This window comes from Lathyrus oleraceus, chromosome 4 (assembly GCF_024323335.1).
Source record: "Lathyrus oleraceus cultivar Zhongwan6 chromosome 4, CAAS_Psat_ZW6_1.0, whole genome shotgun sequence".
NCBI classification, from domain to species: Eukaryota; Viridiplantae; Streptophyta; class Magnoliopsida; order Fabales; family Fabaceae; genus Lathyrus; species Lathyrus oleraceus.
In genome coordinates this window covers 379,100,409-379,172,497 of record NC_066582.1, presented here as the reverse complement: position 1 = coordinate 379,172,497, position 72,089 = coordinate 379,100,409, and the positions used below count along the sequence as shown (strand labels likewise).

The window sequence follows — 72,089 nt, the reverse complement described above, 5'->3', positions numbered from 1 at the left end:
CTGATACTGTTTAAAGAATGCGTCCCCAAGATCTTGCCAATTCTTGACATCTGAGGACTTGAGCTTGGTGTACCACTCCAGTGAGCCTCCGGACAGGCTGTCCTGGAAGAAATACATCCACAGCTTTTGGTCCATGGTGTAAGCTGAGATCTTACGGACAAACGCCTGAAGATGAGTCTCGGGGCAGGAACTCCCATTATACCGATCAAACGCGGGCGCTTTGAACTTTTGCGGGATCACAATCCCCTCCACTAGCCCCATGTTTGACATATTGACCACCCCGGTAGTGGCATAGCTTTCCAATGCTCTGATCTTTTCAGCCAGCAGCTGAATCTCTTTGTTCTATGGTGGGGCACTGTATTGACCGAAAGGTTCGTTGTGCATGGAAAACTGATCCGCTTCTCTGTCTTCCTCTCTATCGTCATCAACCCCGAAGAAAGGCGGGAACAGACTATCCTTCATGTTCTGGCCAGGTTGACCACCAGCAGCACCAAAACCAGCAGTGTTATTCACTATACCCACGGTCGTCCTCTTACCACCGTCTCTAGAACCACCCTGCCCCTGGTTGGAGACACCATCCAGGTTCACACCACTATTAGCAGCAGAAGCCCGCTCGAGCTTCTCGACTTTGTCAGCCAAAGCCTTCTGACCAACTGCAAAACCTTGCATGATGTTGATTAGCTCATTCATCTTGTCCTTCAGCTCGAGGATATCAGTGTTCGGGAGGTCCATCAGTCGAGGGGTATTACGTCTGGTGAAGTATCTGTGAGGACGAGTTGAGTGCAAAGGTACAGCTCTGCGAGCACGAGCAATGATTCCTGCAACAATCAAGCACGTTAGCAACAGATACCTGCAAAATAAAACACAAGTTATTATGATCATGCATGAATGCAGTGTTCATCCACATGAGGACCATTTTGTCTCTTGATCCTGGCTTCATCGAGACAAAATAATAATCCGGCAGCATTATTCCGACATTCAGCATCTGATTTCATCGTACAGATCAGAGATATATGATTTAGCAGAATACCCCCAACCATGTGTGTGTGCTGCGTGAGTGCATACCGGCTGTTGACCTTGCCATAAGGAACCTTGCCCTTTCTCTGGATATCACGCCACTCATCCAAAACTTGCCTCAGCTTGGCCTGATTGCCCTCCATCGGGAAGTAGAAAGACTCCTGAATCTCTCGACTGAGAGGAGGACCCTCCACAGCAAACCCCATCTGTCTCCTGAGAAGCACCGGGTTATAATTGATGCAACCCTGCACTCCTACAAGAGGTACGTTGGGAAGACTCCCACAGCTATATATGAAATCCCGTCCAGCCATGCCGTTATGAGTCCAAGCTATATCAGCAGCCCGCAAACCCATCAATTTGAACGACCACTTGACCGAAGGATCGAGATGAGCAAAAGCACCCTTGGAAGGCAGATACCCCATAAACCACCTATACAGCAACTGAGCACAACACCTGATCAAGCCACCACGTCTCTTCTCGTTCCTGTTATGAACTGAGTAATAGACATCTCCAATCAGAGTAGGAATAGGGTTCCTCTGTATGAACAATCTGATAGCATTATGGTCCACAAAGCTCTTCTGATTAGGAAACAGGATGACACCATAAATGCTCGCAGCAATCAAAGCACAAACCGTCTTCCAATTACCCGCAGCGGCATATTCCTTGGCCTTAGTCTCCAAGAAACTCAAATGAAAACCTGGTAATTTCCCCTTTTCCTTCAAACCCTCCTTGATCATTTCCGGACTCAAATAAAGAGCACGAGAAATTCCAAGGATGTCAGGCTCCACCCTAGTAGCATGGAAAGGAACCTGATCTCGGATCTGAATACCCAGAATGCTAGCATAATCCTCCATCAGAGGTCCCAACAAATAATCCGGGAACACAAAACATCTCAGACCCGGGTCATAGAACTGGAGAAGAGTATGAATGGCGCTTCTGTAGCTGTCAGTGAGTCTGAAAACCATCTTCAGGATACCACCGTATGACTCTCTGAACAACCCCACATGGTCGGGTGTAATCAAGGCTATCATATCTCTCAGCCCACCAATCTCTGGGTCGAAGAAGCTATAGGCGACCTCATGCTTCAAACCGGTCCTCATATCTGAGCAGAAAGTCTCTCAACCAGGATCTCGATCAAAAATGTCCCTGCATATGGATAAACATGTGTTAGATGCAGGTAAATGCAATGCGTGATGATGCTGATGAATGAATGCAATGCATTGCCATCCTCCAAGTCATCTGATCAACTGTTGCTTTGAGTCACAACCCTGATCTCTGAACTGATCACAACCATCTGAGAGAATATGTAACCACAAATCCAACTCAAGGGTTCCGAAATAAACGGAACTGAAAGATACACCATCATCACCATCACCAAACAATCTCTTAGCAGATACCCATAACCATCTCTGAATCGGCCCGGGGAATCCTGAAATAAACGGATCCCCACTGATAAATAACTCGAACAGCACTTCGGCGTCTCTGAAATAAATGGCCATAAATCCGACTTAAAAATAGGATTCTGATCAACGGAACCAATAGTCACCATCTGAGTCACCATTTGAACATGCATCTGTAAGAATCACCCTCCCCTCACAGGTAAATTCTAATCAGGTCATCCTAAGGTGGATAATAGTCTCGACAATCGGGCAGAGATACTCAATGGGTTTGCAGTTTCGGGTGTGCCATTGTAGCTCTCCTGAGATCGTCTAAACCAAAGATCCGGGAAATGATCGGTCACCAGAGTCAATAGTTCAGATGAAGTGACTCAACCAGAGTGAAGTACCCCACAAAGGAAGAGCACTATCAAATGAACCTCGTCCGGCTTGTGGTACATCACATTGCCCAGCACATGTTAACCTAACATGAAAGAGGCAACATGAGACCACACTAATCCTAGGTGTGTACTCAGGCCTGGGTTTTAGCCCCACTCAGAACACCCACCCCAAACAGAGGAACCACCTGCACAGAGGACGGCAACATGATAGTATGATGCATGCAAATATTTATGCAAATATATACACAGTCAGAACAATAAATGCAATAAATAACACAAAACAAGCAACCTAAACTATCCTAGAACGCTAGGAGAGACTCGCTTAGGGAAGATGGACCAGCACAGGTCAATATCTTGTATAGTCCCCAGCAGAGTCGCCAGCTGTCGCATCCGCAAAAAACAACTGGGGGGCTGAAACAAAACAACACAGAGCCGCCACCGTGCGTTATTTATCCCAAAAGAGGGAAAGGAAATGCTCAGAGTAAACCTGGGAAAAGCATGGTCTCGCGACCAAAGAGATGGGATCGGGAGTCGGTTACGCAAGGGGAAGGTATTAGCACCCCTCACGTCCGTCGTACTCGACGGGATCCACACTCTAAAAGAAAGAAAAGGTTGCTAAACAAACATCACACACACAAGAAACACAGGTGGGAAAAGGGGGAAGAGGGCTCGATAAGACATCGCATCCTATGCCTACGTATCTCGTCTGGAACGAGAATCAGAGCGACCGTAGTTCGGCTCACACACGCCAAACAAGACACAACGCACACAGGAAACCGACTGCCAATCGCTGGACTTATGTCAGACTCCGCACAAAAATGGCAAACATGGAACCCGAACGCCAATCGCTGGACTTACATCAGCTTTCGAACCAAACAAACCCACACTGGAACCCGAATGCCAATCACTGGACTTATATCGTCTTCCAAGCACACAACAACCAAACAAGTTAATAGGGAGTCGGGAACTCGAGCCTATAACTGTCAAGCACACACACAAAAAGAAAACAAAGTGCCCGGAGAGACCTCGCACGGTCTCCTGCCTACGTACCTCATCTGGTATGAGGATCAGGGCGACGTAGTTCCCCTCAACAGGGGAGAAACTATCTCCTAACCAGAAACAAAGGGAGACACACTACTAGGGAGCTGGACTCGAGCCTAGGTGTGATCATGCATCATTGCCCTATGTTAAGGTTCACTATCTACTTGCACAACAGCAAGCTAATCCTAACCAGGAAAAACAAGCATGCAAGCATAAACAAAGCAAAGCAAACATTTCAAACAGCACACACTATATCCAGTCAAGTGAGCTCAAACAAAGGGTCAGACTGCCAAGGCAAGTCATCTGTACAAGGGTAGTGTTAGCTATTAACCCTGACATTGAGAGTCAGGGTGAAGCCAGATGAAAGGTGAGTGAAGATTAGACTTCACAGCTCTTATCCCTGGCCAGGGAGAGCTTCAGACAAAGGAGTGTGGGTTCAGAAAGCGGGAACCCTTCTACACTCATGACTCTGACACAACTGATCTTGGGTTAATGTCCCAATGCATCTACACAGTGGTGTGAGCAGAGGGACGACTTAACAAGAATAGCAGGGGATGGATTGCACATCCCTTGGGTTCTGCCAATTGCCTTAATCAAGGTCTTTACCTGCTTGGGAACAAAGTTAAACAATCACAAACATTGCCTCTTAAGGAGGACTTCAGACAGTTGCCTGGCCAAGTAACAGGCCAGGTCTTCCAGACTACATGGAGACAAGAGAGTCTACCTCAATTGGTTTATACAACCAAGCACAGCAAGCAAGTTCTCAAGGAACTGTTAGCAACTAATGTACCTGAAATCAATCAAATACAATCAGTATACCAATCACAAAAGCAAAACAGACAGTATAAAAACCAACAGTCAATGTACAATCAACAATGCAATGTGCAATGCACAATCAACTCAAGTGAGCCAAGCATCCTACAAAATAAAACAAGTTAGTCCACAACAATTAACCAAATCAAACTCAATTAACTTGAAGCACTCTCCTTAAGGCATTTGCATCTCAACCTGAAAAGCCAAACTCAAATATGAGAAACAAGACCACTAGGACAAGCCTAGGGTCCAAAGGAGATGAAAAATCCAAAACAGCAAGTGAAAATTATCCAAAATCACAATTAAACAATTTAGAAACAAATGCAATTGGTCCCATGCTCATATCATTCACCATTATCATTTCATGCACAAAAAGGCACCAAACATGCAATTTGCAACCTCAAAGGACCAAACAGAATGATCACCATCAAATCAACATCAAAACATTTCAATAAATTCCACAAAAATTCAAGTCTAAACAGAACATATGTAATGAATAGCATATCAAATTTCAGCTCATTTGGATTAAGGGAAGTAGGTCAATGAAAATCAAAAAGTCTAGACATATTCAAGCAACCCAACACAAGGCATCAAAACAAGCATCAACTTCCATCAATCATAAAACAGTGACAATACATGATAAATGAATGGAATCAAAACCACAATGACCTATAATGTGTCTAGAATGCACATGTCAAATTTCACATCTATCCAATTAACCATGAGAATTTCACAAACCAAATACAAACATGAGTCACAAACAATCACCAAATGACCAAACAGAAGGAAAAATTCCAATCAAATAGGAAATGTCATCAAAAAATCCAGAAAAATTCACATGTGTTCTCAACATCCATATGCTCAAACATGCAAAAATTTGGCTCAATCCAATATTCACAAGCACATCAAATAAAATCATGAAATTCACCAAGCATGGTGTGACACAAATTGTCACACCTCTAATCAAAAATTCATATCTCATCAACCAGGGATCCAAAAATTGCAAACCACATACCAAAATCACTAGAAAAGAGCCAAGAATAAGCACAAAAAATTTCATCAATTTCTTTGGAAGCATCAGCATTTCATGAGTGATATGGCAAAGCATGTACAAATTGCATACATCCAAACAATCCCTAAGCATTTTTATTTTTCACACGTGCACAAAAATCAAAAAAATCACCATTAAAAACTACACACCATAAGGAGAATAATGCAAAAAACCTCACAAAATTTGGACAAAAAATGAATTAGTTATGGATTTTCTAAGATCATGTGAATCAAAATGAAATAAAATGAAAAAGAATGAAATGAAATGAAATTAAATTGGAATAATGGCAAATGCGTAAATAAGCTTCAGCGAAGCCAAAACGCTGCGCTTCAATTTTTTCGCTGGCGCTACGCTATTGGTCCAAATCCGCGGTAAACAACAATTTGAAAACGCAGGCAAGGCAATCAGGATCAAACACGTATTTCTTCATCATGTTCAGCAAACAAATTTCCAGAAAATCATGATGAACAAAATTCAACCAAAATGATCAAACGATATACCAATGGAACCGTCTTTCAACCTAGATCATGGATATGCAATTAGTTTAACCTAATTCTACCTATGCTACACGGATCGAGCGAATTAAGTTTCAACATCAAATGTTCAGATCAAGATATCTCTCTCTACACTCAACCAAATCAAAAACTATAAGCAGCATGATAATCTACATTGAAAGACCTATCATAACCATATCACAATTTAATCAATGAAGGAATTCAAAAATGCACCTTGTGATGATGGCAGTGATGAATCTGGACGTTTCAATTGCTAAAACACCAAAACAGTTGCAGTACAATGATGTGGAAGTTGAATGGAAAAGGTTCTTCAGCTCAGCGATGCTTCAGATCGAAGGAAACTCAAAACTCCATGGATGAGCAAGGTTATGACAGTCCAAATTCTTCTATGTTCTGGCCTTGATTTTGCAAAACAGTTCCTCAATGATGATTATAGAAGGTGAATCCAACAAGCACGAGCAAGATTGATGAAGATTTTGATGAGAATTGATGAAAAATGTTGGAAAAAGTTTGAGAGAATTTGTTGAAAATTGGAGGGAAATTCTGTTATGATCTTGAAGAATGTGAAGTGATTATGATTTTCTGTTATGCTTAACACTTTATACCACATCCTAATCAATCTCTTAATCACAATTAGCAAAATTGGATTGGATTAGTGAAATGTGATTTTCAAGTGAAATGTCAAAATGGTCCTTTTCCAAATTAGGCCAATGTAACAGTAAATGACAGTTGGAGCAAGTTCTAAATGCTATTTGGAATGTGTATGAATATGCCTTGTATGCAAAAACCAAGTAATTCTCAAAATCACCATTTCATGCTAAAAATGCAAATGAATTCACTTGAAAAATGCCATTTTGCCATGATGATTTTTGATGAAATGTAATAATGCACCATGAAAGTTCATATGAAATATGGTTTGCTCAAAGAAAAATCAACCAAATTGGCCTTTCCATGTGAAAGTTATGCCACTTTGAATTTAGGCATTTTTGGAAAATGATTTGATCACAACTTGCCAACCATACATGAGAAATTCATGTTCTTGGACTTTTTGGAAAGGTGAGAGCAAGATCTACAACTTTCATGTTGAACAAAATTTCATTTGAAGCATTTTTGGACATGTAATTTTGAGGTGAAAAACTTTCCATTTTTGGAAACTTTCATTACAAGTCACTTTCTATTTTTGGAAAGTTTTCTCCTGACTTTATTTTCTTCATTCTTGATGTTTGAAATGTCAAATGAAACTTGTTTCAACATGAATGAAGTATATCCAACTCTCTCCCACCTCCAAATCCATAAAATCAAGCACAGTTGACCACAGTTGACTTTTCTGACTGATAGATGAATTTGGCTGTGCACTGATCAAGCTGAGCCTCCAACTCCTGATGAAATGGCTCAATGATGAAACCCTAGCTTTCATAAGCTCAATATAATCACATGATGATCCCCATATCCATTATAGACCCCATCTCCTTGCCAAGCCCTGATTGGCCCAATGCAGATGATTAGGGTTGACCAGTGGTCCAAACCCTAATCTCAAGGTATCTGATCAATCTCTTGGATGATAACAAGACCATGATGATGATGATGTATCATTGCAACCAAGATCAAGCTCAACCTCCTTGAGAAATCAAGAAACCCTAATTTGTACCACCACATCCTCAGCTAGTTAGTGATCAGTTCATTCAATGAAACCCTCAGGCTTGAATCTCAACCTCCTATCTTCTGACCAAGACTTAGGAGAATGACTTGCTCAATGTAGCCACATGATATGCAACATGCTAATGACTAATGACCTAAAAAATGATATGCCATATGTTAAGCTAGTCCCAAGAGAGGAGGGCAAATTTTGGTCATTCTATTCTCCTCCTGCAAGCATCCTGAGCAAGATCAAGCATAAGGAAAAGCAAGAACAATCGAATTCAGACTTGCATTGAAGGTATTTTCCAGAAATTTTCATATCTTTGATTCTCACTCAATTCTCCATAACTCTCTTGGATTTTTGGTTGTCTGGAGTCCTACCAATGTAGGCAACAAGATTGAGTTGCTTTAAGGTCAAATCGAAGCAACTCAGATCGTGCACCTCAAATTTCAACTCCTTATATCTCTCAATATACTTGGAATTAGGATAAATTGAGGCCGGATTCGAGCTCAGTGCCATTTTTACTTTAAAATCATGTCCTTCTTTTTTATTTTGGTGATGGTTGTGACTGAACCAGTCCGGTGAGGCTCACCAGAGAAGAAGACCGGAGCTTTAGCTCCGGTGGTGAGTTGGCAGTCATCAGAACCACAGGATCCATTTGATGTAATCTAATCTCATACATTGGTTTGAATTACCATTTGTGTGGCGCGCTGACTCAAGACCATGGTAGATTGCCCGTTGGTGGCCACTTGATTTGCCACCTCAATTAATGAGGGAGATCAAGTGGTCCACGTTTTTTCTCATTTTCTAATCTTCATTTTAATTGTTCTATTTTCATTAATTCATATTAATTTTAATATTAATCCAAAAAATATGAGAGTTTCACCGAAAAAATTTAAATAAATTCCTCTTTCATTTTCTGAATTAAAATTATTTTTTGGATCATTATTAATATTTTTCATGATTGAATTGATTTTGTGAATATTTTTAATTGTTTAAAAATAGTTTTAAGTTTCCAAAAATTATGAATTTTTTTCTCCAAGGTCCTTTGACCTTGTTTGACCTATGATAAATGTCATGACCATTTCTTTGGTGTTTTAATGAGGTTTTAGGAATTTGACAAACCATAATTTAATTTAATGTATATTTTAGTTGATTTTAATTATTTAAGTGCAAAATAAATTGTGTTGATTTACTAATTTTGACTTGTTGAGTTTGACTTGTGTTGTTGGGCCTTGGTCAAGGTTGATTTGACTTTGTTGAATTAAAATCATTGGATTTAGGGGATTGATGAAATGTACATATCATCTCCCAAAATGAATGAATAATTTTAATTTGGTAGAAGTCCTTCTTTGACCAATTTGTGTTGATTCCGTTTCCCCTCCCTCTTCATCTCATTCCCCTTATCTATTCATTCATTCATGTCATGGACCTATGATGTCTCTATATCCTAAGGCTAGTTGATTGCAAAATCAACATGAGTATGGATGAGATTAGGTCCACCATTTTGCATATTGTTTTTGTGTTTGGCATGTTTTAGGAGCATAGTCCATTATATTATGTCTCTAACATGCATTAACACCAAAATCTCTATTTTCCGGCCTCAAATAGTTGTGACTTCTACATAAGTCCAATTACGATTGCTTAACATAGCGCTAAATTTGTGACATAAAAGGCATATCATTCTAGTAAGTGAGATTGTAAGTCTCTCATCTTTCATGGTATTGTGTGGAAACTTGGCCTTTTTCCTTCCTTTGGAAGATGTCATGGTTCAAGGATCCATGCTTGTGAATAGTGGGTTGAGTGTTTTCCAAAGAATGACTTAAACAAAAGCAAAAGCAATACTAACTTCTAATCAACTAACAATTAACATTTAATTTCAAGTCATTTACTTTTATGCACTTTAATTTCAAGTCTTTATTCATTTTCCATTATTCATACCATTCAATTTGTTTACTTTAATTCCATTTTCACTTTGCTCACTTGAGCCATACTTTGTGAATATATTGTGTTTGTATATACTTGTTTGTGTTTGTGGTCTTTTGACCTTAATGTACATAATAAGAACAAAAATCCTAAAAGACATTTTGTGTGAACTGTTGGATTTGATTTGAGACATAGAATTAGGCAACACTCCCTATGCAAAAGGACTTTGCCAATGCCAACTTTCATGAAACCAAGTGTTTGTGGATTGACCTTTCATCTGATACAAATATTAAAGATCCATTTGGGTTCATCTGCAACATGATCATATTAAAGTTGCTATTTTGAAACTGTGTCTAATGTCTACCTTCTGATACATGGAAGATTTTGAAGAAGATCATGGAGTTGCTAAGCTTGGATGTGGCTATCTTTATTTGATGCCTTGCTCTTCACCTTGCTATTTGTGTATTGATATTGCTTGATTCTAAAGTCCAAGGGAAAATTGGCTTTCTATATGACATTCTTGTCTATTGGATTGCAACCCATTTGTCAGATCTTTTCACTCCCAACTTTTAAATTTGTGCTTAGGATTAGTCTCTTCATCTCCTCCCCATTTATTTAATTTCAAATCTCTCCCCCTTTTCAAAATCTTCTTTGCTTGTGCTTTTCTAAACTTAGACCTATTATAAATTAGAAACTTTGGCCTTATGCCATTGCATTTTCAAACTTATTTTCTTAATTAAACTTATAAATAAATCTAATCATATTGACTTAAAATTTTCAAAAGACGAAAAGAACTAACACTCATTCAAACCTTTTTAGGCCCTTTGCGCCTTTGTTAAACTTAAATTTTTTGTTAAAAGCAACTCACTCACTTTGAAATTGATATCACAAACTACGAGGTTTTGATCCCTCATTTTTATGTTGGTACGTAGGCACAAGTCTGAAGGTCTTGTCAAACACAAAAGTATAATTAATGAATTCTTTTCTCATCCCCATACTCTATTTATTGCAAACATCATTTTGTACAAAAACACATATGCACACAAAAAAGGGCTCCCTAGGAGTACCTAGGACACTTTGGGTTCTAACACCTTCCCTATGTGTAACCAACCCCCATACCTGTAATCTCTAGCATTTTATTAGTTTTGATTTGAAAACTTCTTATTTTTGGGTTTTGTTTGTACTTTTCCCTTTTCCCTTGGAAATAATAAAAGCACGGTGGCGACTCTGTTTTTATTGACGTCTAGCTTATCCATAGATTGATGGTCATGAATTTACCGCTACAGAAATTAAGTGGCGACTCTGCTGGGGAGTAGTCTCCAGTGGGTTTAGCCTACTTTTTTGTGTGTGTATAATTATATATTTGATGTATATATATTTGTTTGTATGATATAATCTGCTTGTTGTGCTTGGTGATCTCTGAGTAGTGAGAAAAGTTCTAACCCGAACTTGAGTGCACTTAAGATAAGAGGATGATATAGTCATGTTCGACTTGTGTGGAGTAGTCCTTAACAAATTGGCTTGAGACCCATCTACTAAGTGGAGACCCTTTTGGAGTTATTGATGTCACATAAGTTATTTGTGGTTAGGCATTACTTTTCCTGATTTGGGATACAAGAAGTTGAGGACCTTAGAACATTTAACCCATCTTGGCCTATTTAGGACGTAGTGTAGTGACTGTTCAGGTGTAGACTTGATAACAGTTGTTACACCATACTACACTCAGACGAGTTTCTCTTGAGAATATTATAGGTTGATGAGTCAGTCGTCCTAACCTGTAATATCCGATAGATGGAATCAAGACTCTGGGAACTCTTTAGAACATGATCTACATGTTTTCATCCTTAGTTCACTCCTTTGAGATGGTTCTTACCCAAACTCCATGCTCGTGACTCACAACAAACCCTTGATTCTCGGTTGATCCAATCAAGTCTTGTCAATATCTATGGAACTTGTGTGTTGCTAAGGTGAAAACCATAATCCACCAAAATGAATGATTGATCTTGACAATGACTTGATTCATCCTTTGACCTTTGTTTGTTTGCCTTATGTGTGATTCCTTATTTGTGATTGTTGCATTCATGCATTCATACGCATCATAACATTCATTACACCAAAAATTTCAAGGAACTGAGGTCTTATTTGCAAATATTTTCAGACCATGGATTGTGGATGAAGGAACACTAAGAAGTACAATTTCAGATGTCCAGATTTAAAAGAGTTAAGGAAGCTATCATATTTTGTATTAGATCCCTTGGATTTCAAGAAACATCATGGGAAGCTTCTGTCTATTCTGTTTGTTGATGTGGTTGAAGGGCTCTTGAGTGTGTTGATTTAGTTCTATGATCCTCTCTACCATTGCTTCACTTTTCCCGATTATCAGCTTGTGCCTATGTTGAAGGAGTATACACATCTCTTAGGAATACATGTTTCTAGCAAAGTGCCATTTAGTGGATTGGAGGAGATTCCAAGATCTCATATTATAGTCAAAGCCCTTCACTTGAAGAAGTCTGAGATAAAGGCTCATTGGGTGAAGAAAGGAGGATATGTAGGTTGACTTCTGAATTCCTCATCAAGGAAGCTGCTGATTTTTCTCAAGCCGGTAGTGTGGATGCTTTTGAATCCATCTTTGTGTTGCTCATCTATGGGTTGGCCTTGTTCCCTAACATTGACGGTTTTGTTGATGTTAACACCATTAGAATTTTCTTGATTGGGAATCTTGTGCCTACTTTGTTAGAAGATATGTACTTCTCTTTGCATCTAAGGAATTCTAAAGGTGGTGGAACTATTGTCTGTTATGTTCCTCTTTTGTACAAGTGGTTTACTTCGCACTTGCCTCAGACGCCTACTTTTGTGGAGAACAAACAATGTCTACGGTGGTCCTAGAGACTTATGTCTCTCACTAATGATGATATAGTTTGGTATGACTCTTCATTGGGTATCTTGGAGATTATTAATTGTTGTGGTGAATTCTCTAATGTACCTCTCATTGGTACACAAGGAGAAAGCAACTACAACCCTTCTTTGGCTCGTCGTCAACTTGGGTTCCCCTTGAGAGACAAACCTAATAACACTTTGTTAGAAGGTCTTTTCTATCAAGAGGGTAAAGATCCCTAACATTTGAAGCAGAAGATTGTGTATGCTTGGCATAATGTGCATGGGAAAGGAAGATCCGAGTTTGGTCCACGCAATTGTGTAGCTTCAGAAGCTTACACTCTTTGGGTGAAGAAGAGAGCTTTGGAATTGGAGATGCCTTATGCTTATGAAAGACATATATTTATGGTTGTGGTTGAGCCATTAACTCTCCCTAATCAAGATATAGAGGAGTTAGAAGACGCACTTGCTAAGATGAAGTAAGAGAAGGATATGTGGGAAGAATGTTTTCGTGCTTTGAGCCGAAAGCATGAGGAGTTGCAGCTTGAGTCTAAGGATAAAAATGCACTTATTGAGCTTCTTGAAGATCGAGTAATGAAGAGACAGAGAGAACCAGAGGTTTCATCTTCCTCTAGTATGCCTCAGCCTTCCGTCGCTTGGAAGAAGATTGTTGATCAGCTTGTCCTTGAGAAGACCCAGATGAAGACTTTTTTTGAGTCCAAGATTCGACACATCCGAAGGAAGTATGCGCCTGCAGCCAGATCTTCTGATATTGTTGTTAGGGATCCTTAGGATGACTAGTCTCCTTTTCTCTTATGTTTTGAATTTTTGGTTTCTGAAATTGTACTCAGTGTAATCCTTCCAAATATATAAGCAAAAGAGATTCTTTATGGTCATATCAAATTGTTACAATTGTTATACATATTTGCAAATAATATAGTAAGTTCCTTGAAAATAAAAACAATCAAGCATTTCATTTCATGCATCATTTGCATAACAGGTTTCTCTTTCGCCAGATATCTTATTGGTATTTCTTATGTGCTTCAGCCAAGCTAACTCATCGATACAATACTCGTGTCAATCACTCAAGAATCATGGAACATCTAGAGCAAGAGAACGGAGACTTGAAGGACGAGATTTACCGCCTGACTGCCATGATGGAGTCAGTTCTAGCTGCTCAAAGTCAATCTTCTCCAACGCCTGCAACTCCCCCTCCTCAAAGTACTGTTATTTTCGAGGTTACTACCTCACCATTCCTGCTACTACTACTCATTTTGCGCCTACCATGCCTGCCGGATTTCCGTGGGGAATGCCGCCCAACTTTGTGCCTGAAGGTTTCGCGCCTACTTTTGCTTCCATGTCAGCATCTCGCCCGATCATGTTTGTGTCGCCACTAGTTGTTCATATTTTACCCCGTGTTGAGGACACCATCTATCATTCTGAGTCGTCTGAGGGTCCGGATGTTTATGAGAAGATGGACGAAATGAAAGACCAATTCCTTGAGCTGCAAAAGGAGTTGAAGACCTTGAGGGGAAAAGACTTGTTTGGCAAGAGTGTTGTGGAACTTTGTTTGGTTCCAAATGTGAAAATCCCGATAAAGTTCAAAGTCCATGACTTTGAAAAGTATAAGGGGAATACTTATCCACTCAGTCATCTCGTCATGTCTGCTAGAAAGATGTCGACGCAAACTGATAATGATCAGTTATTAATTCACTATTTCCAAGACAATCTGGCTAGTGCTGTTCTGAGGTGGTACATGGGTTTGGATGGTGCGGTTGTCCATACATTCAATGGTGTGGATGAAGCATTTGTGAAGCAGTACAAATATAACGTGGATATGGCCCCAGATAGGGACCAGTTGAGGTCATTGTCTTAGAAGGATAAGGAGATGTTTAAAGAGTACGCTCAGTGATGGAGAGATCTTGCCGCCCAGATTACCCCTCCTTTGGAAGAAAAGGAGATGACCAAGATTTTTCTCAAGACCCCGAGCTCATTTTATTATGAGTGCATGATTTCCAGTGCCCCTAGTGATTTTACCGAGATGGTAAACATGGGGATTATGTTAGAATAAGGTGTCAAAGAAGGACGGTTATCTAAAGAGGAAGTTTCGTCCAGCAAGAAGTCTGGTAGTGAGTTTGCTAGAAATAAAGAAAACGAGACTAACGCAGTATCTGTTGGGAGGCAGAGGGGGCCTCATGTTAGAAGAAGTCAACAACCCCGTCAACACCATCATCAAGTATCATCTATAATTCCAGTATTTTTAAACAATCAATTAACACCAATTCACCAACAACGTCAACAACAAACACCGCAATGAACAAACACCTACAACAACAACAGTATCAACAATCATCAACAACAACAAATCTTTGAGAGGGAGAAGGTCTCTTTTTACCCAATTCCTATGACTTATGCTGAACTGTATCCATCATTGGTTCTCAAGAACCTTTTGCAACCAAGAAATCCACCTCAAATCCCTGAACCACTTCCATGGTGATATAAACCGGAACTCCGTTGTGCCTTTCACCAAGGAGCTCCCGATCATAATATTGAGAATTGTTACCCCCTGAAGTATGAAGTCCAAATGCTGGTTAAGAGTGGAATGGTGTCCTTTGAGGATTGTGCACCGAATGTCAAAGCTAACCCACTACCTGCTCGTGGAAATTCATCTGTTAATATGGTGGACGGCTCTCCCGGGGAATTCAAAGTAAATGACGTATGCTTCATTAGAAGGTCATTGGTGAGGGTGCACAAGGATATCTATATGGTGAGTGATTGTGAGCATGATCATGATGGTTGTGCAATTTGCAGTGTCAATTCTCGAGGTTGTGTAATTGTGAAGAGAGACATCCAGAGGTTGATGAATCAAGGTATGATTCAGATTCTCCAGTCCCGTCACATGGGTGACGATGTGAATGTTATTGTACCAGTGTTCAAAACTCCATAAAGAATAGTGATCCAGTACGACAGCAGCATTAGTAACAGTGTCAGCAATAGATCGGTATCATCGTTGGTTATACGATTAGCGGGCCCCATCCCGTATGCATCCGATAAGGTTGTCCCGTATCAGTATAATGCTACCATATTAGAGAATGGTCAAAAGGTTCCATTACCTATGACCAGTTCTATTATGAGTATAGTGGATGTTACGAAGGTGACTCGTAGCGGTCGTGTTTTTGGGTCGGTGTTTCCTAAGAATGTAGAAGATTGTTCAGTTGGTAAGAAGGTGGATATACCTGTAGTAGATTCGGTTAGTGCTCCAAAGTGTCAGTCTGGTGAATCCAACTGTTTGAAGCATAACGATGATGATGAGGTACTTTGATTAATCAAGAACAGCGAGTTTAATATGGTGGAGCAGCTGCTCCAAATTCTCTCCAAGATTTCAGTATTGTCTCTGCTTATGAACTCTGAAGCATACAGAGAAGCACTGCAGAAGGTGTTAGAGCAAGCTTATAAGGAACATGATATTACGGTGGATCAGTTTGATCATATTGTGGCTAACATCACTTCCTACAACAATCTTAGCTTTTGTGATGAAGAACTCCCCGAGGAGGGTAGAAATCACAACTTGGCACTACACATTTCAATGAATTGTAAGGAGGATGCTCTGTCAAATGTATTGGTTGACATTGGTTCTTCATTTAACGTACTCCCAAAATCAGCTCTATTAAGATTGTCGTATCAAGGAGCTCCGATGAGACATAATGGCGTGATCGTCAAAGCATTTGATGGTTCTCGCAAAACTGGGATCGGTGAAGTGGACCTTCCTGTGAAGATAGGTCCGAGTGATTTCCAAATTACTTTCCAAGTAATGGATATCCATCCAGCCTAGAACTGCTTGTTAGGAAGGCCATGGATACATGAGGCGAGAGCTGTTACTTCGAGGTTGCATCAAAAATTGAAGTTTGTCAAGAACGGAAAGCTTGTCATTGTCGGTGGGGAGAAGGCTTTGTTGGTAAGCCACCTGTCATCTTTCTCTTATGTAGAAGTTGAGGATGAGATTGGAACTCCATTCCAAGGCTTATTTATTGCTGAAGAAAAGAGAGTTGGGGCACATATGTCCTCATTCAAAGATGCGCAAAGAATTGTTGAAAATGGTAAGTCTGATTAGTGGGGACAGATGGTAGAGATCGCCGACAACAAGAGCAAAGCTGGTTTAGGTTTCCAACGAGGTTCATTTGTGATCAGGGTTGAGGATGTGCAACCCAGTTTCCGTAGCGGAGGGTTTATTCATGGTAATGAACAACGCTTAGCTGCCTTGATCGAGGGTGATGAAGATCAAGACTGCACCAATTTTGTGACGCATGGAAAAGCTTGCAACAACTGGATTGTTGTTGATATTCCTATTATTGTGCATCAATCTAAGTAATTGCTTTTATTTGTTTTTGAAAATCCTTCTCCTATGCCTAAGGGAGAAGTGAACATTGTTTGGGCATTTTTCAAATTTGATCATCAATAAAATATAATTTTATTCATCCACATCTATGATGTTTTATTTTTACTTTTTGCTTTATTCTGAAAATGGTAATCACAAAAAACATAAATAAATAATAATTGTCCATCTGCATAATATTTTGTCAAAATTCACTTCTCTAAAATCAAAATATCAAATCATTATGCGGGTTGGTTTCTAAACCCATTAAATACAATGATCCAACTCCTTCTCCAAACTTTGAATTCCCTGTGTTTGAGGCTGAGGAGGAAAGTGATGAAGAAGTGCCTGATGAATTGTCTCGTCTATTTGAGCATGAGGAAAAAGCCATTCAGTCGTTCAAAGAGCGGATTGAGTTAGTCAACTTGGGTTCCGAGGATGATGTGAAGGAAGTCAAGATTGGATCTCGATTGTGTCCTGAAGTGAAGAAGGGGTTGATTGATCTTCTCCGAGAGTATTTAGATGTGTTTGCTTGGTCCTATCAAGACATGCCTGGTTTGGATTCTGATATTGTGGAGCATATATTGCCGTTGAAGCCATAATGCCCACCAGTCAAGCAAAAGTTGAGGAGGACTCATCCTGATATGCCAGTAAAGATCAAAGAGGAAGTGTAAAAGCAGATTGATGTCGGTTTCCTTGTGACTGCTGAATATCCACAGTGGGTGGCCAATATTGTACATGTTCTGAAGAAGGATGGAAAAGCACGTATGTGCATTGATTATAGAGATTTGAATAAAGTCAGTCCGAAAGATGATTTCCCTCTCATATACATTGATATGTTGGTAGACAACACAACTAAATTCAAAGTCTTTTTGTTTATAGACGGATTTTCCGAATATAATTAGATCAAGATGGCACCCGAAGATATGGAGAAGACCACATTCATTATACCTTGGGGAATATTCTGTTATAGAGTGATGCCTTTCGGTTTAAAGAATGCTGGTAAAACTTACCAAAGAGCAATGACTACTCTTTTTCATGATATGATGCATAAAGAGATCGAAGTCTATGTTGATGATATGATTGCTAAATCCATTGATGAAGAGGAACATGTTAAGCATTTGTTGAAGTTATTCTAGCGTTTGAGGAAGTATAAACTCAGCTTGAATCCCAATAAGTGTACTTTTGGTGTTCGTTCTGGTAAGTTATTGGGCTTTATTGTCAGCGAGAAGGGTATTGAAGTTGATCCTGCCAAGGTCAAAGCAATACAAGAAATGCCTGCACCCAAAACTGAGAAGCAAGTTAGAGGTTTTCTCGGCCGCTTGAATTATATCTCAAGATTCATTTCACACATAACTGTCACATGTGCACCTATATTCAAGCTTCTTCAGAAAGATCAATCTTGCGATTGGACCGAGGATTGCCATAAAGCTTTTGACAGTATCAAAGAATATCTGCTTTAACCTCCGATTCTGTCTCCCTCTATTAAAGGAAGACCGTTGATCATGTATTTGATTGTGCTTGAAGAGAGTATGGGTTGTGTTTTAGGTCAGCAAGATGAAACTGGAAAGAAAGAGTATGTTATTTACTACCTCAGTAAGAAATTCACTGATTGTGAGACTCGGTATTCTATGCTTGAAAATACTTGTTGCGTATTGGCTTGGGCTGCTAAGCGTCTGCGCCAGTATATGTTGAATCATACCACTTGGTTGATATCCAAAATGGATTCAATCAAGTATATTTTTGAGAAGCCTGTTTTAACTGGAAGGATTGCCCGTTGGTAGATGTTGTTATCAGAGTATGATATTGAATACCGATCTCAGAAAGAAATTAAAGGTAGTGTCTTGGTTGACCATTTGGCTCACCAACCAATTGAAGATTGTCAGTCGGTACAGTATGACTTTCCTGATGAAGAGATTTTGTACTTGAAAATAAAAGATTGTGATGAACCATTGCTTGAAAAGGGGCCAGAACCTGGTTCCCGTTGGGGCATGGTATTTGATGGAGCTGTTAATCAGTATGGTAATGGTGTTGGGGCAGTGATTATTACTCCTCAAGGCACACATTTTCTGTTTACAGCTAGATTGAATTTCAAGTGTACAAACAATATGGCTGAGTATGAAGCTTGCATTATGGGGCTTGAAGAGGCCATTGATATCAGAATCAAGTATTTAGACGTCTATGGAGATTCAACTTTGGTTGTGAATCAAATCAAAGGTGAATGGGAGACGAATCGACCCGGTTTGATACCATATAGAGATTATGCGAGGAGGATTTCAACTTTCTTTACAAAGGTTGAGTTTCATCATATCCCTCAAGATGAAAACCGGATGGCAGATGCTCTTGCAAAGTTGGCTTCAATGATTGTGGTGAAGTTTTGGAATTAAGTTCCCAACTTGACTCTGATGCGTCTTGTTAGACCAGCTCATGTGTTCATTGTTGAAGAGGTCAAAATTGAAAAGCCGTGGTATTTTGATATCAAGTGTTTCCTCCAAAGTCAGATTTACCCGTCTGAGGCATCTTTGAAAGATAAGAAGACTTTGAGAAGATTAGCCAGCAATTTCTACCTGAATGGTGATGTATTGTACAAGAGAAACTTTGATATGGTTCTGCTCAGATGCATGGATAGACACGAAGCAAGCCTGTTGATGAATGAAGTCCATGAAGGTTCCTTTGGTACTCATTCCAATGGACATGCAATGGCAAAGAAGATGTTACGAGCAGGTTACTATTGACTGACAATGGAATCTGACTGTTGCAAGTTTGTGAAGAAATGTCACAAGTGTCAAATTTATGCAGATAAGATTCACGTTCCTCTGACACTGTTGAACGTCATTTATTCCACATGGCCCTTCTCCGTGTGGGGCATTGACATGATTGGCATGATTGAGCCCAAAGCGTCAAATGGACATCATTTCATTTTGGTGGCAATTGACTACTTCACAAAGTGGGTTGAAGCATTATCGTACGTGAATGTAACCAAGCAAGTTATTGTGAGGTTTATCAAGAATCAGATCATATATCGTTATGGTGTGCCAAGTAAGATCATTACTGATAATTGATTGAACTTGAATAACAATATGGTGGAAGCTCTTTGCAAAGACTTTAAGATCGCACATCATAATTATTCTCCCTACATACCTAAGATGAATGGGGCTGTTGAAGCTGCGAACAAGAACATCAAGAAGATCATCCAGAACATGGTTGTGACGTATAAGGATTGGCATGAGATGCTCCCATTTGCTTTGCATGGGTATCGCACATTTGTCCGCACTTCAACAGGGGCAACCCCTTTCTCACTTGTTTATGGAATGGAAGTTGTGCTCTCAGTAGAATTTGAGATCCCATCATTGTGTGTGTTGATGGAAGCCAAGTTGACTGAGGATGAATGGTGTCAGACCAGGTTTGATCAGTTGAATTTGATAGAAGATAAGAGATTGACTGCCATATACCATGGTTAGTTATATCAGCAGATAATGAAGAAAGCTTTTGATAAGAGGGTCAGACCTCGTGTGTTCAGAGAAGGTGACCTTGTGCTCAAGAAGATTCTATCTTTCAAACTAGATTCTAGGGGCAAATGGACTCTTAATTATGAAGGCCCATATGTTGTTAAGAGAGCCTTTTCAGGCGGTGCTTTGATTCTTACAACTATGGGTGGTTAAGAGTTCACGCGTCCTGTGAACGGAGATGCAATCAAGAAATACTTCGCCTAAAAAAAGAAAATAACAGCTCGCTAAGTTGAAAACCTGAAAGGGCGGCTTAGGCAAAAATGAGCGTCTCGGTGGATTGAACCCGAAAGGGCGATCCAGACAAAAATTAGAGACAAAAAAACAGAAAATTTTATCCCGATAAATTGAGTACCCCACCTTGGGGCAATTTATGCAAAAATTAGGGATTGTGGAAAGTAATTGCATCCTGCTGATCTTCGGTTTTGAAGACTTTTTTGAGCACATTGTCAGATTCTGATTCACCATCCCCGATGAAGTCACTAAGAGCACAGTGGACATTAAAAGTTCGTAGAAGGATTAGTGATCATTGTATTCAATGTAGCCCTTTTCCATGTAAATTACCATTTTTCAACTTTTGTAAAGATCTATGGAGTCTTGTCATTTACACACTATCATTCCATTAAATAAAGTTGAGCTTTTTATCCAATTGTTTCTACTCTTGTTTAATTCAGCCAAATAGATTTAAATTTTATTATGATCATTTTTGAAATTAAATTTTAAATTAAACATCATATATTCTTAAATATATAAAAGCAGTTATTTTAAGCAATCGATAAAGGAATATCAACAATAGTTTGAAAAGCGGTAAGCCCTAAAATGCGAAACAATATTGGTTCTCCCCAAGCAGTGGGCGTAATCCCCGTTTCATCCCCGACAACATTTCAGTAACCGAGTTCAGTTGGTTTCCCCAACCGAGTTTGTTGGCCTCCTTTGAGTTGTAGGCGTATTATTTCGGCAGTTTGCAATTTCTATAGAATTTTGATTCCCCGCAAATCGTCAGAGTTACTTCTGATTTTGAGCAGCTATTGTGTTTGTCCCCATGAAGGGTTGTCTCCCATTTAATATGGTGTTGGCCTAAAAATTCCCCGCAGAGTTTGTAGCAGTTTCCTCAGCAGATCCTCTCCTTGCGCTTTACTCTGCCAGGATCGAGCCTTTGAGAAGTTCGTTTCTTTCTCTCTAGCAGTTGTTTCCCTCCTATGAGAATTGGCTAGGGGTTGTATTGATGATTCAAATCAATGATGCTTGTATCCTTTGTGATCATTTTGTCAGCATAATCATCATATATACATATACATATACATATACGTATGCATTCATATAATTTCATTATTGCATTATTGCACTTTGCGATTCATTGTTCGTTTTGATCCTCTGCTATGGAGATATACCTTTTCCCCATGCAGATTTGGTTTGTCTGTCCTCTTTCAATTATAGAGTGTCAGCCCATTAAGCAGAAAGACTTTAACCTTTCTCCTTTCCCCACTGAGTTGTTTTCTCGTGGATGATCATTATTTTAGCTTCCTCCCCAGTTGATTTTTCTGGATGGAACCACTCCCCTTGAGTTATATCCTCATTGGGTTGAGTCTTGATTGACCGTTTATTTCTAAATCTTACCTAGATAGATGGTTTTGGTCCCCTAGGGGTCTATTACCCAGTAGCTGGTAATATTCTTCTTAGTTTGTAGTTTGTTACTCTTGCCCAATACCTGACAAGAATAACCTTTTTTTCTCCACAACGGTTTTGTTTCCACGTCTCCCAGGAAGAATATCCTTGATATGTTCATTCTAATTGATGACGTATATTTTCTTCCCTTTGTTTGAGTCTATCCTTGATATGTTCATCCTAACCGATGACAGATATTCTCTCTTTGTGGTATTCTACCCAGTAACCGGTAGTTGTAATCCCTATATGTTCCCCAGAGAGTTAATCTTTGATATGTTCATCCTAACCAATGACATATTTTCTTTCCTCTGAGTCTATCCTTGATATGTTCATCCTAACCGATGACGGGTATCCTCTTTTCGGTGTTCTATCCAATATTCGATAGATGTAATCCCCACTTTTTCAGGCGGTTTATCCTTGATATGATCATCTTAATCGATGACGGATATCCTCCCTAGAATCCCCAAGCAAGTTTATCCTTGATATGTTCATCCTAACCGATGACGGATTTTCTTTCCTTTGAGTCTATCCTTAATATGTTCACTTTAACTAGTGACGGATATTCTCTCTTTTGGTCTTCTGCCCAGTAACCGGTAGTTGTAAATCCTATTTTGTGTCTTTTCCCCGGTAGTTTATTCTTACTCAGTAGTCGGTAATGAGTACACCTCCCAGTTGCCTTCAGCGAGTCATCCTTAATATGTTTACCCTAACCGGTAACGGATGTCCTCCCTGTCAGATTTTTGTTATCCCCTTACCCAGTAACTAGTAATGGATAATAGATTTCTCCTCCTCTTGTGTTGAAGATCTTTTCTTCCCCAGTTGAGTTTGAGTGCGCATTTCCTTAGTGAGATTGTTGTTTCCTACTTGGTTCGAGTATTTCATCTTTGTTATGATCTACCCGTTTCTCCTGCAGGTGTTCCTTTTATTCCCCGACTGAGTCTTGCCATTAATTAATTTTCACGAAATCCCTCTAGTCCCCCCAGTTTGTTTTAAGTCGTAGCCTGGCCTACACACACCCTTTCTCCCCCCCTGAGTCTCTGTTTCCCCAGTGAGTTTTCCTTACGGAATGCATTATGCTCATGCCAACTTTCGGTCTCTCTGAATTCTTTTTCTTTGTGGCAACATTTCTCCACATAGATTATTTCTAAACATTCATATCATATGCATCATGAGGTCCCTTAGGGACCAAAATTTGTTTTTATATGTTATTATTTAAGTCCATTCTACTGAGTCGATGCGAAGATTTTAACCTTCATCTCCTCAGCTAGAACGTCCTTGAATAAGGGTAGCTGTAAGACCCCAATTTTGACCATAAGATCCCTCATGCTATCTCATCATATGCATTGGCATTGGGATCACATCTTGGCATCCTCCTTACCCCACATTCATTGGGTTTGCATTGGAAGAGATCACCAAGCACTATTTGATTGTATCATACTTTTTATTTTATCATTTTTACTAACCAAAATACCAAAAATATGTCTTTGTATAAACTAACTCTTTTGTAGGTAGGGCACATGCTCACCTTTGATCTATCAAGCTCGCATCTAGGGTTTAAGACCCTCAATGCAAGGAGTTCAATCAACAATTGGCTTACTATGGCTCTAAGCATCATATATGAATCCCTATGGTCTTTACATGTTATTTTGATCAAGAAATCATGAAGAGTTTGGAGTTGGTTTGCCTTGAAAACCCTAATTCATCTGGGTATCTTATGTAACTTCTTCAACAAGCTTCTTTAACAATTGATAAAATATCTCAAGGGATACTTTAAATTTCATCATATTATGCATATATGATCCTCCATGAGTCCCAAAAGTCAAGATAATGGCAAGCTAGCAAGTTGGTTCATGGTGGTTGACAAGAGGAATTCATCTTATCAAAACTGGGGTTCCCTATCTCCTATCTCCTACACTTTTTGTCATATGAAAATGATTCCAAGAGAAACGTTACTCTAAATGACATTCCAAACAACTTTCATGTTGAGGTCTAGAGCTAGTTTTTCTTGGAAAGTCATTTTTTATGGTGAAAGATTATAGGTCATTTTGTCTAAACCCTAATTTGGAGGTCAACTTCCCAAGACCATAACTTGCTCAATTTTTATTAGATGAAAGATTTACAAGTTGCATAATCAAATTCAAGATGTCTACTTCAACGTTTATGTTTGGAGGAAGAGCAAATTAAACTTTTATGTGCATGTGATATGAGGTACATTATAGGTCATTTTGGACTAATGCCATTGAACAAGTGATTTTCCTCAACTTCAAAAATGCATAACTCCGTCATATGAAATCCAAATGAGGTCAAATTTGTGACCATTTTGAAGGAATTTGAGAGATCTACAACCTTTATGAAGGAACATTTTTCATTTGAATCTCCAATAAAAAGTTAGCCAAGGTGGAATAAGTGAACATATGGCTTGACACTTAGGTTGTTTTTTGACATGTTTGATTTTCCCAACTTCCACCTCAAAATTAATCATTATCCAAGCTTCAAATGAAAAAGTGTTCAACATGAAAGTTGTTCCTATTGACCTAACCTTTCCAAAAAGTATAATTTCATACCATTTGGACAAGATATGAATGACATGCGCAAGGCTTGAACATTGGATCATCATTTGGCATGAGTGAACTTGAACCTTCCATACACAAATGCATAGCTTTCCAACATGACTTCAACAATGTTTGTACTTAATTATGGACCATAAGGAATGATTACATGGGCCTGTCACACGCCCATGCACTCATGCAATGCACATTGCTATTTTTGGATCTTCATTTCAAGTTTGTAAATATCAATCCATTTGGCTATAAATAGGACCCATTGCCATCAGAATGAAGGACCCTGCGCACCAGCTTTGAATCCCAACCTTCAAACCCTCTCATTTAAAAGGATAACCTTGATAATTTCCATTGGAAATTGAGTTTGAATCTCACTATTTTGAGATTCAAATCTCCAAGAGTCTTGTGCCTTTTGATCATTCAATTCCACTCCATTAAGAGTCCTGAGCAAGATCAAGAGCAAGCAAGAGCAAGATCGATTGAATACAGACCTGCATTTAAGGTATTTTCCAGAAATTTTCATCTCTTCTATTCTCACTCAATTCTCCATAATTCTTCTTGACCTTTGGTTGTCTGAAATCCTACCAATGTAGGCAACAAGATTGAGTTGCTTTGAGGTTAAATCGAAGTAACTCATATCATGCACCTCAAAATTCAACTCCATATATCTTTTAATATACTTGGAGTCAGGAGAAATTGAGGCCAGATTCAAGCTCATGAGCATTTTTACTTTAAATTCATGTCCTTCTTTTTAATTTTGGTGATGGTTCTGAGTGAACCAGCCTGGTGAAGCTCACTGGAGAAGGAGTCCGGAGATTTGGCTCTGGTGGCGTGCTGGCACTCATCTGAACCACAAGATCCTTTTCAAACGTTTTAATCTTGTCCATTGGTTTTGTATACTGTCCATACAACGCTTTGACTTGTGTCCATCATGGAACGTGCGCTAGCAGCCACTTGATTTGCCACCTCAATTAATGAGGGAGATCAAGTGGTCCACGTTTTTTCCTATTTTCTGATTTTCATTTTATTTGGTTTATTTTCATTAATTCATATTAATTTTAATATTGATCCCAAAAATATGAGAGTTTCTCCAAAAAAAATAAAAAAAAAATTCCTCTTTCATTTTTTGAATTAAAATTATTTTTTGGATCATTATTAATATTTTTCATGATTTAATTGTTTTTGTGAATATTTTTAATTGTTTAAAAATAGTTTTAAGTTTCCAAAATTAATCAATTTTTTTCTCCAAGTCCTTTGACTTTATTTGACCTATGATAAATCTCATGGCCATTTATTTAGTGTTTTGATGAGGTTTTAGGATTTTGACCAACCATAATTTAATTTAATATATTATTTAATTGTTTTTATTTGTTTAATTGCAAAATAAATTATGTTGAGCTTTTGATATTGACTTGTTGAGTTTGACTTCTGTTGTTGGGCCTTGGTCAAGGTTGATTTGACTTTGTTGAGTTAAAATCATTGGATTTAGGGGATTGATGAAATGTACATTTCATCTCCCAAAATAAATGAATGATTTTAATTTGATAAAAGTCCTTCTTTGACCAATTTGTGTTGATTCTGTTTCCCTTCCCTCTGCATCTCAATCCCATTCTTTTCTCATTCATTTCATACACCTATGATGTCTCTATATCCTAAGGCTAGTTGATTGCAAAGTCAACATAAGTATGGACGCGATTAGGTCCACCTCTTTTGCATATTCTTTTAAGTGTGGTATGTTTTAGGAGTATGATTCATAATATCATATCTCTAACATGCATTAACACTAAAATTTCTATTGACCGACCTCAAATAGTTGTGACTTCTACATATGTCCAATTACGATTGCTTAACATAATGCTAAATTGTTGACCCAAAACGCATAGCATTCTAGTAAGTGAGATTGTAAGTCTCCCCTCTTTCATGGTATTGTGTGGAAACTTGACCTTTTTTTCTTCCTTTGGAAGATTTCTTGGTTCAAGGATCCATGCTTGTGAATAGTGGGTTGAATGTTCTCCAAAGAATGACTTAAACAAAACAAAAGCAAAAGCAATGCTAACTTCTAATCAACTAACAACTAACATTTAATTTCAAGTCATTTACTTTTATGCACTTTATCTTTTAGTCCTTATTCATTTGCCATTTATTCATACCATTTTACTTGTTTACTTTAATGTCATTTTCACTTTGCTCATTTGAGCCATATCTTGTGATTATAGTGTGATTGTATATACTTGTTTATGTTTGTGGTTTTTTGACCTTAATGTACATAATAACAACAAAAAACCCTAAAAGACATTTTATGTGGACTGTTGGATTTGCTCTGAGACATTGGACTTAGAATTAGGCAACACTCCATATGCAAAAGGACTTGGCCAATGCCAACTTTCATGAAACCAAGTGCTTGTGATTTGAAACTTCATCTGAAGCAAGTATTGAGATCCCTTTTGAGTTCATCTGCTACATGGTCTTATTGAAGCTGTTACTTTAAACTTGTGCCTAATGCCTATCTTTGAGTTCATCTGATACATGGAGATTTTGAAGAAGATCATGGAGTTGCTAAGCTTGGATGTGGCTATCTTTATTTGATGCCTTGCTCTTCACCTTTCTATTTCTGTATTGATATTGCTTGATTTTAAAGTACAAAGGGAAATTTGGGTTTCTATATGACATTCTTGACTATTGGATTGCAGCCCATTGGTCAGATCTTTTTAACTCTTAACTTTTAAACTTTTTGCTTTGGATTCGTCTCTTCATCTTTTCCCCGCTTCTTTAATTTCAAATCTCCCCCTCCTTTTAAAATCTTCTTTGCTTGTGTTTTCTAAACTTAGACCGTATTGCAAATTAGAAACTCTGGCCTTCTCATTCAAACCTTTTTAGGCCTTTTGTGCCTTTGTTAAACTTAAACTTTTGTAAAAAGTAATGCATCCACTTTGAAATTGTTACCACGAACTACGAGGTTTTGATCCCTCATTTTTATGTTGGTACGTAGGCACAAGTCTGATGGTTTTGTCAAACACAAAAATATAATTAATGAATTCTTTTCTCATCCTTCCACTCTATTTATTGCAAATATTATTTTGTACAAAAATACATACGCACACAAAAAATGGCTCCCTAAGAGTACCTAGGACACTTTGGGTGCTAACACCTTCCTTATGTGTAACCAACCCCCTTACCTGTAATCTCTGGAATTTTATTAGTTTTGATTTGAAAACTTCTTATCTTTGGTTTTTGTTCGTACTTTTCCCTTTTCCGTTGGAAAAAATAAAAGCGCGGTGGCGACTCTGGTTTAATTGACGTCTAGTTTATCCATAGCTTGATGGTCTTGAATTTACCGCTACAATTAGGACCTAAAGAAATTTCGATGCCGTGTACATGAATATGTACCCCATGATCCTTTGATAGAACCATATATTAGAGGATGTGGTTTTGGAAATCTCCTCAACATAATCTCGTACTTGGTTGACTATAAATTTATTCTTGCTTTATTGGAGAGATGGAGACCCGAGACCCACACATTTCACCTTCCTTTCGGTGAGTGTACTGTCATACTTGAGGATGTCTACATATTGTTGGGTATACATATAGATGGTAAGGCCGTGAATGGTAGAGTTAACCAGGACGACTATGTCTGCAATGAATTATTGGGTGCCCCTTTGTGTGATGACAAAGCTGATGGAGAGTCATCCAGTCAAGTTAGGGGGCAAGGCATAAATTTAAAATATCTCAAACAATATTATGCGAGTATAATATTGTCCGAAGAATCAACCGAGTATGAAAAAATAATTAAAGCTCGGTATTATATTAAGATTTTATTTGGTAATTTTTTATTTCCAGAAAGTACTGGTAATACGGTAAATATTATGTATTTACCGTTGTTACGCAACATTAATAAGGTAAGCACATATAGTTGGGGTTCAGTTGTATTGGCCCATCTATATAGTGCAATGTGTAAAAATGCCAAAAAAAAACGTTGACTTTTTATTCATGTGCGTATTTGCTACAAGCATGTGGTTGGTCAAGAATATCGTCACTCGCCCTGGTAAACGAGAAGCCATTCATATTCCCGTTTGCAACAAAGTAAGTTTTAAACTTTACCATATAATTAATTAGACTTTATATTACTATTAATTATACATAATATTTTTCAATTGCTTATGATCTAGGTGGTCAGTTAAAGGGATGAACTACAATAGGGGTTTCAAACACGATATAGTAGTCCATCGCAATCTATTGGATCACATTGGATCAGACGATGTAATACTCCTACAGAACTCTATTTTAATTTAAACATACTTATCAAATTATTTATCATTTAATCGTGTCGTATTGTTGTACAATTTATCTGGAGGCCATATCTGGGTCTTGATCATCAAGTTAACCATGATGATGATGCAGTTTGGACAGCTGATCGGTCTCCAATTTTACTTGTTTTTTGACACTCATTCGGCATAATTTTACGAAGTCGGTAACACATTATTCTACCTGCTATGCTATTTTGTTTAGTAACTTAAATGTTTGCATTTCTATTTCAGTTTTTATGATCATCTTTGGTTTGTGTCATTATACTCCATTTTATGTCTCCTTGTGGTAGTTTTACTGGTTTCAGGTGTAAGCAAGAATATCGAAGGACTCGCAAAAGGAATCAGACATTTCTGGCTCGTCGGAAGAATAAATTAGACATTATAGTAGCCCTGACACGGCCACCCGTGTTGCCCAACACGGCCCGTTGATCACACTGAAATTTACGTATTTTCGACTCCGATTTCACATGCATTCTAGTTGTTTTATTATCATTTTGTTGTGTTATTGTTATGTTTTTCTTTGTTTTCAGGATTTTACTTTAATCGGAGCCCCGGTCGAGAAAAGGAGCGAAAAAGGGCTAAAAACCCTAAAATTCAGCATTTTGTTCTTATGGCCTACCCAATGGCGGGCGCCACAGACCAAGCCATGACGTGTCAAATTCAACTTCCATCAACTCCCATGTTTTCCCACTACTTCCACTAAGGCGCCCCATATTGTGCTTGTGGCGGGCGCCATGGCCTTGTGGCGGGCGCCACAAGAGGAAAAACGGTTCCCTCCTATTTTCAAGTTGAAGGGCATCCAAGTCATTTCCATCTTTTTACTTGCCTATAAATAGAAACGCGAATTCACTTTTACAGTCATCCAAACTTAGAGCTGACGAAGATCCAAACTTAGAACAAAGGCAAACTCAGAAGCAAATTTGTTTCACTTAGGCATATATTCAGTTTTATAAAGTGGTAATCGCTTCGCATTGGAGTGTTACCACAATTGTGTAATCAAGTCTGTGATAGAGTCTGTAATCGAGTTTGGAGCACTTTGGAAGGAAGTTAATCCTGCCGCCATTTTCTTTTCCGCATTGCAATTTACTCAGCCCTCCGATTGGAGCAGGTTTTTATTACTCACCTTTACTTTATTTATTTCCCGCACTCGCCTTTACTTTATTTATTTCCCGCACTCGCTTTTACTTTATTTATTTCTCGCACTCGCTTTTACTTTATTTATTTCTCGCACTCGCTTTACTTTATTTATTTCCTCGCACTCGCCTTAAATTATTTATTTCCTCGCACTCGCTTTAAATTATTTATTTCCTCGCACTTGCTTTAAATTATTTACTTTCCGCACTCGCACTACTTTTATTTATTTTAATGCACTTTTACTTTACCATGTCTAGCTAAGTTTATAAGGTTAGAATGTAAGGATCATAATTGAACCGATAATCCGTATGATTGTTCGTAGAAACACTTAAGGGCTATTGTAACTTTCAAATTAAGTTTTCTCGCACTTCAATTCCGTTGGGTAAGATCGAAAGCCGTCCAACGTCTTTTTAAACTTAATTGTTTTTAACTATTTCAAAAACAGCGAAAGCGCTTTGTTTAGTTCATTAGGAGATTTTAACATTAAGAAGAAAAGAGATTTTAAAACTATTTTCGGACGCGTTTATAAGTTTAGAGTCTGGTTCGTAAGAACCTCTTTTGGTTAAGAAATCCAGGTTATAATACTTTTCAACTTAGTCAAGATACTATATTCCTTAAAAATAGGTTTACTACTCTAACGCAATGCGCGCCTTTTTATAAGTGACAATAAGAGGGTTTGATTAGGGAGTACAACTCGGTTCTGAATACGCGAAAGCGACAGTTCCTGTTAAATTAGTTCTTTTCAAAGTAGGAAACACTTCCCATAAGTAGCTCTATTAGCAAGTACTTGGATTATCAATTAATTACGTGAATTACATTCGACCCTGTCTTTATTAATTAATCTTTATTCAACACTTTACTTTTCATTGCACACTCCAAAAACACCTATTTTGATTGCCTTTGATAAACACCATAACAACAGATAACGATAGATTGACACTTGGTCTCTGTGGATTCAATAATCTTTTATATTACTCTGACGCGTTCGTATACTTGCGAAAAACACCGCATCAAGTTTTTGGCGCCGTTGCCGGGGACCAATATCGTCAAATTTCATTTTCCTGTTGTTATATCGTTTAGACTTAGGTTATTTCCCGCCGGTCCATGCGAAGAACTCGCAGCACCGGAAGTTTAAGCTTAGTATACCCTCTGGCGGAACCTGAACGTTACGCTCGCGCACGTTTATTCTTTCATAGAATTAAGAGAGCTATGGTCAAAGATCAAAACCAAAGACCTCTTAAGGACTTCGCTCAACCATCTAATGAAGAACCTAGTTCTAGTATAGTAAACCCAACTATCCCAGCCAATAATTTTGAACTTAAACCATCCCTGTTGCAATTAGTGCAATAGAGATAATTCGCGGGTCTCGCTACCGAGAACCCAAACCAACATTTAAAAATATTTCTTCAATTAGCAGATACTTTTAAAACCAATGGAGCTTCTCCTGAGGCAATACGTTTAAGATTATTTCCTTTTTCCCTTAGAGATAAAGCCCTATCGTGGTTAGATTCCCTTCCACCCAATTCCATTACGACTTGGGATAACCTTAGAAGAGTTTTTCTTGCTAGATATTTTCCCCCGAGTAAGACCGCCGTTCTTCGAAACCATATAACTAGATTTACCCAAAACCAAGGAGAATCGTTGTTCGAAGCTTGGGAGAGATATAAAGAGTTGTTACGAGCATGCCCACATCATGGTTTAGAAAATTGGTTAATCATTAAAACCTTCTATAATGGACTTCATTATAACACAAAGATGACCATCGACGTTGCCGCAGGCGGTGCTCTGATGAATAAACCTTATCCTGAAGCTAGTGCCCTCATCGAAGATATGGCTCAAAACCATCAATCATGGGGAGTCGAACGAGCGACGGTAGAGAAGAAGGAAGCCCAAGGAGGAGTGCATGAACTAAGCTCTATAGACATGATGTAAACTAAAATGGACACATTAGCCCTTAAGGTCGAGCATATGTGCATAAACCCGAATATTGTAGCCGCAGTTTCGTCGGATTGTGAGATATGTGGAACCAAAGGACACCAATCTACAGAATGCAGTCTATTAAACGAAACCCACTCTGAGCAAGTGAACTACACCCAAGGGAACCCATATTCGAATACCTATAACCCTGGATGGAGGAATCACCCGAACTTCTCCTATAAAAACAATAACCCTATTCAAAATAATACACCTCCGAGACCTAGTTATCAAGCCCCAAGATCAAATCAACCTATGCAACTTGTACCACCAAAACCGAGCCTTGAGAAAATTATGGAAAATTTTATCACCGCTCAAACCCAACAAAACAAGGAGTTCATGAACCAAAACATTCATGTTAATGAATTGATTACTCAGTTAGGAACCAAGGTTGACCAAATAGTTACTCATACCAAGATGCTTGAAACCCAGATCTCTCAGGTAGCTTTAAACCAATCCCCTCAGACTACTCCTGGAGGACAATTCCCTGGACAACCTCAACAAAATCCGAGAGGACAAGCCAATGCCATTACCCTACGAAGTGGGAACGCTTATGATGAGCCACCAAACCCAAGATTGAGTGAACCTGAAACTTCTAAGGAATGTACCAAACCCACGGACGAAGTAAAGGAACCAGAGGAATCTGAAAACCAGGAAAGTCGAGAAAAAGGAGAAGAACCGAAAGATAAAACTTACGTACCACCCCCGCCATATAAACCACCTATACCATATCCGCAAAGACTCAAACAAACCCAGATCAATAAACGGTATCAAAAAATTATTAAAGTTATAGAAAAACTTCATGTAGAAATCCCTTTCACAAAAGCCATCACCCAAATACCTTCTTATGCAAAGTTTCTCAAAGACATCCTTACCAACAAACGTAGACTTGACGATCCGAAGCCTTTGGAATGTAATGCTATTTCTGAGGACAAATTAGCAAAGAAAGATAAAGATCCTGGAAATTTCTCCATTCCTTGCCTTTTGGGTAATCATGTCATCGAAAAAGCTTTTCTAGACTTAGGAGCTAGTGTGAGCCTAATGCCTTTAGCAGTTTGTGAGAGATTAAACTTAGGAGAATTACAGCCCACTAAGATGTCACTTCAGTTAGCCGATAGATCTGTTAAATATCCGATAGGCATTTTAGAAGATGTTCCTGTTAGGATAGGTCAATTATTTATCCCTACTGATTTTGTTGTCATGGACATCAAAGAGGACAATGATATACCAATCCTTCTAGGTAGACCATTCTTATCGACTGCAGGAGCCATAATAGATGTCAAAAAAGGAAAGTTGACATTTGAGGTAGGTGACGAGAAAATAGAATTTATACTTTCGAAATTTCTTATGGCACCTGTAATGGGAGACTCGTGTTATGCCTTAGATATCATTGATGAATGTGTTAGAGAATTAGAGCAAAAAGAAATTATAAAAACAATTAAGTTACCATCAACTCTCATAAAGGAAAATGATGACTTTAAAGAACCTTACATCGATGATAACCTTTACGAATGTTTATCCCTTACCCCAGATCCTATGCCATGCCCTAAGAAACCAACCTTAGAACTTAAGGAGCTGCCTAAGAACCTGAGATATGAGTTCCTCGATGAAAAGATGAACCGTCCAGTGATAGTTAGTGCTACCTTGAGACAAGAGGAAACGAACCAACTTTTAGACGTTTTACGAAGACATCCCTCAGCCTTAGGATATAATATCTCTGACCTGAAAGGTATAAGCCCATCTGTATGCATGCATCGGATTTCGCTCGAAGAAGATTCAAAACCCTCTAGGGAACATCAGAGAAGAATAAACCCTATAATGAGTGATGTTGTTAAAAAGGAAGTTCTTAAGTTACTTGAGGCAGGTATCATCTACCAGATCTCAGATAGTAAGTGGGTGAGCCCTGTGCATGTAGTACCTAAAAAGGGAGGCATCACAGTCGTGCAAAACAATAAAAGCGAACATGTAGCAAAACGTTTAGAAGGAGGATGGCGGATGTGTATAGATTATAGAAAATTAAATAAAGCAACTAGGAAGGATCATTTCCCTTTACCATTTATTGACCAGATGTTGGAGCGTCTAGCCAGACACTCTTACTTCTGCTACCTAGATGGATACTCTGGATTCTTCCAAATACCTATTCACCCCGAAGATCAAGAAAAAACTACCTTTACATGCCCCTATGGAACTTTTGCCTACAGACGAATGTCGTTCGGCCTCTGTAATGCCCCAGCTACTTTCCAACGCTGCATGATGTCAATCTTTGCAGATTACCTAGATGGGATCATGGAAGTGTTTATGGACGATTTCTCGGTTTGCGGATTTGATTTCCACGATTGCCTTGCTAACCTTGAGAAAATCCTGGAGAGATGCGTGGAGGTGAACCTCGTGCCAAATTGGGAAAAATGTCATTTCATGGTAACCGAAGGAATAGTTTTAGGACATATAGTCTTCGAAAAAGGTATAGAGGTAGATAAAGCTAAAATAGAAGTTATAGAAAACCTAAAACCACCAAAAATCATCCGAGAAGTCCGAAGCTTTCTTGGACACGCTGGATTCTACCGGCATTTTATTAAGGACTTCTCCAAAATAACTAAACCTTTAACCGAACTTTTAATGAAAGATGCTGAATTCATTTTCGACGAAAAATGTAATGACGCATTTAATCTTTTAAAGCAAGCATTAATATCTGCACCCATTATAAAACCACCTGATTGGTCGGAACCTTTTGATATAATGTGCGATGCTAGTGATTACGCAGTTGGAGCCGTTCTAGGACAAAGGAAAGATAAAAAATTAAATGCCATTTATTATGCCAGTAGAACCCTAGATGCTGCCCAACTTAACTACGCAACAACTGAAAAAGAATTACTCGTTGTAGTTTTCGCTATAGACAAATTTAGATCTTATCTAGTAGGAACATAAATTATTGTTTACACCGATCATGCTGCCATTCGTTACCTATTAAGTAAAAAAGATGCCAAGCCCAGGTTACTCCGATGGATTCTATTACTACAAGAGTTTGATTTAGACATAAGAGATAAAAAAAAGGCACTGAAAATGTAGTAGTTGATCCCCTTTCTAGGCTAGAACATCTAAAACCTGAACTAATACCCATAAATGATGATTTTGCCTATGATAGACTGATAGCTAGAGTAGAAACCATTGAAGATGATAACCTAGATCCTTATGAGCACCCCCAAAATTCCTTAGCAATAAGTAACGTACCCTGGTATGCAGATTTCGTTAATTACCTAGCTGCTGATATAGTACCCCTTGATCTTGACTACCACCGCAAAAGGAAATTCTTCCACGATGTGAGAAACTTCTATTGGGATGAACCGCTCCTTTTCAAAAGGGGTAAAGATGGCATTATTAGCCGTTGCGTTCCAGAAGAAGAGGTAAATAATATTATCGAGCATTGTCATTCTGCACCCTATGGTGGACATGCGAGCACCTATAAGACATACGGCAAGATTCTTCAAGCTGGCCTATTCTGGCCTGCCATGTGGCGTGATGTCTATGCTTACATTGTCAAGTGTGATAGCTGCCAACGCATTGGAAACATTTCAAGGCGTGATGAAATGCCTCTAAGAAACATTCAGGAGGTAGAACTCTTTGACGTATGGGGTATAGATTTCATGGGACCTTTTCCACCATCCTTAGGAAACAGGTATATCTTAGTAACTGTAGACTATGTGCCTAAGTGGATCGAAGCTATAGCTGCACCCACAAACGACACTAGGGTCGTAATCAAACTATTTAAAAACTATATTTTCCCTAGATTTGGAACACCATGTTTAGTCATAAGCAATGGAGGATCACACTTTATATCAAGAATATTTGACAAACTTTTAAGAAAATATGGAGTTAGGCATAGAGTAGCAACACCGTACCACCCACAGACTAGTGGCCAAGTAGAAGTATCTAATAGGGAGATAAAACAAATCCTAGAGAAAACTGTTTCTATTTCTAGGAGAGACTGGTCTCAGAAGCTTCAAGAAGCATTATGGGCCTATAAAACCGCTTTCAAAACCCCTATAGGAACTACTCCTTATCAACTATTCTATGGAAAATCTTGTCACTTACCATTCGAGTTAGAGCATAAGGCCTATTGGGCCATTTAACCTTTGAATTTAGACTACCTAGCCGCTGGAGAAAAGCGTATCCTAGACATTCATAAATTAGAAGAACTTAGGCAATCTGCCTACGAGAATGCAAAAATATATAAAGAGAGGACAAAAGCCTATCACGACAAAAGAATAGTAAAGAAAAACTTCAATATAGGCGATTCTATTCTCCTTTTCAACACTAGGTTACGTTCAAGATGGGCTGGTCCTTTCGAAGTATCCAAGATTCTGAGATCCGGAGCCGTAGAAATCAAGAACGATACCTGTAGTCCACTAATTGTAAATGGACAAAGACTGAAGCTCTACGAAGGAGGAGATATTCCAGCATACTACTCGAGCCACACCCTGATTGATCCACCAATTCCCACTACAGGTGTATAGATTCTAATCGTCAAGCTATTGACGTTAAACAAGCGCTGCGTGGGAGGCAACCCATGGTTTTTCTTTCATTTTACTTTTTCGCATTTATTTAATTTTATTTTTATTTTATTTTGTCATATTTTTCATTAAGACTAAGATTTGAATGGTTTGTATTTTCAGGATCACTTTCTTAACTTTTACAGGATGCAGGATTTTGATGACATGCATGTCGCCTATAGAGATAATGCTCAAAGGGAGCGATACATTGCTTTATATCAGCGCCCTATGGCACCCACGCGTTACCCTGATCAGCATTGTATGGAGGCACTGGGTATTGAACCTAGTATCCGATTCCTTAGCCACCAGCTTCACTGGGACGAGTTTGCTGATGATTTGAGTAACACGTATAGGAACCTGACTTTGGAGTTCTTGAGTTCATTCGACTACGACCCATATTCTGGACCAGATGGGTATGCTGCTTTCAGACTTTTCGGGGTTGAGTACTCCTTCAGCCAGAAAGAGTTCGATGACTTATTGGGTTTCCAGACTACTCCTGATGCTATCCTGGAGACACCTATGGGATATTTCCTGGGTAAGGAAATGGAGAAGTTTTGGAGTGATATATCGGGTGGCGGAAGCCAGGATCCATCTATGCAGCTGTCTCATGTCATACATAACCCCACATTCATATATTTTCAGACGATATTAGCACATTCATTCCTGGGAATACCGGATGCAGAGACACTACTGAGTGAAGAGGAGATCTTCCTATTATTTTGTGCATCCCAGTCTCGCCCAGTAGCATGTGGGAACTTTTTATTAAACAATCTCAGCGGTATCTCCAGATCCACCGAAGGAGTCATCCATGTTGGTGGAATCATCACACAGATTGCAGTCGCTTTAGGTCTGTCTCGCAAGCTGTTGCATCTTCGGACCTACTGTGGATACACTACCATGGACATCAATTTCTGTTTGACCAGAGGAATGATGAGGAAAGCCTCTTTCCACCCATGTCAGTTCCGATTGCTAGTCGACAGTGAGGTTATTCACTATTTCACACTGCCAGACCCTATGATGACCAGTGTGCATGATCCAGCGAATTGGAGTTATGCTCTAGAGGGCCAGGGAGAGACTGTCGAGGCACCGAGATCACCACCCGCTGCTGAATACACACCTACACCACCATCTCCCAGAATCACTGTTCTCTCTAATAATCTTTCATTGCAGACACCCGACATCCGCACCCAGATTGCTGAGTGCCGTAGAGAGATTGCAGAGCTTAGACAGGAAGTGGTGGACCTAATTTTACAGATGGGAATATCTGATCTCACCCATGTGTCGCATTACGCGAAAAACAACCGGCGGGAAAAGACACAGAGCCGCCACCGTGCGTTATTTATCCCAAAAGAGGGAAAGGAAACACTCGAAGTAAACCTGGAAAGGAAAGGGTCTCGCGACCAGAGATACAAGGATCGGGAGTCGGTTATGCGAAGGGAAGGTATTAGCACCCCTACGCATTCGTCGTACTCGACGGGATCCACGCTCAGAAAGAATAGAAGAAAGGTTGCTAAAAAGACTGCTCAAGAACTGCACAAGCTGGAAGGAAACACAGATGAGAGACGGAGAAAGCGGGACTCGGCAGGATATCGCATTCTGGGCCTACGTAGTCAGTCAGACACAGACATCAGAGTCGACGTAGTTCGGGGGAAACGTGCTCGCTAGGATATCGCATCCTGTGCATACGTATCTTCTCTAACCAGAGTAAGAATCAGAGCACTCGTAGCTCGGCTAACGCACGCCAAACAAACACAAACAGGAAACCGAATGCCAATCGCTGGACTTACGTCGGACTCCAAACAAACAACACACACAGGAAACCGACTGCCAATCGCTGGACTTATGTCAGACTCCACACAAACAACACACACAGGAAACCGACTGCCAATCGCTGGACTGATGTCAGACTCCAAACAAACAACCACACACAGGAAACCGTCTTCCAATCGCTGGACTTATGTCAGACTCCAAACAAATAACCACACACAGGAAACCGACTGCCAATCGCTGGACTTATGTCAGGCTCCAACAAGCAAACAAGAGGGTTGAAAAAGAAAAAAGGCGCCCGGAGAGATCAGCTCAATCTCCTGCCTATGTACCTCATCTGGTATGAGGATCAGGGCGACGTAGTTCCCCCTTAACAGGGAAAGACTTCTATCCTAACCAGAGACTAGGGAGATAACAGACTACTAGGGAGACTACGACTCGAGCCTAGAAGTTGTCATGCATACGATCCCTAAGTTGAGGTCTCTAGTCCTAACCTAACTTGCACGGGGAGCAAGCTAGCCTAAACAGCATATAAGCAAACACAAGTACAAGAGAGCAAGCACACACACTATATGCAAACAAGTGGCTCATACAAGGCTGGGTTTAGTCAAGAGGTCAAATCAACCTCGACAAACAAGCCAACTGGAAAGGGGTGTTTGGAGCTTTTAACCCTAACATTGAGAGTTAGTGTGAAGCAGATGAAATGGGAAATGAGGGTAAGACCTCATAGCTCTTATCCCTGGCCTGGGAGAGCTTCAATCAATGAAAGTGTGGGAGTCCAGAATGTGGGACTCTATTCCACAATGACTGACACAACAAGATTTTGGGTTTTATTCAAAGTGCATCAATACATGGTGTGAGCAAGATGAAAGACACAACTGAATAGCAGGGGATGAATTGCACATCCCTTTTATCTGCCAATGCCTCTTCACTTAGGAGGTCTTTGAATGTACAAGGCACAAAGATAAACAAGCACAAACATTGCCTCTTAAGGAGGGCTTCAGACAGGTGCCTGCCAACATAACATGACAGGTCTTCCAGACTACATGAAGTCAGAGGTCATTACCTAGGTGGTATGCCAACCACAAGCAAAGCAAAGCAACTCAAACAATGAGTTAAAGCGGCTAAAGTACCTGTGTAAACAACCAAACAATCAGTATAGTGTTCAGACAAACTATTCACAGACAAACAACAGTCAGACAACCAATATACACAATGCAAATCAAATGCAACTCAAGTGAGTCCACCCAAGGACCTACAACACAATCAAATGTTAGCAAGCAAAGAAAATATCAAAGCTCAAGTGAGGAGGCAACATCAACCATGGAGATTAGATGCTTGATCCTGAAATACACAACTCAAATGTGAGTTCAAACCCCTAGGACAAAGCCTAAGGTCAAAGATGGAGTAAAAAGTTAAAACAGCAATGGATATTCAACATGAAGCAATTTTAATCAGTCATGAACATATCATAAAAAGTGCCAAATCAAAATCATTAAGCAAGGTCATGATATGAGCAAAGGAAGACAAAGACAATTTTAAAGCACACAAATGATCATCATGAATCAAAATTCCATATCAAAACAGAAATGACTCAAATAATTCTGGAAATTTTCATGAGCATACAACAGGTCAAACATAATCATCATACCAAAAATCAGCATCATCAAAGTTCAATTGATATGGAAATGAAAATGCATAGGCAAGACATCCCACTGTGTGACACAAATTGTCACACCTAAAGTACATGTGTCCCAAACAGTGAAGACAATATCAAAAAATGCCAAATAAAATCACACAAATCCATCATCATGTTAACAATCATCATGCAAAATTTCATGGCATTTGGATCATGTATGAGCATTTTATGATAGGATGAATGAGGCAATGTCACAAAGCATACATGTTCAATTAGTCTAGCACATTTTAATTTCCAGAAATGATAAAATCACAAAATCAAAACCATAAAATTCTAGACATTTCAAGGATCATGTAGGAAAAAACCTGGAATTATTTGGATCATTCTACAATTAGTTATGATTTTTTGAAGATCATGGAAAAAATGAAATAAAAATTGAAAAAAAAACATGAAATAATGAAAAGAAATGAATAAACTGGAAATTGCTCCCAGCCGGAATCAAAGGGGGGGTTGGTTCGCTGCATGAAATGGTGGCGTTTCGCCCAAAGCCCTAGCCAAAAACTAGCGATGGACCAGCGACGGCCACTAGCGGACGCTAGTGGCGGAAACCACCGTCTTCTTCATGAAGACGGCGGTGAACAGTAATCACATTTTTTTCCAGAATTAGCGAAATTATATATGGTTGGACTCGTCTTGACGTGTAGATCACGAATCCACTAATATTTTTCTCTAATTCATCATATATTTCAAGAATCGATCAAGAACACTTATGAACACCAAACTTTAATCTCTCATAACTCTCTCAATATTTGTCCATTTTTCATGTTCTTTATATCAGAATTTCCAGCATGAGTAGATCTACAAGTCTATGTGCATAAAAACAGGAATTAAGAGATGTGAAATTTTGACCTCTTGAAGCTCCAACAATGGCAGTAGCAGATTCAAGGCTTGGCCCTTGTGTAGATCTACTCCTGAACACTTGTTATGAATCCTAAAGTTAAAATTGAGGCCTGGAGATGTTTAGATCTTGCTCAAATTTGAAACTCCATCTTCACCTTCATGAACTTGCCATGCTTGATTTCCACACGAATCCTTCAAAACAAAGCTGGATCTGCACTAAATCAAGATCATAGAACCAGAATATGGAAGAAAAACTCAATGTTATGTGGAAGAATTTTGAATTTGGATTGGGAGAAAATTTTGGAGGGAAAAAAGTTCTAGATCTAGAAATGGTGAATAATGAAAATTCTGTTATGATTAGCTATTTATATGCTGGCTTAATCCATTTCCTAATCACACTTAACTTGGCTAATGAAATTTTAATTCAAAAATAAGGTGTAGTGCAAATTGGAAATTTCACCCCCATGCATGCAACATGCATGTGAACAGTAACAATGGCCATGCATTTTCACTTAAAACCATGCTATGAACATGTTGGAATGGCTAAAAAGTCCATATGATGCACCAATTTTGAATTCATGATTTTCCCTCCAAAATGGACATGAATATGCATATGATAATATGATGAATTTTCATGCAATGTGATGATTGATTTGGGAAGTTCATGTCATGAGAAGAATTTTGCAAAAAGAGCCACTCATTTTGGAGTTATGAGTCAAAAGTTATGCCCTTTTGAAGTTCCATGCACACTTGGCAATTATTTGGTCATATCTCCTCAACCATTCATCAGATGCTCATGATCTTGGACTTTTTGGAAATGGGAGAGAAAGATCTTCAACTTTAATGTTGGACAAAATTTCATTTGAAGCTTCTTTTATGCTGGAAAGTCAAGTTGAAGTTGGTCCAAAAACTTGCCATTTTTGGAAACTTGAAATTACATGTCACTTTCCATTTTTGGAAACTTTTGATCTGGCTTCAAAATTTTCAAGGTAGATGTTTGACATGATGAATAAACCTCTTTTGGACATGAATGAAGTGTCTCAAACCATTTCTCCACCTCCTAGCCCTCAGTTGACTTGCAGTTGACTTTTATGGGCCCCAGATGACCTGAGACTGCACTGTGGACTTTGAGCCTCTAACACTTGGCCAAATTGCATCAAAATGAACCTTGGGTTCACATAAGCTCTCTAGAACAACCATAGGGCCTTTATCTCATGGAAAACCTTTGCTCTCTTGCACAGATGACTTCTCCTGACCAGTTTTGACTGATAAGATGCAAGGTACTATGCAATGTTAATGTAATGTTAATGTGATGTCAATGACCTAAAAATGAAATGAATGCATGAATGGGGGGTGCAAATTTGAGGTGCTACAGCTGCCCCTATTCAATCAGCTGGGAACCTGAACGGATGAGAGCAACGGCTGTCAGACCTTCAAGGTACACAGGGATTGAATACCAAAGAACCGTAGAAATTTGCACTTTGCGGGAGATGAACGAAAACAGACAGTCGACTTGATGTACACTGACATCAAGGAAAGAGAGGCCATTTACCGATGGCGGCTTGAACAGTCGACTTGATGTACACTGACATCAAGGAAAGCGAGGCCATTTACCGATGACGGCTTGAATAGTCGACTTGATGTACACTGACATCAAGGAAAGCGAGGCCATTTACCGATGGCGGCTTGAACAGTCGACTTGATGTACACTGACATCAAGGAAAGCGAGGCCATTTACCGATGGCGGCTTGAACAGTCGACTTGATGTACACTGACATCAAGGAAAGCGAGGCCATTTACCGATGGCGGCTTGAACAGTCGACTTGATGTACACTGACATCAAGGAAAGCGAGGCCATTTACCGATGGCGGCTTGAACAGTCGACTTGATGTACACTGACATCAAGGAAAGCGAGGCCATTTACCGATGGCGGCTTCGACTGGAGAGGAACAAAATGTTCACAACTGGAACCAGACAAGACGTTTACCGACGACTCTACTGGGGATTTTGAAAAGATACATGACCCAACATTGACCGATGACTGGGGAAACAAGATATACAACCAGACGTCAATGGACGAATGGGAAAAACTCTACGTTTATCGACATCGAAAAATGATGTTTACCGACACCAAAGGAAGGACGACCAGACATTTACCGATGACTGGAATAAGGATATTCAACCAGACGTCAACGGACGAATGGGAAAAACTCGACGTTTACCGACATCGAAAAATGATGTTTACCGACACCAAAGGAAGGACGACCAGACATTTACCGATGACTAGAATAAGGATATTCAACCAGACGTCAACGGACAAATGGGAAAAACTCGACGTTTACCGACACCAACGTAGGGGTGACCAGACATCAACGGATGACTGGAAAAAGACACTCAACCAGACGTCAACGGACGAATGGGAAAAACTCGACGTTTACCGACACCAACGTAGGGGTGACCAGACATCAACGGATGACTGGAAAAAGACACTCAACCAGACGTCAACAGACGAATGGAAAAAACTCGACGTTTACCGACACCAACGTAGGGGTGACCAGACATCAACGGATGACTGGAAAAAGATATTCAACCAGAAGTCAACGGACGAATGGGAAAAACTCGACGTTTACCGACACCAACGTAGGGGTGACCAGACATCAACGGATGACTGGAAAAAGACATTCAACCAGACGTCAACGGACGAATGGGAAAAACTCGACGTTTACCGACACCAACGTAGGGGTGACCAGACATCAACGGATGACTGGAAAAAGACATTCAACCAGACGTCAACGGACGAATGGGAAAAACTCGACGTTTACCGACACCAACGTAGGGGTGACTAGACATCAACGGATGACTGGAAAAAGGACATTCAACTAGACGTCAACGGATGAATGGGAGAAAGAAGCCACGACTAGACGCCAACGGACGAATAGGAAAGACTCAACCAGACATCAACGGATGAATGGGAGAAAGAAGCCATGACTAGACGCCAACGGACGAATAGGAAGACTCAACCAGACATCAACGGATGAATGGGAGAAACAGACGAATAGGAAAGACTCAACCAGACATCAACGGATGAATGGGAGGAAGAAACCACGACTAGACGCCAACGGACGAATAGGAAGACTCAACCAGACATCAACGGATGAATGGGAGAAAGAAACCACGACTAGACGCCAACGGACGAATAGGAAAGACTCAACCAGACATCAACGGATGAATGGGAGAAAGAAACTGATGTTACAGACATCGAAATATGATATCTACAGACACCAAAAGACCGGACCCACACGGGGATCAACACGACACCCACTGGTATCGCAAGGATGACACTTACATATGTCAAGACAAGGCCAGACACTTGCCAGGGGCTATTCTGGGGAGTCAAGCTTTCCTTCCACTGACGGGTGAGGAAATAAACCTCTCTGGGGGATTATCAATCTTGAATGTTGTCTGTCAAGAGCAACTGTAGCAAATGTGCCGTACAGATGTTGAACAATGATCCACTTCTGCTGGGGAATCCAACTTTGCAAGACGCACAGGGAGGAACACTCCTGTTGAGCACACGATTCTGATTCGATCTACCAACTCTGTGGGGAGTAGCACTGCTAGGGATACCCACTCAACTAGGGAGTCACCTGTTGGGAAAGCACCAACCTTTCAACCATGCTGGGGAAACCCATTTCTGAAATCGACCCAATGTCGCGACGCTAAACTCTTTCGACAAACCCATTCTCGGATGGTAACCCCGGCTTAGGGCTAGTTTATGTTTGCAATGCTGATGCATGAGTTTTTTTTTCACCGCAATGCTCCATAATCATGGAAATACTACGCACTTAATGATGCAATATGTCATGCTTATCTAAATGCTGAATGCATAAAAACATGTCCCCTCTGGGGACAACACTGGAGAGCTCGAGGAACTCTGCTGAGGAGCTGGATACCACTCCAATTTCCTCCCTGCTGGGGAATAGCACTGCTGATGGGGAGAGGATGATCCTTGCTGCGGATGACCTCCATCGAACCCGATCCACTTGGGGACTCCGCTGGGAGAAACAATCAACGCAACCTCCTCTGGGGAAACAACAACTCAACTCTGCTGGGGGATTGCAGCACTTCAAACATGGCTGCCAAGAAACAAGTTACCCACAGACACCTCTGCTGGGGAAATAGCAACCTTCAGACTCAATGGGGACTAGCGATCTTTAGACCTGCTGGGGAAATAACACTCCCAAACCCACTGGGGAGATACGGCCTATTTGACACGGAACACCCGTCGATTCTTCGAACACTGGCATTCACCATCACACCGCAGTGTCAACTTTCCACTTTTGAGAGTTCCCGGATCCGGCCTTTTCTGATTCATCACCTTGTATTCTCATCTTTTCTTTGCTTTGAGACAATTGATCTCCTCAGATCCGGGCTAACTCTCTAATCTTCAGACTTTGAAGAGTCTTCTTGATTACCCTCTAGGATCATCGTCGCAACTCTTTCACCGTCTTTCCACCGTTCTTCTATCCCTTGCCCCTGATTGGACTCTACGGGTCTCTTTTTCCAAAGGGCTTCATATCACAACCTGCGAGTGAGGGAAAATATCTAACAGCACCTGCAAAAGAGATCGTTAGATAAAAACGTGCCCCAGACGTGCCAAAATTTCAACACCTAGGTCACTCAAACTTTCGAATAAGATTTCCCGATTTCAATCTTATAAACATGCATCGGAAGGGATCTCCATGTTTCAAAATGCAAATATTCTTTATCAAACTAAACAGATGTTTTTGCAATCAAAGCGGTGATGAAAACAAAAACAAAAAATTATTTGACTGAACATGCATTTTATTGACTGAACAAAAGGTGGCTCGGAACCAAGCAACACAGGAAGTAATCTCTGAAAAGAGGTGATTGCGCATAAAAGGAAAAATATATCCTAATGGCAATGTGAAACCGTGATCTCATCGAGTTCCAACTCGGTTACACCCCATATGTCCTCAAGACTTTCCGCACTTTCTGTCTTCTGAACAAGACGCTTCCGGTCGATCTCTGTCGGGGATTATCCATGATGTCTTAACCAAAGTACAGATCATGCTGGACGCAGTTGTTCGTTTCAATCCCTCTTTTGCCTGGACCGCCCTTTCGGGTTTTCGGTCCACCGGGATACCCTTTTTTGCCCAAGCCGCCCTTGTGGGGTTTTCGACTTGCCGGGTGTACAGTTTTTTCTTTTATCCCTAATTTTTGCCCGAACCTTTTTTTTTTTTTTTTTGGTTCGCCGGGATGCCCATTTTTACCTGGAATCTTTTGTTCTTTTCGTCCAGCGGGTCTCTTTTACGAAGTATCTTTTAACTGCGTCCGCATTCACAAGGGATGGAAAATCCTCACCATCCATGGTCGTCAACAACAAGGCTCTGCCAGAGAACGCCTTCTTGACCACGAATGGGCATTCATAATTGTGTGTCCACTTGCCCCTACGATTGTTGAGGAGGAAGGATCCTTTTCAACACCACCTCTCCTACGTGCGATGCACGGGGTCGCACCTTTCGGTTAAGAGCCCGTTTCATGTACTGGGTACAACTGCCCCATGACAAATAACTGCCAGCCTTTTTTCCTCAATCGGGCTCCCTTCATACCGAGTCCTTATCTACTCGGCCTTTTCTAATTTCTCATCCATCAGGACTCTCCACAATGGGATCTAGACCTCAGTAGGTAATACCACTTCCATCCCATACACGAGTGAGAAAGGCGTTGCCCCAGTAGATGCATGTACCGAGGTTCGATACCCAAGATACAAGCTTCATACTCAGCCACCATGTCTTTGGTGCATTCAAGTGTTATCCGGGCGGCAAAAGGAATGTGGGATCCCTTTGGCGTAACCAAAGCAGCATTAACTCATTCACATTAACCCCCCCCCCCCCATCAGACATCAGAACCCGTTCGGATTCAGGGTCAGGCCCCTCCTCCGGGATCGGTTTCTCACAATCTTTCGATTTGAAAACCTCGATGTCCTCATCAGGGAACTCAAACTTCCTCGGTTGATAGTCCTCAACGGGCTGCTGGGCGAAGTAATCAGACAATACACTCCCCTTGATTGCCTTCTGAGAGGTGTATTATATATCACAAATCAGTCAACATTCTTTTGCCCTCTCACAACCCGTCCGGTCAATGCAGACTTCTCAAACATATACTTGATCGGATCCATCTTGAAATCCACAAAGTGGCATGAACCAGCATATACTGTCTCAGTCGGCGAGCAGCCTATGCCAAAGTACAACAAGTTTTCTCGAGCAGTGAATATTTTGTTTCATAGTCGGTAAACTTTTTGCTAAGGTAAATTGCATGCTCTTTTTGACCAGACTCGTCATGCTGCCCCAGTACACACCTCATAGATCCCACGAGGGCCGTCAAGTATAGAATCAATGGTCGTCTCTCCACAGGTCCGATTCCTGCAAATATTCTTTTATTTTTCACATGCCACTTGGCAATCATCATCCCACCTGACCGTTTGACCCTTTTTTCTTCAACAGCTTGGATGGGTTCGCACGTGGCTTGTTAGATGAGATGTGAACCATGAAATGTAGTTCAATCTGCCTAAGAGACCACGAACCTCTTTTTATGTTCTCGGTTCAGGCGTTTCTTGTATTGCTTTTTTCTCTTTTTTTTTCCTCTCTCTTTTTTTTTTAGCAGGATCGGCCTCGATTCCTCTTATCCGCTCACAATAAGCCTCAGCATTTTACCGGACAGCACTCCACAAGTGCACTGATTCGGATTCAACCTCAGTCTGAGTTGTCTCAACCGGTCCAACAACCTGATCAAGTCCACCGAATGCCCCTCTTCTGTTTGGGACTTTGCTATCATGTCATCAACATAGCATTTGATTCCACGATGAATCATATCATGAAACAAAGTCACCATGGCTCTTTGATACATGGCACCGACGCTCTTGAGACTGAACGACATCACCTTATAACGCAAAGTGCCCCATGGTATGATGGATGTTGTTTTCTCCATATCATCTGGCGACATTTTGATCTGACTACAGCCAGCAAAGCCATCCATGAAGGAAAACACCGAGAACTGAGCTGTATTATCTACCCACACATCGATGTAATGGGAAATCACCATTCAGACTGGCTTTGTTCAATCTCGGTAGTCAACACACATTCTCACCTTCTCATCCTTTTTCAGCACCAACTTCCGCTTCACTGGAGGACAGTCTTCTCTCAATGGTAGCTTGTGCGCCACGACATCGGTATTCCACCCTGGCATACTTTGATAAGACCGGGCGAATATATCGACATACTCTTTCAACAGTGCTACCATTCTGCTCTTGACATTTGCCTCTGAAGCGGCCCCAACCTTCACTTCCTTTATAACTCGGTGTCAGGGTTAGCAACCTCGGCCTGCTCTTCATGCGGTTGAATCACCTTCTTCTCTTGTTTCAACAACCTGGTTAATTCCAGCAGATCACAATCTTCTTCGCCTTCTTCTTCGGCATGATAGATCGGATTGTCGAAGTCATACAGAGGTGTAACTGAATTGTTATCAATGAGATCAGGAGGATAGTCTCTTTTGAGGTCGGAACAAGACGAATCAAAAGGAAAGAAAATGAAAACAAGCATTGCCATTTTTATTATTTTTTAAACTGCAAAAATAAATGAAAAACAAGGAACACCGCTTTTAATCACAAAACATCTATTTATTAATGATGCAAAATATTGCAAAATGAAACACATGAGGTGGCCCTTACAATGGACCAATACGTTTCGGGCAAAACGTATGGCCTTCATGCAAACAGAATTGAAAAACAGAAATACTACTCTTCAGGATGAGTGACGGTGATGATCTTTGAGGCCTCCCAAATCCCTGGTACGCACGATTTTATCCACGACTCAAGCTCGCGGTCACGGTCAATCTCTTCACCCACTGTACAGGCGTGACCTGGATCCAACATTCCTGCACTGACGAATGTGAACGGTTGACGACGTCCTCTGTTTTGCCCAGACGAGCCTTGGTCTGGCTGATAGCCAACTCCAAACATATCTGCTTTCACCACAATGCCTATGATCTTTCCCCAGCCTAGGGCTTCTCCTTTCTTCACCACTTCCATGGCCTGTTTGTAAGAAGAAATGGACATCTTCTTCTCTTTCTCAGCAAGAATGGCGTTCTCCACCTTGACGGTTTCAACTGCCTGACTTGGTGTTTCAAATTTTTCACCATCCATTTCCACATCCGTCATCCTCTGAATCGTTTCCCTCACTATTACACACCCATTTGCGGCGACAGCCGCACAACAATTATCACCACCAGGGAAAGCTCCACTCTTCATCTGATGCCTCTGGACTGCAACCATGGGAGTTTTTAACTGATCCCCATTCGTTTCCTCCATTTTTCTCTTGTCCTTTGACATCACGCTCACCCCCACAGGACCATGCATCGGTACGGGGTTAGCATTAACATTCAGTGTCGATGCCAAACTGATGGCCTTAGAATCCACCATATCTTGGACGGCATGCTTAAAAGCTCTACAACCCTCAATGTTATGTCCGGGTGCCCCAGAATGGAACTCGCACCTGGCGTTCTCATCGTAGTTTGCAGGCCTCCGATGCAGTTCCACAGGAACCAATAGCCTCGACCGAACTAAACCAAGATCCCTCAACCTCTTGAACAAAAGGGTATAAGTCACGGGTGGCTTATCCAACTGACGATCCGTCGTCCCCTTCTTCACTTGGCCCTTAGCTTTCTGTGCTTTCTGCTGAGGTGGCGGTTGTTGCTGTTGTGCAGGCGGATTACCAACAGGAGTGATTACAGTGGCAGCATAAGGGTGGTAACGATCCTTACCATGTTCCTTTCTGGCATGCACACCACTTGATTCAACCTCCTTCTTGTGCGGACCGCTGCCAGAGGGCTTCTTTACTCCAGTCGACGGAGCCTTTCCCTGAACTTTCTCCTTTATCATCCAGTTTTTAATTCTCTCTAACCTCTCAGCAACTGCTTTCTGCCCCAAGGCGAGCCCTTGCACGACTTTGAACAACTCTCTCATCATCTCTTTCAATTCGAGAATGTCGGCGTTGGATGGATCCATCAGCTTGGATTTGTTGAGTCTGGCAGGATATCTGAACGGGAGAGCTATGCGCACCGGTTAGATACTGACACCTACAAAACAGAAAACAGTTTAATATGACTCACACATGCAATGTTTATCCGTACTAGGAATATTCTGTCCTTTGATTCTGGCTTCATCGAGACGGATAATATTTCATCAATAACATTCTGACATCAGGATGTCTCTCGACCAGAATCTCAATCAAAAATGGACCCTGAGTACGGATAGACATGGGTGGAATGCAGATGAATGCGAAATGGGAATGATGCAAAATGCATGCAGGCAGGTCGTTGTGCCATCTTCCAAGTCATCTGAGGATCAACTGTACTGGACCGGTCTCTGAACTGATTACAATCATCTGAGGGCCCGAGTAACCATAAATCCAACTTGGGGAGTTTCGAAATAAACGGAACCGGGGGATATATCACTATCATCAAGGAAATCCACTGAACAGACGACAACCAAATCCTCTGAACAAGTATCCTCAAATTCAGCCCAGGGATCCGAAATAAACGGAACCCTCTGATCAATTCCAAGGTCAAACCTCCGGCGTCTCAAAAATAAAGACCCATAAATCCATCTGAACCATAGTCACCATCACAGAATCACTGACGGAACCTGTACTTGCAAGAATCAAACCCTCCCCTCACAGGTGAATTCTAACAAGGTCATCCTAAGGCGGATAATGGTCTCGACAATCGGACAAGATACTCAACGGGTTCGCCCTTTCGGGTGTGCCGTTGTAGCTCTCATAAGATCGTCTAAACCAAAGATCCGGGAAAGAACGGTCACCGAAGTCAATAGCTCAGATGAGATAACCCAACTTGAGTGGAATACTCCAAACGGAAGGACTCTCTCAAATGAACCTCGTCCGGTTGTGGTATGTCACGTCGCAACAACATGCTGATACAGCAAGTGAGGAAACGTGAGACCACGCTAATCCTAGGTGTATACTCGGGCCTGGGTTTTAGCCCCACTCAGAACACCCACCCCAAATCAGAGGAACCAACCTGTACAGAATCCAGCACAATGATAATATGATGCATGCAAACACATATGCAAATATATACAAACACAGTATAATAATCATAAATGCAATAAATAAAGTCGCACTAGCAACCAAACCCTATCCTAAAGAGCGCTAGGATTGACTCGCTTAGGGAAGATGGACCAGCAAGAGGTCAACTTCTCTATTTTCCCCAGCAGAGTCGCCAACTGTCGCATTACGCGAAAATCAACCGGCGGGAAAAGACACAGAGCCGCCACCGTGCGTTATTTATCCCAAAAGAGGGAAAGGAAACGCTCGAAGTAAACCTGGAAAGGAAAGGGTCTCGCGACCAGAGATGCAAGGATCGGGAGTCGGTTATGCGAAGGGAAGGTATTAGCACCCCTACGCATCCGTCGTACTCGAAGGGATCCACGCTCAGAAAGAATAGAAGAAAGGTTGCTAAAAAGACTGCTCAAGAACTGCACAAGCTGGAAGGAAACACAGATGAGAGACGGAGAAAGCGGGACTCGGCAGGATATCGCATCCTGAGCCTACGTAGTCAGTCAGACACAGACATCAGAGTCGACGTAGTTCAGGGGAAACATGCTCGCTAGGATATCGCATCCTGTGCATACGTATCTTCTCTAACCAGAGTAAGAATCAGAGCACTCGTAGCTCGGCTAACGCACACCAAACAAACACAAACAGGAAACCGAATGCCAATCGCTGGACTTACGTCGGACTCCAAACAAACAACACACACAGGAAACCGACTGCCAATCGCTGGACTTATGTCAGACTCCGCACAAACAACACACACAGGAAACCGACTGCCAATCGCTGAACTTATGTCAGACTCCAAACAAACAACCACACACAGGAAACCGACTGCCAATCGCTGGACTTATGTCAGACTCCAAACAAACAACCATACACAGGAAACCGACTGCCAATCGCTGGACTTATGTCAGACTCCAACAAGCAAACAAGAGGGTTGAAAAAGAAAAAGGGCGCCCGGAGAGATCAACTCAATCTCCTGCCTACGTAGCTCATCTGGTATGAGGATCAGGGCGACGTAGTTCCCCTTAACAGGGAAAGACTTCTATCCTAACCAGAGACTAGGGAGATAACAGACTACTAGGGAGACTATGACTCGAGCCTAGAAGTTGTCATGCATACGATCCCTAAGTTGAGGTCTCTAGTCCTAACCTAACTTGCACGGGGAGCAAGCTAGCCTAAACAGCACATAAGTAAACACAAATACAAGAGAGCAAGCACACACACTATATGCAAACAAGTGGCTCATACAAGGCTCGGCTTTAGTCAAGGGGTCAAATCAACCTCGACAAACAAGCCAACTGGAAAGGGGTGTTTGGAGCTCTTAACCCTAACATTGAGAGTTAGGGTGAAGCAGATGAAATGGGAAATGAGGGTAAGACCTCATAGCTCTTATCCCTGGCCTGGGAGAGCTTCAATCAATGAAAGTGTGGGAGTCCAGAATGTGGGACTCTATTCCACAATGACTGACACAACAAGATTTTGGGTTTTATTCAAAGTGCATCAACACATGGTGTGAGCAAGATGAAAGACACAACTGAATAGCAGGGGATGAATTGCACATCCCTTTTATCTGCCAATGCCTCTTCACTTAGGAGGTCTTTGAATGTACAAGGCACAAAGATAAACAAGCACAAACATTGCCTCTTAAGGAGGGCTTCAGACAGGTGCCTGCCAACATAACATGACAGGTCTTCCAGACTACATGAAGTCAGAGGTCATTACCTAGGTGGTATTCCAACCACAAGCAAAGCAAAGCAACTCAAACAATGAGTTAAAGCGGCTAAAGTACATGTGTAAACAATCAAACAATCAGTATAGTGTTCAGACAAACTATTCACAGACAAACAACAGTCAGACAACCAATATACACAATGCAACTCAAGTGAGTCCACCCAAGGACCTACAACACAATCAAATGTTAGCAAGCAAAGCAAATATCAAAGCTCAAGTGAGGAGGCAACATCAACCGTGGAGATTAGATGCTTGATCCTGAAATACACAACTCAAATGTGAGTTCAAACCCCTAGGACAAAGCCTAAGGTCAAAGATGGAGTAAAAAGTTAAAACAGCAATGGATATTCAACATGAAGCAATTTTAATCAGTCATGAACATATCATAAAAAGTGCCAAATCAAAATCATTAAGCAAGGTCATGATATGAGCAAAGGAAGACAAAGACAATTTCAAAGCACACAAATGATCATCATGAATCAAAATTCCATATCAAAACAGAAATGACTCAAATAATTCTGGAAATTTTCATGAGCATACAACAGGTCAAACATAATCATCATACCAAAAATCAGCATCATCAAAGTTCAATTGATATGGAAATGAAAATGCATAGGCAAGACATCCCACTGTGTGACACAAATTGTCACACCTAAAGTACATGTGTCCCAAATAGTGAAGACAATATCAAAAAATGCCAAATAAAATCACACAAATCCATCATCATGTTAACAATCATCATGCAAAATTTCATGGCATTTGGATCATGTATGAGCATTTTATGATAGGATGAATGAGGCAATGTCACAAAGCATACATGTTCAATTAGTCTAGCACATTTTAATTTCCAGAAATGATAAAATCACAAAATCAAAACCATAAAATTCTAGACATTTTAAGGATCATGTTGGAAAAAACCTGGAATTATTTGGATCATTCTACAATTAGTTATGATATTTTGAAGATCATGGAAAAAATGAAATAAAAATTGAAAAAAAACATGAAATAATGAAAAGAAATGAATAAACTGGAAATTGCTCCCAGCCGGAATCGAAGGGGGGGTTGGTTCGCTGCATGAAATGGTGGCGTTTCGCCTAAAGCCCTAGCCAAAAACTAGCGACGGACCAGCGACGGCCACTAGCCGACGCTAGTGGCGGAAACCACTGTCTTCTTCATGAAGACGGCGGTGAACAGTAATCACATTTTTTTCCAGAATTAGCGAAATTATATATGGTTGGACTCGTCTTGACGTGTAGATCACGAATCCACTAATATTTTTCTCTAATTCATCATATATTTCAAGAATCGATCAAGAACACTTATGAACACCAAACTTTAATCTCTCATAACTCTCTCAATATTTGTCCGTTTTTCATGTTCTTTATATCAGAATTTCCAGCATGAGTAGATCTACAAGTCTATGTGCATAAAAATAGGAATTAAGAGATGCGAAATTTTGACCTCTTGAAGCTCCAACAATGGCAGTAGCAGATTCAAGGCTTGGCCCTTGTGTAGATCCACTCCTGAACACTTGTTATGAATCCTAAAGTTGAAATTGAGGCCTGGAGATGTTTAGATCTTGCTCAAATTTGAAACTCCATCTTCACCTTCATGAACTTGTCATGCTTGATTTCCACACGAATCCTTCAAAACAAAGCTGGATATGCACTAAATCAAGATCATAAAACCAGAATATGGAAGAAAAACTAAATGTTATGTGGAAGAATTTTGAATTTGGATTGGGAGAAAATTTTGGAGGGAAAAAAGTTCTAGACCTAGAAATGGTGAATAATGAAAATTCTGTTATGATTAGCTATTTATATGCTGGCTTAATCCATTTCCTAATCACACTTAACTTGGCTAATGAAATTTTAATTCAAAAATGAGGTGTAGTGCAAATTGGAAATTTCACCCCCGTGCATGCAACATGCACGTGAACAGTAACAATGGCCATGCATTTTCACTTAAAACCATGCTATGAACATGTTGGAATGGCTAAAAAGTCCATATGATGCACCAATTTTGAATTCATGATTTTCCCTCCAAAATGGATATGAATATGCATATGATCATATGATGAATTTTCATGCAAAGTGATGATTGATTTGGGAATTTCATGTCATGAGAAGAATTTTGCAAAAAGAGCCACTCATTTTGGAGTTATGAGTCAAAAGTTATGCCCTTTTGAAGTTCCATGCGCACTTGGCAATGATTTTGTCATATCTCCTTAACCATTCATCAGATGCTCATGATCTTGGACTTTTTGGAAATGGGAGAGAAAGATCTTCAACTTTAATGTTGGACAAAATTTCATTTGAAGCTTCTTTATTGCTGGAAAGTCAAGTTGAAGTTGGTCCAAAAACTTGCCATTTTTGGAAACTTGAAATTACAAGTCACTTTCCATTTTTGGAAACTTTTGACCTGGCTTCAAAATTTTCAAGGTAGATGTTTGACATGATGAATAAACCTCTTTTGGACATGAATGAAGTGTCTCAAACCATTTCTCCACCTCCTAGCCCTCAGTTGACTTGCAGTTGACTTTTATGGGCCCCAGATGATCTGAGACTGCACTGTGGACTTTGAGCCTCTAACACTTGGACAAATTGCATCAAAATGAACCTTGGGTTCACATAAGCTCTCTAGAACAACCATAGGGCCTTTATCTCATGGAAAACCTTTGCTCTCTTGCACAGATGACTTCTCCTGACCAGTTTTGACTGATAAGATGCAAGGTACTATGCAATGTTAATGTAATGTTAATGTGATGTCAATGACCTAAAAATGAAATGAATGCATGAATGGGGGTGCAAATTTGAGGTGCTACACCATGCTACTGAAGCCGATTGTCTATATCAGGAGATCGCAGAGCTCAGGCAGGAGATAGCCGTGCTCCGTGGATCCACTCAGGCAGATGACACCCCTACTACCTGATCTCACCATTTCATTTCATTTTATTTCTCTTTTATATATTTCTCATATTTACATTACTCATTTTATATTATCGCATTTGAATATTATATAAACTACTACTATACATTAGTATTTCTATTTTTATCTATATATGTTTTATATTTATTTCATTTGCATTTTAATTTTTCAGTTATTTATTTATTTATATTTAATTTCTATTTTTGTTTTTGTTTTTGTTTTATTTTTTTATTTTCGTCTTTACTTTTATAAAATTATGCAAGTCAAAGAAACTAGGAGAATCACAAGTCAAATGCTATCCGGACCCCTCAAAGCCAAACGACAAGAGAAGCCCAAGCCAAAGTGTAACACCCCGATAAAAATAAGATAATTATTTAATTTAAGTTAATATTATATTTATTAATTTAATTAAATAATTGGAATTTTTGGATTATTATTATTATTATTATTGGAATAATAATTATTGGAAAATATATATAAGTTGGAAATAAGAAAAAGAGTCCATTTGGTAAAGAAAGGGTTTTTACGTGAAAAACAGAGAAGCGGCTGAAAAGTGGAAAGTGGAGAAAGGGCAAAGAGGCAGGACAAGAGGAAGAAGGTTGAAGAAGGAAGAGCTCGAAGCTAAAAGATTCGCCGGATTAACTCAGGTAAGGGGGGTTTATCGTCGTTTAATGGGTATTATGGATTAGCATGTAATGGGTAGTGATAAACCATTGAATTGACCCTAATTGGGATTGTGAATGCTGAAAATTACGTTGGATAAACTGTGTTAAAAACTGTAATTGAATCGATAGTCGTGTGAGTCGTAATTTACTGGACGTATAGCTTGTTACGGAATTGGAATCGGAGGTCCGGAAGTCCTCCAACGGCGGAAAATGCGGAGAATTCTGCATTCTGCCTTGTGTTAGCGCAGGAACAGCTTTCTGTCTTGCATTAACCGGTTAACCCAGGATGTTAACCGGTTAACACTGTGTTGTATTGTGTAAAATTGCTGTTTTGTCTGCGTTAACCGGTTAACCCAGGGTGTTAACCGGTTAACACTGTTGGGATTTCTGAGATATTGCTGTTCTGTCTGCGTTAACCGGTTAACCCAGGGCGTTAACCGGTTAACACTGTTAAGTTTTGGGCAGGAAGCGTGTTTGTGCTGCGTTAACCGGTTAACCCAGGGCGTTAACCGGTTAACACTGTTGCAGAGTGGAAAATTGGTGTTTTAAATGTTGTGTACTTAATTGATGGTTGGCATATGTTGGCGGATGATGTAATAGGGATTAGTTCCTGTTGTTTTGAGTAGTAAGGGTATTAGTAGAGTGTGCTAATACTGTGATTAATTATTTGACATGATATAGTGTTTGATACATGTGTTGATGATGTATGATGATATGCATAATGTGGTGAATGTATATATTATGCATGTATTTGTGAATGGACTGTCGTATGGCTTAGAGTGTGAGCATATGTCCATTGTGGATTGTTGTTGGTGTTGCATTGCTAGATGATTAGCGTGCATAGCATAGCCCTTGGGGTTGTAGCTAATTCCCATGGTGAGGAATTAGTGAGTGAATCATTGTGGATTCGTTGTTGATGTTTGCATGCTAGGTGATTAGTGTGCATAGCATAGCCTTTGGGGCTGTAGCTAATTCCCATGGTGAGGAATTAGTGAGTGAGTCACTAGATCTCAAATGAGTGGGACTAGTGAGCTTAGTAGCCGTATCTGGATTTGATCGGTGAGCTTGAACTATATGTTCAAGAATAGTCGGTACCGCACGTGTGGAGTCTCATCTCATAATGTATGTATGGCGTATAATATGAATGGATGTATTCCAATATTATACGTGTGGTTGTGTTGACATTGCGTATGAGTATGAATTGTGTAGTATTGAGTATGATAATTGGGTTGATGTGCCGTTACTGAATGTGTGATATGATTAGGGTGATTAATGTGTTAAATTACTTAACATGACATGATATTTTATAATGCTTACTATATCGATTGAGGAACTCACCCTTACCACTATTTTTCAGGTAACGAGCAATGAGTTGAGTAGAAGCTAATGCTTGGAGTCTAGTGTAGTCTCCTTAGTGGGTCATGCTCTGATAGATGTAACATCGGGAGGGAACATTTTAATTGTATTGTTGATGATTGTTGAACCAGTTTACATGTAGTATGTTGCATGTTTTGAATGATCGATTTGATCTCTATCCGCTGCGTATTATGCAACTGTTTTATTTGATAAATAAGTGAGCATGACAAGCTACTTTGATGAATAGTGTGAAATATTGTGTGACGCCCTTAATTGCATATTTACTCTGATAGATACATATTTGTTATTTTGATTAAATATTTGGGGTATTTTAGAAGGGTGTTACACAAAGGACCAAAATCCGGCCCAGCCAGATTTTGCCTTGTGGCCCCCGCCATAGGACCTGTGGCGCCCGTCACAGCGTCTGTAAATGGTCAGGGTAGAACCCTTTTCTTCACCATTTTTGCAACTTACAACCTCCCAAACCCATTTTTTTTCACCTTGGAAAAAAGTCCTTGAACCCACAAAAAGCTCATACTTTCCTAACCATCATACCACACAAATCACTAATCCACTTTCCATTTTCGATTTCATCCGTCGGATTTTGTAAAAATCCAATCTTTTCACCAACCACTTCATCTTCTTCAAGAGCATTCAAATGGAGTTTAACGGATTCATTCTTCGAGGAGGGAAACCGGGTGAGAGACAAAGAAAAAATTATTGAACGGTTGCAAAATCGGGAAATCCTCCCGACAAGGTATGTTGACGAAGACTGTCTCTAAACTTTAGGTATCTACCATAGCATTTTCCATTTATTAGACAACTTAGGTTTGCATAATTTCTTTATCAACAAAGAACCCACCTATGAGCGGTTGACAATTGAATTTTTAAGTTCCTTAATTTATATTGTCAACCCTAACACTGCTAGCATAATCGGTACTGTCAAATTTAGAATGTTTGCTGTTGAATACTAATTCAGTACCGATGAACTAGCCATCTTGTTAGGGATCCCTCATGGGGAAGGTGCTATTTGTGAGGTCCCTTTGGATTCGGAATGGTCTGTTGAGGTATTTTCCTTCTGGGAGCGTTTATCAAACACTTCCATAAACTCTTTTGAAGGAGTTCTTGCCTCAACTATCCATAACCCGGTCATCAGAGTTTTTAGATATCTGTTGGCATGCACTATTTTGGCCGGGAGAATCCAAATAAGGTTAACGCTAGAGAGCTTCTATATTTGCAAGGAAGCCTCACAAATAGGAGAATTAATTTGGTTCCATTCATGCTCGCCCATATGATTTTAACTCTGAATAAGGCGGGACCGATTTCTTTTGGTGGATTGATTACGTCTATTGCTCAGGCACTTAACCTGAACAATGAGATGGCTACCCTAGACCCCTTACCTCCTCGCACAATTAACTTAAAATTTCTGAGAGACATGAAATTGTGCCAGTCAAGGAGAGAAGGAGGTTATACACTTATGGTTCATGGTGTAGCCATCCCATCTATTATTCTACCTTGCATTAGACGTACAAATATACGTGATGAGAAGAATTAGACCTACGATTTAGACGCTCCACCTGTTTTGGGTCCTCTTCCTCCTAACATGCCTGATGAGGCGGGACATGACACTGATGATGAATATGATCGGCGAGAGAGATCTCCCGTACCCCATGTGTCCCCCCATCATCCTTCACCACCACACACCGCACCATCTTCTTCTTCTACAGGTACCACTCCTGGCTTCTATATTACAGAGGAGATGTGGCGTGACCACATGGCTAGAGAGCAAAGGCGTGACGACCTACTCTCTACCATCCAGCAACAAATGACGGATAACATGCGCTTCATGCAAGAATCGCAGCGGAGGACAGACAGGTCTTACGACACTGTTCTACAGTCTCTGCAAACCATCATAGATTCACAAGCCCGTCAGCAACACCACCACCATCAGCATATTGCTCTCATAGAAAACACTCAGGGTACCATTTTAGGTAACCTTCGAGAGGTGAGGACCGCTCAGGATGCCCTGCAGGCGAGGATGGATCAGAGAGACCGTCGTCGTACCCGATCTCGTCGTCCACCTCAGGATGGCGAGGGCACTAGTGGTCAGCAATAGGTTGCCAGGTAACTCTTCCTTATCTTATTTTGAAACATTGAGGACAATGTTCGATTTAAGTGTGGGAGGAGACTCTGTCGTCTTTTCTTTATTGTCTTTTCTCGTTTTTCCTTTATCGTTTTTCTTTACTGTTTTTAGATAGTTTATTTCCTTTTAGTTGTTATTTTGCTTTTTTTAGTATAATGCATGAGTCTGACGAGTCACCAAATACAGTAGATCTTTAGTACAATCCTACCTCCCCATACCTTTAGCCCCACCAAATTTTTTTGCAAAAGAAAACAGTGTTATTGCGAAAGTTTTCAGGTTTTAAGGACATGTTTTGAGTAAGGATGCGGTGACTTGGGAGAACTTTGCGAAACATCAGTATCTGTTTTAGCACCATAAGCTTCGTAAATATAGGAACCAATCCCGAAACCCCATATACCATGGCCTTAATCATCATTTCCGTATAAGTCCTTAGTAGTTTATCTCAGCAGTCAGCTCTGGCCTACGCATCCTCTATGTAGGGGACCGATGCAAATAAGTGAACGATCCATAAAAAAAAATAAAAAAAAATAAAAGAAAGCGAAAAGGCAACTCCGGTATAGGTGACCCTCACAAAGTCATTCAAACCAAAGAATTGTAAAAAAATGCTACAAAAAAAAGGAAAAGAAAAAGAAAAACTTACCCACTGCTAGTTGGTTCAGAGGTATCTGGCACTGAACTCGGTAGGACGGATTATGATCTGATCCCCCATAACTACGGTTGGGTCCAATAAAAGGGTTTACACATGTTTATGTGTCAGAAACCCCAAGCTCTGATCATAATCACTAACAGGCCACTCTACTATGAAGCATGTACGGATCACGGGCTTAATGTGATTGCGCCTGAATGAAAAGGACACAAAATAGATGAAGAGGCAGGCCTAGGTATTGTGGGATAATATGGGTTGATTAATATAGGAATAAAGTTTATGTTCGTATTTGCGGATTAGTGTCATCATGATACCCTTAGTTCACTCAGTTAGTACCTATCACTGCATCCCGACTTGAACTTAGAATTTTTACCTGAAGCACTCGTTTACACCAGTTTTTCTTTCACGAGCTTTATAATGTTTTGCTTGAGGACAAGCAAAGGTTTAAGTGTGGGAGAGTTTGATCACACTGAAATTTACGTATTTTCGACTCCGATTTCACATGCATTCTAGTTGTTTTATTATCATTTTGTTGTGTTATTGTTATGTTTTTCTTTGTTTTCAGGATTTTACTTTAATCGGAGCCCCGATCGAGAAAAGGAGCGAAAAAGGGCTAAAAACCCTAAAATTCAGCATTTTGTTCTTATGGCCTACCCAATGGCGGGCGCCACAGACCAAGCCATGACGTGTCAAATTCAACTTCCATCAACTCCCACGTTTTCCCACTACTTCCACTAAGGCGCCCCATATTGTGCTTGTGGCGGGCGCCATGGCCTTGTGGCGGGCGCCACAAGAGGAAAAACGGTTCCCTCCTATTTTCAAGTTGAAGGGCATCCAAGTCATTTCCATCTTTTTACTTGCCTATAAATAGAAACACGAATTCACTTTTACAGTCATCCAAACTTAGAGTTGACGAAGATCCAAACTTAGAACAGAGGCAAACTCAGAAGCAAATTTGTTTCACTTAGGCATATATTCAGTTTTATAAAGTGGTAATCGCTTCGCATTGGAGTGTTACCACAATTGTGTAATCAAGTCTGTGATAGAGTCTGTAATCGAGTTTGGAGCACTTTGGAAGGAAGTTAATCCTGCCGCCATTTTCTTTTCCGCATTGCAATTTACTCAGCCCTCCGATTGGAGCAGGTTTTTATTACTCACCTTTACTTTATTTATTTCCCGCACTCGCCTTTACTTTATTTATTTCCCGCACTCGCTTTTACTTTATTTATTTCTCGCAGTCGCTTTTACTTTATTTATTTCTCACACTCGCTTTACTTTATTTATTTCCTCGCACTCGCCTTAAATTATTTATTTCCTCGCACTCGCTTTAAATTATTTATTTCCTCGCACTCGCTTTAAAATTATTTACTTTCCGCACTCGCACTACTTTTATTTATTTTAATGCACTTTTACTTTACCATGTTTAGCTAAGTTTATAAGGTTAGAATGTAAGGATCATAATTGAACCGATAATCCATACGATTGTTCGTAGAAACACTTAAGGGCTATTGTAACTTTCAAATTAAGTTTTCCCGCACTTCAATTCCGTTGGGTAAGATCGAAAGCCGTCCAACGTCTTTTTAAACTTAATTGTTTTTAACTATTTCAAAAACAGCGAAAGCGCTTTGTTTAGTTCATTAGGAGATTTTAACATTAAGAAGAAAAGAAATTTTAAAACTATTTTCGGACGCGTTTATAAGTTTAGAGTCTGGTTCGTAAGAACCTCTTTTGGTTAAGAAATCCAGGTTATAATACTTTTCAACTTAGTCAAGATACTATATTTCTTAAAAATAGGTTTACTACTCTAACGCAATGCGCGCCTTTTTATAAGTGACAATAAGAGGGTTTGATTAGGGAGTACAACTCGGTTCTGAATACGCGAAAGCGACAGTTCCTGTTAAATTAGTTCTTTTCAAAGTAGGAAACACTGCCCATAAGTAGCTCTATTAACAAGTACTTGGATTATCAATTAATTACGTGAATTACAATTGACCCTGTCTTTATTAATTAATCTTTATTCAACACTTTACTTTTCATTGCACACTCCAAAAACACCTATTTTGATTGCCTTTGATAAACACCATAACAACAGATAACGATAGATTGACACTTGGTCTCTGTGGATTCGATAATCTTTTATATTACTCTGACGCGTTCGTATACTTGCGAAAAACACCGCATCACCCGTGTCAGGAGAAGAGGATTCATGGCCAAAAACAGGGAGATGACACGGGTGCCCGTGTCAGCCACCCTAGAAGAGGGCGTGTTGGAGCAGAACCAGCCAAGCCAACACGGCCAGTCGTATTGCCTGACATGGCCAGTGTATGCTTGAACACCTCATTTTCTAATTTTTGTTGTATTTTGGCACGGCTGGTCCCGGAGGGTATTTTGGACATTTGCTACATCAAATATTTGATCAGGAACTATTTAGGGGATTTTTGAAAATGGAGAATGGGACTTTTACATGAAGACAAATTTGGTATGATTAAGATTGAAGCGATCAAGAGCTACGAAGAATGGAGGTCCCTTATTCTTGTAATGTCTAAATTTTATATTGTATCTTATTTGAATAATATGAGTGGCTAAACCCCCCAATGTCAGAGGGGTGTCCCTGAATTGATCGTGTAATGACTCTGAATTGATAATTTCCTTAATACATGATGTTTGTTTGTCAATTTCACTGTGCAATATTTATAATGCTTTCTTTATCAGAAAATTAAGGATTGTTATATGGTTAACAATTTGTGGGATTACAATTGTTAAGGATTTTGTACAGTGAAACTATAGTAGATATCACCTAGGGCTAGGGATACCCTATGGTTACCGGTTATATCTTGTTAATTTGTACGGCTTGGTTTCATTATAATCGCATAAGGACTTAGAGATTAGAATGAATGACCAAAGGTTTCCCTCTGAGGTCTTAGGAGAAAACAATTTTAAGATCCGGTAATTGCACATTTTGAACTGTTTAAGGAGATATACATTCAAGGTCATTATAGGAGATATTCATACACCTCCTTGGCATATTATTATAAACTGTGAAAAAGATTTATTCCGCTTTATTTTCTCATTTCCTTATACAGTGACTTTTTACAAAACCCCAATCACTTGTTTTGTTCAATTGAGTCACAATTTAAACTTGTATTATTGCGTAGTCCTCGAGATCGATCTTTGGGAAACATCTCTATTATTACTATATTGGCAAAATAGTACACTTGCTATTTTCCCGATCAAGTTTTTGGCACCGTTGTCGGGGACTGCCAAATATAAAGTTTAAATTATTTCAATTGAAATTTTGTTGCTCTTATCTAAAATTTATTTTCCATTATTTTAATAATTTATTTTGATTAATATCAACTAATTTGTGTCTGATATTTGTATGCAAGGTAAGGCCTCGGCTGATTTTCCTTTTGACGCAGAAATCGAAAGAACTTTGAGGGCAAGACTCAGACAAGCTCGATTAGCAAGACTGGAATCAGACGAAGGACAACCTTCCATTCATTCAGGTTCAGATTCAGGCTCAGAGAGAGAGAGAGATCGAAGTAATGAGGGAGAATCCACCGCCACCAGAAAGACTGTTGGGTGACTACGGAGATGCAAATGCACCAACCAGCAGATTAACAATTGTCAACCAACCAGTGAATGTGGATAATTTACATTTACATCCTAGTACTATTAATCAACTTGAAAGGAAGCATTTCACTGGAAAGGTAAATGAAGATGCAAACAAGCATTTGCAGAGGTTTCTGACCATGAGCAAAACTCTAAAAATTGATGGTCACACCGAAGAAGCTAAGAAGTTGAGAATGTTCCCGTTCACCTTAGCGGAAGAAGTCGAAGAGTGGTTTTATTCTCTACCAACCGGTAGCATCACATCTTGGGAAGAGATGGAAAAAACCTTCCTGAATGAGTATTTTCTAGCGTCAGTTTTTCTGCGGAAGAGGTATGAAATTCTGAATTTTAAGCAAAAGGACGAGAAACTTTGGGAGACGCATACAAGAGATTCGAGAGAGTCTTGTTCGCCTGTCCAACTCATAATATGGATCCAACCGAACAGATGCAGATGTTTGTGAATGGTCTTAAAATAAAGACCAAATAGTTTATTGATACCGCAGCCGGTGGCTCTACTAATTTCTCAACAGCCACTGGTATTAAGAAGATCATTGAAGTTATTGTTGCTAATGAGCACTTGGAGTTGTACGATAGATGTCAAAGTAAACCAGAAAGGGGTTATCAATTTAAAGCTAGAAACCAATAAAATCCGTATCGAAGATACTATAGCTGCTGAAGTTGAGAAGAGGCTGAAGGCGGTGAATATAGGTACCCAACAGGTGGCACAGGTCCAACCGGCTCCTATTGTCTGTTGTGAGATTTTTAATGGTTCGCACCAAACAGTGTATTGTTTTGCAACTCCTCAACAAGTGGAGGAAATTAAATTTTTGAAGCATAATAATCCTTATTCTAACACGTACAATCCGAGTTGGAAGAATCATACCAACTTCTCATGGAAAGACCAGAAAGGGAACGCTTCTCAACACGCTCAATACCAAACTCAATATCAACAATAGCAACAACAAGCCCCTAAGAAAGTTGGATGGGAGATTTCCATTGAAAGAATGAGAGCTCATAATGTTTAATTCTAAGAAGAAACCCGAAACAATCAGAAAAACACCACCGCATCCATAAAAAATCTTGAAGTCCAGATGGGTCAAATAGCATAGCAATTAGCCTCGAGTTCTCAAGCACAAGGTGCTTTACCTAGTGCAATTGTGACAAATCCTAGAGAGCATAATAATGTGAGCGATGAGACAACAAGAAGTGGTAAATCTGATGAAGTAGTTGAGGAGATGGCTGAAGAGGAAGATCAATTGATCGAAGTGGATCTTGAGATCAAAGAAAATGAAGTTGTAAGGGACGAATTAGTGGCACCAAAACAAGTAGTGAAATAAGCAGTCACTAAGCCTAAGTCGGATATTAAGCTTCCTTTTCCCACCAGAAACAAGAAAAATGGGCAACATGAGAAAAACTTTGAGAAGTTCCTAGAGTTGTTCAAGAAGCTAGAAATTAACATTCCACTATTGGAAGCACTTGAACTACTTATGCCAAGTTCATGAAGGACATAATTTCTAAGAGGCATGCCATCGACACCAACCCGATTATTCTAACTGAAACTTGTAATGCTATTTTGCAGGGTATGAAGATCCCAATGAAGAAGAAAGATCGAGGAGCGGTCATATTCCTTGTACCATTGAAGATAGGTCATTCAAAAAGTCTCTTATTAACCTAGGAGCAAGTGTGAGTATCATGTCGTTATCCATTTACCAGAAGCTTGGTATAGGGGTTGTGCAAGATACCAGGATGACACTCCAATTCGCTGATCATTCGGTCAAGAAACCCTATGGTATTGTTGAAGATGTTCTGGTGAAAATTGACAAGTTTGTATTCCCGGTGGATTTCGTGATTCTAGAAATGCCTGAAGATGAAGAGATCTCTCTCATTCTTGGGAGGCCCTTTTTAGAGACCGGAATATGCTTGATCAACATAGAAGAAAGGACTATGACATCGAAGATTTATGATGAGGAATTAAAGATTGATGTTCGAAACACCATGAAGTACAAGGATGATATTTGTACCAATCATACTATAGAGGTTCTAGATCAAGCGATTATGTATGATAGTCCTTTGAATGCACCGCCGTTACCTTTGGAAAGAGTGTTGAGTTTGTCCATTTTCGACAGTGATAAAGATGTGGACAACGGGGAATCTGAAGTGTTGGCCTTGATGGACGCACAACCCCCGTGGAAAGGATTTAGACCACACTGGTGGGAAGATTTACGACTACCTCAAACTAGTGAGGAGGATAAAGAGGCCAATAAGGAAACGAAGTTGAAACAACTTCCTGAGAATCTCAAATATGTCTTTCTCGATTCTAAAGGTAAATGCCCAACGATCATAAATCTGAGCCTCAAGAATATCCAAAAAGAGAAGCTCATCTAAGTCCTAAAAAAAATACAAAAATGCTATTGGATGGGCAATTGAGGATTTGAAAGGTATTAGCCCTAGTGTATGCATGCATAAAATTCTCATGGAAGAAGACCACAAAGCGGTGGTCTAACCGCAGAGAAGACTCAACCCAACAATGAGAGAAGTAGTTCGAAAAGAGGTGGTGAAATTGTTAAACGCAGGTCTGATATATCCTATTTCTGACAGCCCTTGGGTGAGTCTGGTGCATGTGGTCCCAAAAAAGTGGGGACCACCGTAATAAGAAATGAAAATAATGAGTTAATCCCTACAAGGACAATTACCGGTTGACGCGTGTGTATTGACTACGTGAGGTTAAACGTAGCGACTAGGAAGGACCATTTCCTGTTGCCATGCATTAACCAAATGTTGGAAAGGTTAGTTGGACATGATTACTACTATTTTCTAGATGGATACTCCGGGTATAATCAGATTGCAGTTGCTCCGGAAGACCAAGAGAAGACAACATTCACATGTCCGTATGACGTGTTTGCATACCGAAGAATGCCATTCGGGTTGTGTAATGCTCCAGCCACCTTTCAACGATGCATGACTTCCATCTTCACCGACATGCTTGAAAAGCATATGGAAGTGTTCATGGATGACTTTTCGGTCTTTGGATCCTCATTTGATAACTGTTTAACTAACCTTTCTCTTATTTTAGACAGGTGCCAGAAAACAAATTTAATTCTGAACTGAGAGAAATGTCACTTCATGGTGCAAGAAGGGATAATATTGGGTCACAAAATTTCCTACAAAGGAATTGAAGTTGGCCAAGCAAAGGTGGAAGTGATATCTAAACACCCACCTCCTGTTAATGAGAAGGGTATCAGGAGTTTCTTAGGACACGCAGGTTTTTACCGTAAGCTCATAAAAGATTTCTAAAAAATCGCAAAACCGCTGACCACTCTATTGGTTAAGGATAAGGATTTTATGTTCGACAAAGAATGCATCATAGATTTTGAGACATCGAAGAACAAATTGATTTAAGCACTGATTGTTATTGCCTCATATTGGTCTCTTCCGTTTGAGATCATGTGCGGTGCTAGTGATATTGTTGTAGGGGAAGTTCTAGGACAACGAAGAGAGAAGTTGCTACATGTCATTTATTATGCTAGTCATGTGCTAAACCCTGCACAGATGAACTATGCAACTATGGAGAAAGAGTTATTGGTTGTGGTTTATGCATTTGACAAATTCAGGCAATACTTGTTAGGATCGAAGGTTGTCGTTTATACTGACCATGCTGCTTTAAAATATTTGTTTGCTAAACAGGATTCTAAGTCGAGGCTTCTCAGGTGGATCTTACTCCTCCAAGAATTTGATATAGAGATTAGGGACAAAAGGGGGTGTGAAAACACAGTAGCGGATCATTTATCCTGAATGTCACCAATTGAAGAAACGGAAGAGAAGAGACCGATAAAGGATAAGTTTGCTGATGAACGCATCCTCGTCGTCATCAGTATCCCATGGTTCGCAGACTATACGAATTATTTGGTGGGGGGTGTAATCCCTAACGATTTCGATTCTAACAAGAAGAAAAAGTTTGTTCATGATTGCAGGTTCTACTTGTGGGATGACCCATTCTTATACAAGAGAGGAGTAAATTGGCTAGTCAGAAGATGCGTCCCGGAAGAGGAACAAAGGGATGTACTCAGAGCTTGTCATGACTCGGATTATGGAGGACACTTCAGTGGTGACAGAACAACGGCTAAAGTCCTTCAGTCAGGTCTATATTGGCCCACAATGTTCAAAGATGCCTAAGACATAGTCAAGGTGTGCGACAGATGTCAAAGAACGGGGAATATTTCTAAGAGAAATCAAATGCTACAAAATAATATGTTGGAAGTTGAATTGTTTGATGTATGTGAAATAGACTTCATAGGGCCGTTTCCACCCTCATTTGGAAAGAATTACATCTTGGTAGTAGTGGACTACGTATCAAAGTGGGCGGAAGCGATGGCATTGGCAGCCAATGATTCTAAAGTGGTTGTGACCTTTCTGAAGAATAATATTTTTTTCGAGATTTGGAGTGCCGAGAGCACTTATTAGTGATGAAGGTACTCATTTTATAAACAAACTGATGGAGAATTTGCTGAAGAAATATAATGTTAAACACAAGATCGCCATTTCGTATCACCCGCAAACGAGTGGCCAGGTCGAAGTGTCCAACAGGCAGATAAAGCAAATATTGGAAAACACTGTATGCGCGCCTCAAAAAGACTGGGAAGTGAAGTTAGAAGATGCACTATGGGCATATATAACGTCATTCAAAACTCCCATAGGTATGTCTCCCTATCGGTTAGTTTACGATAAAACTTGTCACTTGCCACTAGAGTTGGAGCACAAAGCGTTTTGGGCATCCAAATTCTTAAATCATGATCTTGCCAAAGCTGGTGAATCCCGAATTCTTCAACTCCACGAGTTAGAAGAGTTTAGGAATCAAGCCTATGATAATGCCAAACTCTATAAGGAGAATACAAAAAAATGGCACGATAAGAAGCTACAGAGAAAGGAGTTTGTCGAGGGACAACTAGTGCTCTTGTTCAATTCCAGGCTAAAACTCTTTTCGGGAAAGTTGAAATCCAGGTGGTCGGGTCTGCTTTTGGTTCACATAGTGTTTCCCCATGGAGCAGTAGAACTTAAAAATCCTAATAATGGGGATACATTTAAGGTGAACGGACAAAGGTTGAAACATTACTACAAAGGGCGGGAAAGTGGTTTGATTGAAAATATTCGTCTCAGAGGATAAGAGAGACGACTGTCGAGCCATGCGACGTTAAACGCAGCGCTTCGTAGAAGGCAACCCACGCGGTTTAATTCTAATAATTTTAGTTGTTTGGTGTGTTTCAAATTTTTGTTTGTAGGTTCGTAGAGTAAATCACATAGGATAGAAGGAAAGGTTTGAGCCAAACTTATAGAAAACTTTTTGCTAAAAGAGCAAGGAAGAACAAAGAAAAAAATCAAAATTTTGGAAGAAAATAGGGCTCTGACACGGGTGCCCGTGTCACCTGACACGACCCGTATCGGGCAAGGCACCAAGGGAGTTATGGTTTTCTAGTAGGCTGACACGGCCCATGTCAGCTCTACTGTAAGTGGTGGGCTTATCCAACATTCTGACACAGCCGCCTGTGTCACGGGTAGGGGTGGCAACGGGCATGCCCGCCCCGTTTAGGCCCGCCCCGCAAAAGCCCGCAAAAAAATGGGGCGGGGTGGGGCGGTCATAGTTGAGGATGTGTGCCTAAAACTTAGGCCTGGCCCGCACTAAAGTGCGGGCAAAACGGGCATGCCCAGCGGGCCCCGCCTGGATTTTTCACCAATTAAAACACTTTTAATCCCATTTAATCCATTTAATCTGATTTTTACCTATTCTCTCTCCCATTTTCACCAAACCTTTCTTCTTCCTCCATTCTTTTTTGCGGGACGGGGAAAGTCCGCGGGCACTGCACTCTTTAAGCCTAAAAATGCAAAAATTTATGTAAATGCACGTGCCCGCAAAAGCCCGCGCAAAAAACGGGACGGGGCGGGGCGGACAAATTAGAGGGTGAGGGCCTAAATCCTTGGCCCGCCCCGCACTAAAGTGCGGGCAAAACGGGCATGCCCTGCGGGGCGGGCCCATTTTTCCACCCCTACGGGACACAACTTGTGTCAGGCAGCACAACTGCAAATTTTAAATTTCAAAATTTTGGATTTTGTGGGCCCCGCCTGGATTTTTCACCAATTAAAACACTTTTAATCCCATTTAATCCATTTAATTTGATTTTTACCTATTCTCTCTCCCATTTTCACCAAACCTTTCTTCTTCCTCCATTCTCTTTCCATTTTTCTCCATAACCTTACCAACAAAAGCTTACTCCTTTACCGCAATACTCCGTCCAAATCACCGACTCCCTTCATGAAAGTTGCTCCACTCTCCGTCCTCTACAAGTCCACAGTAATATTTTTCCTTATTTCATACTTTATTTTTGTTCATAATTTTTTTTTGCAGGAACCAATCATGCCACCTGGATTTTTCACCAACTAAAACACTTTTAATCCCATTTAATATGATTTTTACCTATTCTCTCTCCCATTTTCACCAAACCTTTCTTCTTCCTCCATTCTCTTTCCATTTTTCTCCATAACCTCACCAACAAAAGCTTACTCCTTTACCGCAATACTCCGTCCAAATCGCCGACTCCCTTCACGAAAGTTGCTCCACTCTCCGTCCTCTACAAGTCCACAGTAATATTTTTCCTTATTCCATACTTTATTTTTGTTCATGATTTTTTTTTGTAGGAACCAATCATGCCGCCTAAGCGAATTTCGAAGGGGAAGAAAACAGAGCTTGAACCATCAAGGCCTCGGAAATGGATCATCCATCATCCGAATTCGTACGACATAATTTTCGACAACCCGGAGCACGAAAGGCGTTACTTATCTCACGTCAAGCGTATGATAACACCGACGAGGTATTTATGCTCTAACACTTTAGCTCAATTGGGTCCGTCGGAGGAATTAGATAGGATGTTTCATGTCCTGGGCATGCTTGAATTTGTGCATTGTGAAGCGCCTACATATGAGCGCATCCCTTTATAATTTTTGAGCACCATTGAGTTCAAGTTGAAGAAAGGATGGACAGGTATAACGATGTACTATGGAGGGACGATGAATTTCAGGTTATATAATGTCAACCACGAGTTTACAATTGAGCAGTTGGGTGAGATTCTTCGCTTACCCCTGTATGGCCCCGGAGTCGTACCTGATAGATTTGATGCTAAGACTTTCTGGTTGGCCATCACGGGACGATTAGATTATGTTACTAAAGGGGCGAAAGCATTTGGCATTCAGAACCCATGTTTCAGGTATGCTCAGAAGGTAATGACTTTCACGTTTTTCGGTAGGGGTGATAGTATAGGTGTGGCTACTTAGAGGGAGCTTTTCTTTCTATTTGCCATGGCAAATCGAGTTGTTGTGAGCATTGCAGCATTTGCAGCAAACTACCTCGGTAGAGTGAGCAGAGCGGCTCAAGGGAGAATTTCCATCGGGGGCATAAGCACACAGATTTCCCACCATTTCGATTATGACCCTGCTACACTAAATGAGACACCAATGTCAGGTAAGCATAAACTAGACATGAACACATTGGTTCAGCAAGGTATGATATCCCAAATTTCTGATTATTATGCTTTGATGAGTCCTGGTCAATTTATCATGGCTCTTCCTGACCCTACAAGAATAGGCATTGCCAACACTGCCAATTGGCTTTATGAGAGTGTCATCCAAGACGATATGGACGAGCACAATGCTGACCCATTTGTTGCAGGTGACCAACAAGAGGAAGAGGTGCAGGAAGAGGTGCAGGAGCAGTTTGTTGCTCCGCCAGAGGACACCACACATACAGGTGTCGGGTCATCATATGTGACATCGGACCAATGGTCGGG

The 72,089-nt window shown here is 40.2% G+C and overlaps 1 non-coding gene across 1 annotated transcript; it reads right to left on the bottom strand.

The window, feature by feature from the left end:
- Nucleotides 1-31,788: 31,788 nt before the first annotated feature.
- Nucleotides 31,789-31,895, bottom strand: LOC127077885 (small nucleolar RNA R71). Its single transcript, XR_007787651.1, has one exon. It is a non-coding gene; the product is annotated as a small nucleolar RNA R71 (small nucleolar RNA).
- Between the last annotated feature and the right edge of the window lie 40,194 nt (nucleotides 31,896-72,089).